The sequence below is a fragment of the Arachis hypogaea genome, chromosome 6, assembly GCF_003086295.3.
Source record: "Arachis hypogaea cultivar Tifrunner chromosome 6, arahy.Tifrunner.gnm2.J5K5, whole genome shotgun sequence".
Classification (NCBI taxonomy): domain Eukaryota; kingdom Viridiplantae; phylum Streptophyta; class Magnoliopsida; order Fabales; family Fabaceae; genus Arachis; species Arachis hypogaea.
This window is the reverse complement of record NC_092041.1, coordinates 70,640,481-70,712,569: the sequence shown is the minus strand read 5'-3', so window position 1 is coordinate 70,712,569 and position 72,089 is coordinate 70,640,481. Positions and strand designations below refer to the sequence as shown.

The 72,089-nt window shown below is 34.2% G+C and overlaps 2 protein-coding genes across 8 annotated transcripts; both read left to right on the top strand.

Annotated features, from left to right (window-relative positions):
* The first annotated feature begins 23,460 nt into the window (after positions 1 to 23,460).
* LOC112696679 (uncharacterized) lies at positions 23,461 to 28,198 on the top strand. Of its 6 annotated transcripts, none has more exons than XR_011862355.1 (10): positions 23,474 to 23,767; positions 24,481 to 24,603; positions 24,989 to 25,201; positions 25,308 to 25,362; positions 25,433 to 25,630; positions 26,239 to 26,308; positions 26,527 to 26,628; positions 26,748 to 26,953; positions 27,408 to 27,687; positions 27,893 to 28,198. XR_011862355.1 is itself a non-coding variant. In XM_072197059.1 (9 exons), the coding sequence occupies exons 4-7, from the start codon at positions 25,119 to 25,121 to the stop codon at positions 26,793 to 26,795; spliced, it is 303 nt and encodes a 100-aa protein (XP_072053160.1). In that variant the 5' UTR covers positions 23,511 to 23,767; positions 24,273 to 24,370; positions 24,481 to 24,603; positions 24,989 to 25,118; the 3' UTR covers positions 26,796 to 26,953; positions 27,408 to 27,687; positions 27,893 to 28,198. The 6 variants fall into 6 exon arrangements, 2 of the variants coding, with proteins under 2 accessions (XP_072053159.1, XP_072053160.1); XR_011862356.1 differs by lacking the exon at positions 25,308 to 25,362 and adding an exon at positions 24,273 to 24,370 and having other exon boundaries at positions 23,511 to 23,767; XR_011862354.1 differs by lacking the exon at positions 25,308 to 25,362 and having other exon boundaries at positions 23,461 to 23,767.
* A 7,155-nt stretch (positions 28,199 to 35,353) lies between these two features.
* LOC112696678 (uncharacterized) lies at positions 35,354 to 64,503 on the top strand. Of its 2 annotated transcripts, XM_029287538.2 has the most exons (11): positions 35,354 to 35,701; positions 35,808 to 35,902; positions 35,983 to 36,040; positions 38,961 to 39,152; positions 39,276 to 39,352; positions 60,362 to 60,444; positions 60,554 to 60,605; positions 62,842 to 62,910; positions 63,660 to 63,746; positions 64,018 to 64,082; positions 64,195 to 64,503. In XM_029287538.2, exons 1-11 carry the CDS (start codon positions 35,548 to 35,550, stop codon positions 64,307 to 64,309), a joined length of 1,047 nt encoding a protein of 348 aa, XP_029143371.1. In that variant the 5' UTR covers positions 35,354 to 35,547; the 3' UTR covers positions 64,310 to 64,503. The 2 variants fall into 2 exon arrangements, with proteins under 2 accessions (XP_029143371.1, XP_025605291.1); XM_025749506.3 differs by lacking the exon at positions 62,842 to 62,910.
* Positions 64,504 to 72,089: the final 7,586 nt, after the last annotated feature.

Sequence of the window (72,089 nt, the reverse complement as noted above, 5' to 3'; positions counted from 1 at the left end):
TCTTGGCTGCTCTTTTGTTTTTACTGTTCCATTGGCTTTTAATTTACTTTCAAGCAAATTAATCCTTCTGCACTTATTCTTCATTTTACATTTCTGTTCATGATCCCAATTTACTTTCCTGCAAGTTAAGCTTTTTGCAAGAGTTTCTGAGTTTTGATCTATTGCTCTCTTTAATTTCCAGCACCCAACTCCCCTTTACTTTTCATGCAATTTACTTTTCTTGCAATTTAAGTTTAAGCTATTTTACTTTCTTGCACTTTAAGTTTCTGCAATTTTATTTTCTGCACTTTAATTTTCCTTGCTATTTACTTTCTGTTGGCTACATTTCACATATTTCACTTCAATGTTAGCTTGACTAAACTAATCACCCACTAAAGTTGCTTGATCCATCAATCCCTATGGGATCGACCTCACTCTTGTGAGTTATTATTACTTGATGCAACCTGGTATACTTGCCGGTTGGATTTGTGTGTTTGGAAAATTCGTTTTTCCACAAAAACACCATCAGTTCTTAACTAAAAAACATGCAGACCATTACCACAAAATAATGGGTCTAAGGTCAGTGATCCCGGAAGTTAAATTCGATCTGAAAGAAGACGAATATCCGGAGATCCAAGAGCAAATTCAAAATAGAGGATGGGAAATTCTAACCAATCCTGAGACAAAGGTTGGAAGAAACATGGTTCAGGAATTCTACTAAAATATGTGGCTGACAGATAAGCAGAGAATGACTAGAACTGCTTTTCATACCTACAGAACCATGGTCAGAGGGAGAATTATTTACTTCCATCTGGACAAAATAAGAGAGGTCTTTAATTTGCCTCAACTACAAGATGATCCTGAATCCTTTAATAGGAGAATGGTGAGAGTAGATAAGAGGTTGGATCAAGTTCTAGAGGACATATGCCTCCCTGGAACTAAGTGGATGACCAATTCAAAAGGTTTCCCAAACCAACTCAAGAGGGGAAATCTCAAACCAGTTGCAAGAGGCTGGTTAGACTTCATTGGGCGTTCCATTTTGCCCACTAGTAACCGTTCTGAGGTCACTATCAAGAGAGCAGTGATGATTCATTGCATTATGTTGGGAAAAGAAGTGGAGGTTCATCATCTGATTGCTTGTGAGATTTACACAATTACAAACAAGAATTCCACTGAAGCCAAACTGGCTTACCTAAGCTTAATCTCTTTGCTATGTAAAGATGCTAGGGTGAGGATGGGAGTAGAAAAATTCATCCCAATTGAACATCCAATCTCCAAGAAGTCAATGGAAGGACAAATGCAAGATAACTCTATCAAAAGGAGGGCCCAGGAGTTCCTCCCTGAACTTTCTGAAATTAACTACTGGACCCGCCTAGAAGCATCTGTTGCCAAGCTGCAAGAAGCTATGGAACAACTTAAGGAAGAACAGCAGAATCAAAACTGCATGCTCTACAAACTGCTGAAGGAACAAGAGAAGCAAGGGCGTGAGCTACAGGAGCTGAAGCGCCAGAAGCTCTCCCTTGAAGGGTCAAGCACCCCACAAGTTGAGTGAGCATCCACTTCTCAAAATCAATGTTGTTGAGTCCTAACTCTGTGATAACCTCTATCATTAGGAATCAATTTTAGAGTCATTTAAATTTCTATTTTTAATTTTCTATTTTTCTAGTCTTCTCTTATAATTATCTTTGAGTCTTGTTCTTATTCTTTGATTAATAAAATTTAAAGTTCATGTTTTAAAGCTATAAATGTCCTATGAATCCATCACCTCTCTTAAATGAAAAATGCTTTAATCACAAAAGAACAAGAAGTACAGGATTTCGAATTCATCTTTGAAACTAGTTGAATTAGTTTGATGTGGTGACAATACTTTTTGTTTTCTGAATGAATGCTTGAACAGTGCATATGTCTTTTGAATTTGTTGTTTTAAGAATGTTAAAATTGTTGCCTCTTGAAAGAATGATGGAAAACGAGAAATGTTATTGAGGATCTGAAAAATCATCAAATTGATTCTTGAAGCAAGAAAAAGCAGTGAAAAAAAAAGCAAGCAGAAAAGCCGATAGCCCTTTTTAAACCAAAAGGCAAGGGTAAAAAAAAAAAGGATCCAAGGCTTTGAGCATCAGTGGATAGGAGGGCCTACAGCAATAACATCCTGGCCTAAGCGGCTAAACCAAGCTGTCCCTAACCATGTGCTTGTGGCGTGAAGGTGTCAAGTGAAAACTTGAGACTGAGCGGTTAAAGTCGTGATCCAAGGTAAAAAGAGTGTGCTTAAGAACCCTGGACACCTCTAATTGGGGACTCTAGCAAAGCTAAGTCACAATCTGAAAAGGTTCACCAATTTATGTGTCTGTGGCATATATGTATCCGGTGAAAATACTGGAAAACAGAGTACTTTGGGCCACGGCCAAGACTCATGAAGTAGTTGTGTTCAAGAATCAACATAATTAACTAGGAGAATCAATAACACTATCTGGATTCTGAGTTCCTATAGAAGCCAATCATTCTGAACTCCAAAGGATAAAGTGAGATGCCAAAACTGTTCAGAGGCAAAAAGCTACTAGTCCCGCTCATCTAATTGGAGCTAAGTTTCATTGATATTTTGGACTCTATAGTATATTCTCTTCTTTTTATCCTATTTGATTTTCAGTTGCTTGGAGACAAGCAACAATTTAAGTTTGGTGTTGTGATAAGCGGATAATTTATACGCTTTTTGGCATTGTTTTTAGTATGTTTTTAGTATGTTTTAATTAGTTTTTATTATATTTTTTTATTAGTTTTTATTTAAAATTCACTTTTCTGGACTTTACTATGAGTTTGTGTATTTTTCTGTGATTTCAGGTATTTTCTGGCTGAAATTGAGGGACCTGAGCAAAAATCTGATTCAGAGGCTGAAAAAGGACTACAGATGCTGTTGGATTCTGACTTCCCTGTACTCGAAGTGAATTTTCTGGAGATATAGAAGCCCAATTGACGCGCTCTTAATTGTGTTGAAAAGTAGACATCCTGGGCTTTCCAGCAATATATAATAGTTCATACTTTGCCCAAGAATTGATGGCCCAAACCGGCATTTCAAATCAGCTTCAGAATTCCCGGCGTTTAACACCAGAACTGGCACAAAAATTGGAGTTAAATGCCCAAACTGGCACAAAAGCTGGCGATTAACTCCAGGAAAAGTCTCTACACATGAAAGCTTCAATGCTCAGCCCAAGCACACACCAACTGGACCCCGGAAGTGGATTTTTATGTCATTTACTCATTCTTGTAAACCCTAGGTCACTAGTTCACCATAAATAGGACTTTTTGCTATTGTATCTGGACCTCATGACACTTTACATGTTTCATACTGTATCTTCTATGGCATGAGTCTCTAAACCCCATGGTTGGGGGTGAGGAGCTCTGCTGTGTCTTGATGGATTAATGCAATTACTATTGTTTTTCATTCAATCACGCTTGCTTCTATTCTAAGATATCACTTGCTCCTCAACTTGATGAATGTGATGAGCCGTGACACTCATCATCATTCTTACCTATGAACATGTGCCTGACAACCACCTCCGTTCTACCTTAGATTGAGTGGATATCTCTTGGGTTCCTTAATCAAAATCTTCGTGGTATAAGCTAGAATCATTTGGCGGCCATTCTTGAGAATCCGGAAGGTCTAAACTTTGTCTGTGGTATTCTGAGTAGGATTCAGGGATTGAATGACTGTGACGAGCTTCAAACTCACGATTGTTGGGCGTTAGTGACAGATGCAAAAGAATCACTGGATTCAATTCCGATATGATCGAGAACCGATAGATGAATAGTCGTGCTGTGACAGAGCGCATTGAACATTTTCACTGAGAGGATGGGAGGTAGCCATTGACAACGGTGAAACCCAACATACAGCTTGCCATGGAAGGAGCCTTGCGTGCATGAAGAAGAAGACAGTAGGAAAGCAGAGATTCAGAAGATAAAGCATCTCTAAAACCTCAACCTGTTCTTCATTACTGCAAAACAAGTATTTATTTCATGTTCTTTTACTTTCTACAATTAAATCTAAGAATTATTGATATCCTGACTAAGAGTTACAAGATAACCATAGCTTGCTCCAAGCCAACAATCTCTGTGGGATCGACCCTTACTCACGTAAGGTATTACTTGGACGACCCAGTTCACTTGCTGGTTAGTTGTACGGAATTACAAAAGTGTGATTGTGATTTCGTGCACCACTACCTCATCCCTCTATTCTTCTTTTCTTCTAACACCTCAAGAAATCTCTATACTGTGACATAGAGGATTCCACTACTCCCTTTTGTTCTCTTCTTTTTCATATGAGTAAAAACAGGGATAAAAACATTCTTGTTGAGGCTGATCTTGAACCTGAAAGAACTCTGAAGATGAAGCTAAGAGAAGCTAAAGCACAACACTCCAGAGAGGACCTTACAGAGAATTTCGAAAAAGAAGCAGACATGGTAGCCGAACCCAACAATAATGCTAGAGATGCAAGGAAGATGCTTGGTGACTATACTGCACCAACTTCCAACTTCTATGGAAGAAGCATCTTAATTTCTGCCATTGGAGCAAACAACTTTAAGCATAAGCCCCAATTAGTTTCTCTAATGCAGTAGAATTGCAAGTTTCATGGACTTCCATCGGAAGATCCTCATCAGTTCTTAGCTGAATTCTTACAAATCTGTGATACTGTTAAGACCAATGGGGTTGATCTCGAGGTCTACAGACTCATGCTTTTTCCCTTTGCTGTAAGAGACAAAGCTAGGATATGGTTGGACTCACAATTTAGAGAAAGCCTGAACTCTTGGGACAAGTTGGTCAATGCTTTCTTGACCAAATTCTTTACACCTCAAAAGATGAGCAAGCTTAGAGTGGAAGTCCAAACCTTCAAACAAAAGAAAGGTGAATCGCTCTATGAAGCTTGTGATAGATACAAGCAATTAACCAAAAGGTGTCCTTCTGACATGCTTCCAGAATGGAGCATCATATGCATATTCTATGATGGTCAAGTTGTCTAAGATGTCATTGGACCATTCTGCTGGTGGATCCCTTCATCTGAAAACCCCTGCAGAAGCTCAGGAACTCACTGAGATGGTTGCAAATAACCAGTTCATGTACACTTCTAAAAGAAGTCTTGTGAATAATGGGATGACTCAGAAGAAAGGAGTTCTTGAGATTGATACTCTGAATGCCATATTGGCTCAGAACAACATATTGACTTAGCAAGTCAATATAATTTTTCAAAATCTGACTGGATTGCAAGCTGCATACGGCAGTGCTAAGGAAGCCTCCTCTGAAGGAAAAGCTTATGACCCTGAGAATCCTGTAATGGAAGAGGTGAATTACATGGGAGGATCCTATGGAAACACCTATAATCCTTCATGGAGGAATCATCCAAATTTCTCATGGAAGAATCAACAGAAGCCTCAACAAGGCTTCAACAACAACAATGGTGGGAGAAATAGGTTTGGCAATAGCAAATCTTTTCCATCATCTTCTCAGTAACAGACAGAGAATTCTGAGCAGAGCCTCTCTGGCTTAGCAACCATAGCCTCTGATCTATCTAAGGCCACTCTCAATTTCATGAATGAAACAAGGTCCTCCATCAGAAATTTGGAGGCACAGGTGGGTCAGCTGAGTAAAAGAGTTACTGAAACTCCTCCTAGTACTCTCCCAAGCAATACAGAAGAGAATACCAAAAGAGAGTGCAAGGCCATAACTATAACCAAAATGGCCGAACCTGGAGAGAGTAAAAAGGCAGTGATTCCCAGTGAGGAAGACCTCAAGGGACGTCCACTGACCAACAAGGAGTTTCCTATTGAGGAACCAAAGGAATTTGAGGCTCATACAGAGACAATAGAGATTCCACTGAACTTACTTTTGCCATTCATGAGATCTGATGCATATTCTTCCTCTGAAGAGGACGACTGTTGAGGAGCAATCATGAAGCTGAATACCAAGTTATTTGGTAATGAGACTTGGGAGGATGAACCTCCATTGCTCATAAATGAACTAAATACCTGGATTCAGCAGACATTGCGTCAAAAGAAACTGGATCCCAGAAAGTTCTTAATACCTTGCACCATAGGCACCATGACCTTTGAAAAGGCTCTGTGTGACCTGGGGTCAGGTATCAACCTCATGCCACTCTCTGTAATGGAGAAACTAGGGATCTTTGAGGGACAAACTGCAAGAATCTCACTAGAGATGGCAGATAAATCAATGAAACAGGCTTATGGACTTGTAGAGGATGTCTTAGTAAAGGTTGAAGGCCTTTACGTCCCTGCTAACTTCATAATCCTAGACACTGGGAAGGATGAAGATGAATCCATCATCCTTGGAAGACCCTTCCTAGCCACAGCAAGGATTGTGATTGATGTGGACGGAGGAGAGTTAGTCCTTCAATTGAATGAGGACAACCTTGTGTTCAAGACTCAAGGATCTTCTTCTGTAAACATGGAGAAGAAGTATGAAAAGCTTCTCTCAATACAGAGTCAGACAGAGCCCCCACACTCAACTTCTAAGTTTGGTGTTGGGAGGCCACAACCATGCTCTGAGCATCTGTGAAGCTCTGTAGGAGCTTCTTGATGTGTGGAAAACGATCCAACACAAAACTCACCGGCAAGTGTACCGGGTCGCATCAAGTAATAATAACTCACATGAGTGAGGTCGATCCCACAAGGATTGAAGGATTGAGCAATTTTAGTTTAGTGGGTGATTTAGTCAAGCGAATCAAGTTTTGGTTGAGTGATTTGTGTTTAACAAGAAGTAAATGACAGTAAATGTAAAGGGGGAAGGGAAAAGTGCAGTAAATTGAAAAACAGAATTGTAAATTTGCAGAATCTTAAAGAGCAAGAAAGTAAATGACTAAAACTTAAAGTGCAAGAAACTTAAATTGCAGTAACTTAAATGGCAAGAAAGATAAATGGCTTGAATATAAAAGGGAATTGAGGAATGGGATTGCAAGATCTAAACAAAGAAGAAGTAAATTGCAGCAATTGATTGAGCAGAATTTAAATCAGAAGCAAATAACATTCAAAAAGAAAGAAAGTAAAATGCAGCAAAGGTTCACAGAAGAACCAAGAGTGAATTATGATCTCAGGATCCCAAGGGCTTAGGTAGCAGAGCCTAAAACCCAATTTCCTTCCCAGATCTGAATTAGCTAAGCAATTGACAGAAAATTAAAGAAGAAGCAATAGAAGAACAGAATTGGAATTGAATTATGCAGAAAACAAAGTGCAAAGAGCTTGAATGGGAATTGGGACAGAATTTCCCCAATTTCACACACCCAAAACTCAGAAAAAGAAGAGTAGAATTGCCCAAGGAAAATGAGGAAGGAGATCAATCAATTCTCCCTTGATCCTCTTAGTGCTCGGACAAGTCTCTCAAGAAAGTATTCAAAAGCTCTCAAAATAAAAGTAAAAATTCAAAGCTCAAAGTAAAGGTCCTAATTACATCAAACTAACTCCTATTTATACACTTTCTAATCTTGGATAATGGGATTTGGATGGGCTTTTGAATTGGTGAAGAAATGAATTCAAATGAATTTTTAATTTGAATTTTGGCCCAAAAAGTCACTCCCAGGAGGCTGCCCTGCCCTTGTGGAGGGCAGGGCAGAAAAATGAAGCTTGGTGCGTGGATTTGGTGCGGCCATGTGCGAGTTGGTGCGAGTCTGGTGCGGCCATGGTGCGTCAGAGGCTGCCCTGCCCATGCCAAGGGCAGGGCAGGAAAGTTGGTGCACCAGATTTGAGGCGTGCGTGCGTTGGTGCTGCCAGAGGAGGAAATTGGTGCGCCAGGAAGAAACTTGGTGCGACGAGATGCTGCCCTGCCCGCGCCAAGGGCAGGGCAGAAATTTGTGGTGCTGCCAGGGAACGTTGGTGCGTGCGGTTGGTGCTGCCATGGGACGTTGGTGCGCGCGGTTGGTGCTGCCAGGAACAAAACTTGGTGCGCCAAATTTGTTGCTTGGTGCGCCAAGTTCTTGTGCCATCCAAATGCGGCCCTGCCCGCGCCAAGGGCAGGGCAAGGTCCTTTCCTTCATGGCCCGTGTTCGAAACTGGGAGGAGGCAAACACGCTACATTTTTTTCTTGGCTTCTTGGCACGGTAGTGGACCTTAGTGCTTGGCTCCCTCATGGTTCCTTGTTCGATCCTTGTAGCATGCATAGTTGATATTTTCCCCTTGATTTTCTTCCTTATAGAGCCCGATTCTGCCCTCCACAAGGGCAGGGCAGAGTTTGCTTCTCTTGGCTCCAAGGCACCATTTTGTGCTCTGCCCTTGTAGTGGGCAGGGCAGAGTTGCCTTCCTTGGCTTGGTCACCTAATGTTGCTCTCCTAGAGGGCATTCTGCCCTTGTGGAGGGCAATGTTGCTTCCCCATTAGTTGCGGCACGCTTCTCTCCTCTTTGGCCACGCTTTCCTTTTCTTTTGTTACGCTTCTTAGGCCACGCTTTTCATTTTCTTTTCTTTTCTTCACCTACAATAAACTAAACAACCACTCAAAGTATCACTAAATTCAAGAGGCTTATAAATCAATTAAAATTTAATCAAAATTAGCTTAAACCTCATGATTTAACATTAATTTCATGGTGGTTGCTTGATTTAGAGAAGTTATGCATTTTCACTCCAAATCACTTACTTAGGATGCAAGAAAGTGCATAAATGCTAGCAAAACAAGTGAAATTAGCTTGAAAAATGGGTATATGATGACTTGTCATCACAACACCAAACTTAAACCTTGCTTGTCCCCAAGCAAGCATCAAAACTAAGAGAAAATGGAATGAATAATAAAAGAGTATATATCCTTATTATGCAGATAGCAGAACTTGATCAATGGGGCATTTATGCAGACAATGACAACTCAAGTTATTGTTCTTGTTACATCATATACATTTTGCATCAAAGGTTTGCTAAACTTGCTGTTATAAGACTCACTTTTTACTCACTCACTTGCTAACTTTCTTGGCTTATAATGCTTTAACAAGCTTATTATTTTTTTTGAGGTTGGGTGTCAAATGCTGCAGCATAGCCTTTGGCTTTATTTTCTTTTCTTTTTGCTCAGCATCTTTCCACCACAGACACTTAGCTCATTAATTCTTCCTAGGATCATTGATGCCCAGCATCTCTTTGGATAACTAAATGCTTTGTATCTAAGTTGCTCTTTATTGTGGATTTTCAATTGGCCATCCCAAATCAGTTGATCTAAGTGACCGGGTTTCAAAATACCCCTTAGAATTTACTCATCCAAGCAGATCTCAGTACAAGAACACCACAGGCATTTGTCCAAAGGTTCAAACCATTGGTGTCCAACCTTTATTCTTTGTTTTTCTTGCCACTTTGGCTTTTTCTTTCTTCCTTTTCTTTCTGTTTTTGTTACCAAGGGTTGTTTCATTCTTGATAAAAGTCTTTGTAACAGCAAGCTAACTCACAATTGAATGAGAATGATATTATGCAACACTTATTTCATGAGTCATGCATTTAATCAAACACATATGCCACCACCAACTTCCATTCATACTTATGCAACATTGGATATTTTACTTTTCAATTCAAACCAAACTCTTTTATTTAAGCATATGGGAAACAAAGCAATATTTAAAGCTAAGTGATGGATACAAGCATTATGCAGACTTATCATTTTTCTAGCTAATTATTAACTAACTAAAATGAAAAGCAAATAACAGAAAATGCATAAAGTAAAAGAAACAAATGATGGAGGCATATCATATTTCAGACATGCATCTCCTTATTAGAGACATGAAAGAGGAAGTACGAAAGAACTTTGCCACCTTCTAATGGTCATGGCTGCTGCTTGATTCTCCCTTCTTCTTCTTTCTCTTCCCTGTCTTGGAGTAATCTTGGATCTCTTCTCCAGGACATCTTCTAGCCCAAACAGAATCTATGAGTCCTTTGAGCCCAAAATTTTCCAATGTGTTAAAGGTTGACTCAGTGTATTGACGAGATTTTGCTTGTTGCTCGGCTAAGAATTCAGGGCATTGCTCAAATGGCTTGATCTCAGGATTGAGTGTTGGCAAATTGTGGGTCAAGTACTCCAACCTTGCTTGCATGTGTGGACACCAAACTTAGTGTTTGGTCGCATGCTTTATCAAGAGACTTATGCATATGCTCTAAAAGACAATCCTCTTTTTTGAGCAATGAACTTGAGTGTGCCTTAAGGCACACCAAACTTAGAAGTTTGCCATGTGCTTCAAAATGACATATGCATTTACCAGGCATGAAAATTCAAAACCATATTTAGAAGAACATAGCTTATTAGATAAAAGAGAAGACAGAAATCTTAAACCATGGGTTGCCTCCCATGAAGCGCTCTTTTATTATCATTAGCTTGACATTGACCTCCCTTTAAGGTGGTTGATGTTGGTGATGTCTCAATTTGTCACCTCTCACTGTTAGCTTTCTCTGTGTGCTTTGATGCTCAATTTCCATATGCTCAAGAGAAAGAATTTGGTTGACAGTGTAATAATCTTCTGCTCCCTGCTGTTGGTATATTAATTGCACCTTATCACCCTTAGAGAATCCTTCAGTTGGGATTTTCTTGTTCTTCCACCCTTTGTGAGCCTTTTTCTTGCTCCTCACCCTTTTCTTGCTTGTTGATCCTTTTTTCTTGACAGTTACTTGAGTTGTGATGCCTTCCTTCTTGCTGATCACCCCTGCTTCCTTGTGAATCCCCTTTTCTTCTTGTATCTGTTTGTTTATCTGTTCCACTTCCTTTTCAGTTGATTGCTTTGGAAGGAGATCATCACTCATTCTGCTTGTTTCTTCATCCATTTGTAATTCTGGGAAGACTTTCAGGATGATGCTCTCCTCATGCATCCTAAGGGTTAACTCTCCTTGCTCTATGTCCACAATGGCTCTAGCAGTGGCCAAAAATGGTCGACCAAGTATTATGGAGTCATTTCCATTTTCTGAAGAATCCAGGATCACAAAGTCTGCTGGATAGATGAACTTGCCAACCTTAACTAAAAGGTTCTCAATCAGCCCCTTAGGATAGACTATTGATTGATCCACCAATTCCAAAGTTATCTCTGTTGGTTTCACCTCCTCTATGCCAAGCTTTTTCACTAGAGAATATGGGATTAGATTTATGCTTGCTCCTAGATCGCACATTCCTTTGTTAATGAACAGGTTTCCAATAGTGCATGGTAAGAAGAAACCTCCAGGGTCTTCAAGCTTGGGAGGGAGTCCCTTTTTAATGAGAGCACTGCATTCTTCACTGAGCATCACAGTTTCCTTCTCATTCCAATCTCTTTTCTTGTTGATGAGTTCTTTTAAGAACTTGGCATACAGGGGCATTTGCTCCAAAGCCTCTGCCAAAGGTATGTTGATTTCCAACTTCTTGAAAATCTCAAGAAATTTGTGGAAGTGCTGGTCCTTTGTTTCCTTGTGAAATCTTTGTGGATAAGGTAGTGGTGGTGTTGAGCTCTTCTCCACTTGATGCTGTTTTGGAATTGGTTCTTCCATGATTTTCTTTCCTTTCTTCAAATTCTGTGGCTTGTTGTCTTCCTCTGTGAGCTTTTCTGAAGCACTCTTGGTTATTATGTCCTTGTTGATGGTTTCATCCTTCTTTGTTGGCTCAGTGTCATTCTCCATAAGCTTCTTTGTTGCTCCTTGGCTACTATCTGTTAACACTCTTCCACTTCTCAATTGCACAACTTTGCATTCTTCCTTTGGGTTGGGAATGGTGTCACTAGGTAGTGAACTTGATGGCTTCTCAACAGAGATCTTCTTAGAGATTTGTCCAATCTGCCTCTCTAGGTTCTTCATGGAGGCTTCTTGATTCTTGGTTGTTAATTCTTGGTTCTTCATTAGTTTCTCCATGAGTAGCTCTAGATTGGTGATTCTCTGTGAGTCTTGTGTGACGGGTTGATTTTGGGGTGTTGATGGGTGAAGATAAGTGTTTTGGTTAGTTGGGTGGTTATTGGGTGGGTATTGGTTAGAATTTGGGTAGTTATTTTGTGGTTTTCTGTATGAGTTTTGGTTAGTGTTTGGCTGGGGGTTGTGGTTTGTGTTTTTCCAATTGTTTTGGCCTGTGTTTCTTTGCCATGGTTGTTGGTTTTGAGTATGGTTGTCTCCCCATCTGAGGTTGGGATGGTTCTTCCAAGATGGATTGTAAGTATCACCATAGACTTCATTTGTTCCAGGATTTTGGTTGTGCATGTATTGGACTTGCTCTTGTTGTTGCTCTTCTTGAGTTTCTTCACTTTGCACCCAAGTGGTTGGAGGTTGGCTTGTTGTGCTCACTGCTGCCACTTGCAAGCCATCAATTCTCTTAGCCATTTGCTCAAACTGTTGTTGAATCTGCTGCTGCATCATCTTGTTCTGAGCTAGAATTGAATCAACTCCTTCCAACTCCATTACTCCTCTTCTCTGTGATGGTTGGCGTTGTCTTTGATGAGCAAAGAAATATTGGTTGTTGGCCACCATATCAATGAGGTTTTGAGCTTCCTCTGTGGTCTTCATGAGTTGTAAAGAGCCTCCGGCAGAGTGATCAAGAGCTTCTTGAGCTTTAAGAGTGAGTCCTTCATAGAAGTTCTGTAACTTGTCCCACTCAGTGAACATCTCTGGTGGACATTTCCTCAATAGAGCCTTATATCTCTCCCATGCTTCATATAAGCTCTCGGCCTCCATTTGAGTGAATGTTTGAACCTCTGTCTTCAACCTTAGGACTCTTTGAGGGGGGTAGAATTTGGCAAGAAACTTGCTCACCAAGTCATCCCAAGTGTTGATGCTTTCTTTTGGAAAGGTCTCTAGCCATTGAGTAGCTTTATCTCTGAGAGAGAATGGAAAGAGCAGCAACTTGTAGCTATCAGGGGGCACACCATTTGTTTTCACTGTGTCACAGATTCTCAAGAAAGTAGACAAATTTTGGTTTGGATCCTCCAAAGGCCCTCCTCCAAAAGAACAATTGTTTTGAACCAGAGTGATGAGTTGTGGCTTGAGTTCAAAATTGTTTGCATTGACATTGGGAGGAAGAATGCTACTCCCACAATGCCTTGCGTTTGCAAATGTGTATGAAGCCAAGACTCTTCTCTGTTGTTGATTATTGTTGGCTCCATCTCCTGGTTGATTGGTATCTCCTTCCATGTCTTGGAATTCCTCCTCAGATTCTTCTTCTCCAACAATGTTCTTCCCTCTTTCAGCTCTTCTTATTCTCCGAAGAGTCCTTTGATCAATTTCAGAATGGTTAGGGGAAGATCTTCCTATACCTGACATACAAACACACAGCAATAAACACACAAACCTAGAAAGCCAATGAAGCTTTAATCTATAGCTAGAATGAAGATTTAGTTAGTTTAAGCAAAAATTCAAACAGTTAGTGTGTTAGTGAGAGTTAGCGCAACAGAAAAGAAAAAGTGCTTAATCTAGACCTCCACTTCACTTAATCATTGTCAATCTATTTCAATCCCCGGCAACGGCGCCAAAAACTTGATGTGTGGAAAACGATCCAACACAAAACTCACCGGCAAGTGTACCGGGTCGCATCAAGTAATAATAACTCACATGAGTGAGGTCGATCCCACAGGGATTGAAGGATTGAGCAATTTTAGTTTAGTGGGTGATTTAGTCAAGCGAATCAAGTTTTGGTTGAGTGATTTGTGTTTAACAAGAAGTAAATGACAGTAAATGTAAAGGGGGAAGGGAAAAGTGCAGTAAATTGAAAAACAGAATTGTAAATTTGCAGAATCTTAAAGAGCAAGAAAGTAAATAACTGAAACTTAAAGTGCAAGAAACTTAAATTGCAGTAACTTAAATGGCAAGAAAGATAAATGGCTTGAATATAAAAGGGAATTGAGGAATGGGATTGCAAGATCTAAACAAAGAAGAAGTAAATTGCAGCAATTGATTGAGCAGAATTTAAATCAGAAGCAAATAACATTCAAAAAGAAAGAAAGTAAAATGCAGCAAAGGTTCACAGAAGAACCAAGAGTGAATTATGATCTCAGGATCCCAAGGGCTTAGGTAGCAGAGCCTAAAACCCAATTTCCTTCCCAGATCTGAATTAGCTAAGCAATTGACAGAAAATTAAAGAAGAAGCAATAGAAGAACAGAATTGGAATTGAATTATGCAGAAAACAAAGTGCAAAGAGCTTGAATGGGAATTGGGACAGAATTTCCCCAATTTCACACACCCAAAACTCAGAAAAAGAAGAGTAGAATTGCCCAAGGGAAATGAGGAAGGAGATCAATCAATTCTCCCTTGATCCTCTTAGTGCTCGGACAAGTCTCTCAAGAAAGTATTCAAAAGCTCTCAAAATAAAAGTAAAAATTCAAAGCTCAAAGTAAAGGTCCTAATTACATCAAACTAACTCCTATTTATACACTTTCTAATCTTGGATAATGGGATTTGGATGGGCTTTTGAATTGGTGAAGAAATGAATTCAAATGAATTTTTAATTTGAATTTTGGCCCAAAAAGTCACTCCCAGGAGGCTGCCCTACCCTTGTGGAGGGCAGGGCAGAAAAATGAAGCTTGGTGCGTGGATTTGGTGCGGCCATGTGCGAGTTGGTGCGAGTCTGGTGCGGCCATGGTGCGTCAGAGGCTGCCCTGCCCGTGCCAAGGGCAGGGCAGGAAAGTTGGTGCGCCAGATTTGAGGCGTGCGTGCGTTGGTGCTGCCAGAGGAGGAAATTGGTGCGCCAGGAAGAAACTTGGTGCGCCAAATTTGTTGCTTGGTGCGCCAAGTTCTTGTGCCATCCAAATGCGGCCCTGCCCGCGCCAAGGGCAGGGCAAGGTCCTTTCCTTCATGGCCCGTGTTCGAAACTGGGAGGAGGCAAACACGCTACATTTTTTTCTTGGCTTCTTGGCACGGTAGTGGACCTTAGTGCTTGGCTCCCTCATGGTTCCTTGTTCGATCCTTGTAGCATGCATAGTTGATATTTTCCCCTTGATTTTCTTCCTTATAGAGCCCGATTCTGCCCTCCACAAGGGCAGGGCAGAGTTTGCTTCTCTTGGCTCCAAGGCACCATTTTGTGCTCTGCCCTTGTAGTGGGCAGGGCAGAGTTGCCTTCCTTGGCTTGGTCACCTAATGTTGCTCTCCTAGAGGGCATTCTGCCCTTGTGGAGGGCAATGTTGCTTCCCCATTAGTTGCGGCACGCTTCTCTCCTCTTTGGCCACGCTTTCCTTTTCTTTTGTTACGCTTCTTAGGCCACGCTTTTCATTTTCTTTTCTTTTCTTCACCTACAATAAACTAAACAACCACTCAAAGTATCACTAAATTCAAGAGGCTTATAAATCAATTAAAATTTAATCAAAATTAGCTTAAACCTCATGATTTAACATTAATTTCATGGTGGTTGCTTGATTTAGAGAAGTTATACATTTTCACTCCAAATCACTTACTTAGGATGCAAGAAAGTGCATAAATGCTAGCAAAACAAGTGAAATTAGCTTGAAAAATGGGTATATGATGACTTGTCATCACTTCTTGTCAAGCTATACAAAAATAGCTGCAGAATTAAAGTAAAATAAAAAATAGCATCCAAAAATAGCACACCCTGGATGACGAGCTTACTGGCGTTTAGTAAGGATAGCAAATTGGGCGTTTAACGCCCAGCCTAGCACCATTCTGGCTGTTAAACGCCAGAAATGGCACATAGACTGGCGTTTAACACCAGAAAAGGGTGCCTGGTGTCTGGCTGGCGTTAAACATCAATAAGGGTAGCAGAATGGGCGTTTAACACCCAATCTGGCAGCATTCTGGGCGTTAAATGCCAGAACTGGCAGCCAGATTGGTGTTTAACGCCAGAAAGGGGGATCAGCCTAGCGTTTAACACCAGAAATGCCACACAGAGGGCATTTAAATGCCAGAAAGGTGCAGGAGTGAGAAATCCTTGACACCTCAGGATCTGTGAACCCCACAGGATCCCTACCTACCCCAACTCACTTTCTCTCCTTTTCACACCTTTCCATAACACTCTCCCCCAAAATAACCTCCACCAATCACCTCCAATTCTCCTCCAAAACCATCATACAACCTACTTACCCCCACCCATTCAAATTTAAACCATCTCCCTCCCAAACCTGACCCTTATTACAAGAATTCCCTCTCCACTCCATTCCTATATGATCCCCTCATCACTCCTATCTTTCTTCTTTTGCTCGACGACGAGCAAACCTTTTAAGTTTGGTGTGGAAAAAAGCTCTGCTTTTTTTTCCATACCTCTAGAAAGAGGAAAGGGAAGGCAGTTGCTTCCAACTCTGAGTCATGGAAGATGGAGATATTCATCTCACAAGCCCATTACTAAAAAGAGGATGGAGCAAACAAGAGAGCTCACTCATGGACCTCAACAAGAGCATGAGGAAGTTCCTCATCAAGAAATCCCTGAGATGCCTCAAGGGATGCATTTTCCTCCACACAACTATTGGGAGCAACTCAACACCTCTTTAGGAAATTTGAGTTCCAACATGGAGCAACTAAGGATGGAGCACCAAGAGCACTCCATTATCCTTTATGAAATTAGAGAGGACCAAAGAGCCATGAGGGAGGAGCAACAAAGGCAAGGAAGATATATTGAGGAGCTAAAGCACTCCATATGATCTTCAAGAGGAAGAATTAGCCGCCATCACTAAGGTAGACCCGTTCTTTAATTTCCTTGTTATTTATTTTTCTGTTTTTTCATTTCTTATGCTTTATGTTTTGTCTATGTTTGTGTCTTTATTACATGATCATTAGTGTCTAGTGTCTATGCCTTGAAGCTATGAATGTCCCATGAATCCTTCACCTTTCTTAAATGAAAAATGTTTCTAATTGCAAAAGAACAAAAAGTACATGAATTTTGAAATCTATCTTGAAATTAGTTTAATTATTTTGATGTGGTGGCAATACTTTTTCTTTTCTAAATGAATGCTTGAACAATGCATATTTTTTATAGTGAAGTTTATGAATTTTAAAATTTTTGGCCCTTGAAAGAATAATGAAAAAAGAGAAATATTATTGATAATCTAAAAAATCATAAAATTGATTCTTGAAGCAAGAAAAAGCAGTGAAAAAAGAAAAAGCTTGCCAAAAAAAGAAAGAAAAAGAAAAAGCAAGTAGAAAAAGCCAATAGCTCTTTAAACCAAAAGGCAAGAGCAAAAAGCCAGTAACCATTTAAACTAAAAGGCACGGGTAAAGAGGATCCAAGGCTTTGAGCATCAATGGATAGGAGGGCACAAAGGAATAAAATCCTGGCCTAAGCGGCTAAATCAAGCTGTCCCTAACCATGTGCTTATGTCATGAAGGTTCAAGTGAAAAGCTTGAGACTAAGTGGTTAAAGTCGTGATCCAAAGCAAAAGAGTGTGCTGAGTCACAATCTGAAAAGGTTCACCCAGTTATGTGTCTGTGGCATTTATGTATCCGGTGGTAATACTGGAAAACAAGATGCTTAGGGTCACGGCCAAGATTCATAAGTAGCTGTGTTCAAGAATCAACATACTAAACTAGGAGAATCAATAACACTATCTTAATTCTGAGTTCCTATAGATGCCAATCATTCTGAATTTCAAAGGATAAAGTGAGATGCCAAAACTATTCAGAAGCAAAAAGTTACAAGTCCCGCTCATCTAATTAGAACTAAGCTTCATTGATATTTTGGGATTTATTGTATATTCTCTTCTTTTTATCCTATTTTGTTTTCATTTGCTTGAGGACAAGCAACAATTTAAGTTTGGCGTTGTGATGAGCGGATAATTTATACGCCTTTTGGCATTATTTTTAGGTAGTTTTTAGTATGTTTTAGTTACTTTTTAATATATTTTTATTAGTTTTTATGCAAAATTTACATTTTTGGACATTACTATGAGTTTGTGTGTTTTTCTGTGATTTCAGGTATTTTCTGGCTGAAATTGAGGGACTTGAGCAAAAATCTGATTCAAAGGCTAAAAAAGGACTGCACATGCTGTTGGATTCTGACCTTCCTACACTCGAAGTGAATTTTCTTGAGTTATAGAAGCTCAATTGGTGCGTTCTCAATTGCGATGGAAAGTAGATATCTTGGGCTTTCCAGCAATGTATAATAGTCCATACTTTGCCTGAGATTTGATGGCCCAAACTGGCGTCCAAACACCCACCAGAGACCCTTTTCTGGCGTAAAACGCCGGAACTGGCACCAAAGCTGGAGTTAAACTCCAAGGATGGCCTATGCACGTGAAAGCTTCAAGGCTCAGCCCAAACACACACCAAGTGGACTCCGGAAGTGGATTTCTGCACCATCTACTTATTTTCTGTAAACCTAGTTTACTAATTTAGTATAAATAGCACTTTTTACTATTGTATTGGGAGTCTTTGACCTTTTGGGAGTTCTTCGAACCCTTTTCACTATTTATACTAGTTTAGTATAAATAGCACCATCTACTCATTTTGTTCTTATGTATTTTCAACGGGTGAGTTTCTACACCTCATAGATTAAGGTGAGGAGCTCTACTGTTCCTCATGAATTAATGCAAGTACTATGGTTTTTCATTCAATTCACGCCTACGTCTTCTCCAAGATATACTCTTGTACTTAATTCAGTTAAGTCAGACTGAAGGGGTGACCCATGACAATCACCCTCTATCTTCAGTACTCACTTAGCCAAGATCCGCGTGCCTGACAACCACAAAGCGGTCTACATGATGTTCAATGTAGTCATTGGACGACAGCCGAAGTATATTCTCTTGGATCTCTAATCAACGATTCACATCATCTCTCCTGACAACAGAGCATCTGAATCTGAGATTAGGATCTTCGTGGTATAGGCTAGAACAATAGACAACATTCCTAAGATCCGGAAAGTCTAAACCTTGTCTGTGGTATTCCGAGAAGGATCTGGGAAGGGATGACTATGAAGAGCTTCAATCTTGCGAATGTTGGGTGCAGTGATAGTGTGCAAAAGGATCAATAGATCTTATTCGGACGCTAGTGAGAACCGACAGATGATTAGTCATGCGGTAGTTGTACCCGGTGTTTTTCATCCGAGACGAGAAATCCGACAGTTGATTAGCCGTACAGAAATTGTAGAGGACCATTTTCACTAAGAGGATCCTATAGCTTGCCATGGAAGGGAGCACGCATGACTGGATGAAGACAATAGGAAAGCAGAGGTTCAGAAGCAACAAAGCATCTCCAAACACTTATCTGAAATTCCCACCACTGAATTACATAAGTATCTCAATGTTATTTTCTGTTTTATTTACCTTTTGATTATCAATACCTCATAACCATTTGAATCTGCCCGACTGAGATTCACATGATGACCATAGCTTGCTTCAAGCCGTCAATCTCCGTGGGATCGACCCTTACTCACGTAAGGTATTAATTGGATGACCCAGTGCACTTGCTGGTTAGTTGTGCAGAGTTGTGAAAAGTGTGATCACAATTTTGTGCACCAACAATAGAGCATTCAAATCTGTGAGATTAGAACCTTCGTGGTAGAGGCTAGAACCAATTGGCAGCATTCCTGAGATCCAAAAAGTCTAAACCTTGTCTGTGGTCCAAGTAGGGTCTGGGAAGGGATGACTATGACGAGCTTCAAACTCACGAATGTTGGGTGCAGTGACAGTGTGTTAAAGGATAAAGAGATCCTATTCCGACACTAGTGAGAATCGATAGATGATTAGCCGTACAGAAACTGTACCTGGACCATTTTCACTGAGAGGACGGATGGTAGCCATTGACAACGGTGATCTACCAACATACAGCCTGCCATAGAAGGAGCCTTGCGCATTTGAGAAAGGAAGACAGTAGGAAAACAGAGATTCAGAAGACAGAGCATCTCTGAAATCTCAACATGTTCGTCATTACTGAATCACAAGTATCATTCATTTCATGTTATTTACTTTTCATAAACAAAACCATTTTTATCATTAATCTCCTGACTAAGATTTACAAGATAACCATAGCTTGCTTCAAGCCGACAATCTCCATGGGATCGACCTTTACTCACGTAAGGTATTACTTGGACGACCTAGTGCACTTGCTGGTTAGTTGTGCGGAGTCGTGAAAAGTGTGATCACAATTTTGTGCACCAACAGTGCTGCCCAGCTTCTCAGTGCTTCTCTGCTCGACTACTTCTCAGTGCCCTCTACTTCACGCCGATAGTGCTGCCCTGCTTTAGCGATGACGACGACCCTCAGTGATGATTAGTTCTCGGCACTTCTATGCCCCTTTTTCCCCGACATTGCTACCCCTGTTCTTCTTCTTCTCTACTCAACTAAGCCTTTCCCTATTCTTCTTCTCAGGTAAACCAATATTTTCTTTTTGGTTTAAAATAAATAATTAATATTGATATTCTAAATTGGTGTTCTGCTTCTCAGTGAACAGGAAAATTTTTTTCTGGAAAAAATAATTAAGCTTGAGCTTATGATTCTGAAATCCCGATTATTGTTATGATTCTAAATTTCTAATTACTGTTATGATTACTTATTCTTGTAGTAAACTATTTATTGTTTTGATTTTTTCTCTGATTTGTTCTTATGTTAATTTATGCGGCTATTATTGATTTTTTATCCTTGTTATTGTAAGGTTTCTTATTGTTCTATTTATTATGTTGATTATTAGTCTGAACTTCTAATTTGTTACTAGTTATTGTTGACAGTATTTGATTTATCCTTGATTTCTATGTCTATGATTCTAATTCTTGATGTTCTGTTTGTAAGTTTATTGTTATGAGTTTGATTTTTTAATTTCTATTTTTATTATTCTATTTCCTTGTATGTGTTTGTGTTTGTGTTACTGCCTTGTATGTGTTTGTGTGTGTTTGTTCCATTTTCTTATGCCTTTGGTTTTGCAGGACTCCCATCAGAAGCCACTTTAGAGTAGAAGAACAATTGCTTCCTAATATTCACCATGTATGCACCTCTTTCCCCTAACTAAATCAATTTATGCATTAGTTCACTTGGAAATTGTACTTAGTGCCTCATAGCATTGCTGCTCAATTTCAATTTGTCCTTATAAATTATTTTTTTATCCATTTTACATTAATTATATTATTGGAATGGTACTCTATGTGAAAATAGAATGAAAAAAATTATAAACGAACATAGATTTTATGCTGCTTTTTAAAGTAATTTGTGTTTACAAAATATAATTTTAATGTATAAATATAATTTTTATGAATTTCTAATGGCTCCATTGAGTTTGACATGCCATTCTCAATTGCTTATTATTTCAATATAGAAACTGATTTTTTTGTTTCTATTTCTTTTGTCTCCTGATATGTAAATGTTTGATTAGGTGCATGTTATCACTTATGCTTAGATAGAAATTTTTAGTCAAGAATGCCAAATTGTTAACACAAAAGAAATAAAACATTGAAGTTAGTTATGTTGATGGAGTTTGGTTGGTTGAGTCTTGGGAGAGTGTAGTTCTATTGAAAAATTGGTGGCTATTCACTGGAATAGCGATTAACTCCTTCTTTTCTACAAACAAAAATAATATTTTGAACGAAGGAAGTATTGACAACATATCTACATATGCTTAGGTCAGATAACTGTTCTAACAGCATAGGTATAGCTGGACAAAATCGCAAAGAAAATTGTTCTCTAGACATTCGTAATTTGCTTAACTTATCAACAAATGTATAGAAATGCAACTCTTCCTATTTTAAGGATAAGCATTTTATATTTTTGTTCTTGAAATTGCAATTTTGTTGCTTCTTTTTCTGCTCATTGGAAGTAATTTTTGTGACCTTTTAAATTGTTACTTTTGGTAGCATATATTGATTGGTTAAGTAGTTTATAATATTCTTGTGCTTGAATTATTCGTGAGGTCTAGATGATTAGAAACTAATGAACGATTATAGACTTGTAGTTAACTCCCTTGGCATCAAAGTATTAATAGAACCTATCATTTGTTAATTTGTTAGGAAAAGAGAAGAAAATTTCGTTGAATACCTGACTATCTATTTCATAGTTGAATTCTCATTTTCTTTCCTTCCTATTTCTTGTTTTTTACTCATGGAAATAATTATATTACATTAAGCTTGTATGATACTGTTGTGTTAGTAAATTATTACACATTAGGTTCAAAAAATTCATTATGATATACTTCGTGTTGAACATGAAATATATTTACTAGCACTATTCCTTGAAAAATAATTCACCTAATGCTTAGGCTTATCGTCTTTTCATTTTCTCGTCTTTTCATTTTCTTTCTCATGCCTGCAAGTTTACTAAAATAGATGATTTTCTTTATATCTTGTGCATAATAATAAAAGGGAGGAATGATGAAGAAAACAATATTTTTACCTTGTTCAGTAGTATCTCAACAAATCAACCAACTGTATTTGCGAACATAGATACTAATGTAGATACCTACAGTTTTGAAAAAGCAAGTATGCGGTTTAATATATTTATCTCACTATATCAACTGCCAAGTCTTAGGTGTTGTTTGTTTGTATTTTTTTTAATTTTTAATGTGCAACGAGGAACTTAGATGTATAATGTATAATGAATTTTATAGAAGCATGATCACATTTGCAATAGTATTGCAACTAATTAACTACATATTATTTTCTAGCAAATTTGTAACTAATTTGTGATTTTGCTTTCTCATTTAGAATAGCTTTGATTTAGCGACAACATTTCTAGAAATTTGATTAAGAATTTTCAAAAATTAGCTATAAATTTGTTACAAAATGTGATAGATTTGCAATCATTATTAGCGGACAACTTGCGATGAGTTAGGTTCGGAAAAATTTCTCGATAATTAACGTCAACTAAGCATTCCATTTTGTCTACGAAGATAGTTTATATTTAGCAACAAGTCTACTGTAGTAAGGTTTGTCGCTAATTAGCATCTACTGTTTAATCTATTTCTTCTATATATGGAATTAGCTTTTACTTTAGTGCTAGATTTGCGACTATCTATTCGGTTGCTAAAAAATTTTTAAATAAATTAGTGACTGTTGTGTTTGCCTCACTGATCTGCGACTTGTAATTAGTGAATCAAGCATTAGTTGCTAGATAATAGCTAATTCATCATAAATTATATTTTGTGTCAGATTAACGATGATTTTACGACTATTTTTATAGTAGCTAATCAGCCTAATTCTTGTAGTGTAAAATTTAAACAAATAATTTTCTCATGGTTATACAATATAATTTTAAAGATTTTGCTTTAGTTGTAGGAAACAAAAACCGTAGGGACCCATCCTATTTATATTATTAGTTATACACTATTCCTATCACTATGTTAAGTTGACTATCAAATACTAGGAAACAATTAACATTTATGAAAAATATAGTTAATCAGTGAAAAAAATAACATGTAAAGAAAAAAAAAATAAGAACTCCTATTCACTATAAAAAAAAATGTATTTTAGCCGCAAACTTTTAGTGACAATAATATAATGACTACTATTTTTTTAATTTAAGTTATGTTTTTATGATAATTATATATTTATCATTATTACTATATATTATAGTAGTCATTATTATTATTGTCAAAAAATTATTATCTTTTATTACTTATAATTTTAATTTATTTAAATTATTATAGTGGTCATTATTATTATTGCCACTAAACTTTATTATTACTTTCTTTTTATTATCCCTAGATGAAATTAAAAACTGGAGAGAGAAAGAGAAACTGAAAAAGGAAGAGAAGTATCGACACTGGGTTAATTCGCATGCTTTCCTCCATCGCCGATCACCACCGCCGTAACCGTTACCATTGCCGACAGTCGCCGTCCATCATCCTACTCCTTGGATCTCATTTCCATCCGATCCACCTCAGATCCGCCCGTTACTGTTCTTGTTACAACATCACACCTCCGCCGCTTGTACCGCCGCCGTTCTTGCATGTAGACGCACAAGATCGCCGCTTTCGGTAGGTCTTCTCCATTTATTTTTTGATTTAGGTTTCAATATTTAGAAGCATGTGATTCTCTCTCTGTATTACTACTTTTACTCTGTTTGCTTGGTTGATCCTAATGAATCTGGCAGATTAACCTAAAATTGAAGTGTCTAAGTGTTTCAGATCCTAATATTTTGTTTGCTCTGTCTTCTCCTTTCTTGCTTGCTTGATCAGCCATTCTTGCTTTCTTGCTCCGTTTATATTTGGATTTCAGATCCTAATTTTAAGTGTTTGAAATGCTTTCTGTAGAGTTTCATTAAGATTTTGTTTGCATTATTGCTCAGAATATAAAAATGTTTCTAATTCTGTGGTTTTTCCAATTGTATGATTTTTAGAATATCATCCCTATACTTGGATGCAAGTTCAGAAAATGGATAACAATTATGAGCTGGTTAAAAATTAGATGGACTGGTTCTGAACTAATTTAGAGCTTATTGAAAACTAGAGAAGTAGTCCATAATCAATATTGAAACTGCAGGTTTTTCTTTCACTTAAAAGTGTCTTATACTCCATCAAGAAACAGAAAAAGAATTGAGTTATCCATAATCAATATCGAAAACATGAAATCCACTTCAGGTTTTTCTTTCACTTAAAAGTATCTTATGTCCAAAGAATTGGTATCACATATCAACTCAGTTCCTAATATCTTTACTTTTAATTTTTTTGTTTTTTTTTTTTTATTTCAGGTTCAAGCAGAGGCCTCCTCTACCTTGGAAAGCAATCAATTACTTAGTCAGCATATTTCTCATCATTTTGCTTATTGGTTATATATAGCCATAAAACGAGTTAGCCTGATTCTATCAATACCGGTAAGCGCATTAGTATAATGGGGGATATGTTTTTAAGGTTATTTGAAATTCTAAATTGTTTTATGTTTTTGTTATAATGGTATCTAAAATTTTTAATTACTTTTTGTTTTGTTATTCAATCTGTTTTGATTTGTAGTTTGGTTTAACAGTATTATCTTGTTTTAGGAGATGTTTTATGCAAAATTGAAATTTCAACTGTATGCTTCAAAATAAATTGCAATTAAAAAGGTTGTGTTGCTTTTGATTTTAAAAAGTGATTTTGAATAAAATTGGCTACAGATATATTAAGTGCCTTGATATTCTAGTTTTGAATTTCGTGAAGTTTGGTTTTCAATTGTATATAGGCTTTTGGTTTGATATATCAATTTGAATTTGAATGCTGCAGTTATAATCCTCTTAAAAGGAGAGAGGTTTGCAAGGAAGGAAGAGAATGTGGCAAGAAATCAGCCCAATTACAAGCCTCCACCAAGGCTTCTTCAGTATGAAATCTCACTCTAATCATCCTAATCGAAGAAATGAAGTGCCGTCTGCAAATGCTGCTGCAAGTCAAGCTGCAAAGAGGCCCTCTTCTTTTGGTGGCCCTGCTCATGATGAAAAGGTGTGTGTCTTTTTTTTTTCTTTTTCTTTTTCTTACAATCTAAATTTTATGAAAGCAATAGTAAAATGACATAATAAATTTGGATGATAATGATGAGAGATTACAGGAAGACCCCATTGTGTGGGAATAACAACAGCAGCATTACCAAACACTTCCTGCAGGTTCATTCTGTTGACAACATCATTGTACATTCTCATGACAACCTAATATTTTGTAATCTTCCATTCACAGATTTCACCCAACAACGTTGTTTTCCAAGCCTCTCATACCCACTTCTCATGCCTCTTGTGCCCAAATATTGAAATCCCATTTGCACCATTATTCACACTACTCTGCTTCTGATCTAAAGTTCATTCCTTGTGGTGCATTATATAATACATGGATGCCACCGTGCTTCAAAGAACTTAGTCAATTTTGATGCAGATAAAGGCAAGATTACCTCTTTATTTATTTCTTTTCAAATTCTAACACATGGCTACAAGTCACTTATGTTGCCAATACTAGTTGTTGTTTTTGCTAGCAATCCAAATTAGTAGGGTGGTTAAAAGGATTATTGATTGCATGTGCAATGATTGATGAACCTTTCTGAAACCATAAAGCTAATTGAAACCAATCATTAGCTTAACTAGGGCCTAAAATGTATATGGCTAGCTTGATCTAATTTTGTTATATGTATACATTTTTTCTGGTAGAAATTAAATTGCAACTAAATCAAGCTATCAACTGTTTGTGTAATTTGTCATTTTATAGAAGAAATTAAAGATAGTACCTATTATTGCTTGTTTAGTCTAACTCTTTAACTAATCTTTCATATCGTATTCTTTGACTGACTTATTAAGTCTTAACAACTAACCAGCCTTTTCTTTTCCAAATTAATATTAATATTAAGACTCTGGTGATTGAATAATAAAATTAGATCTATTATTTTATTAATATAACTACATTTTAGAAATTTTTCAACTAGTTTGGTGGAAAATTTTGGAATTGCTGTCTTGTTCCTCTATTGAAGAAACCTAAATTGAATTTAACTTTTGCAGGTGTCATTTAATTCTTGCAAGTTACATGGTATACGAGGTTGAATGCTCAGATCATTTGAAACAAAAGCTGGTAAAATGTCCTGTTTTATGATTAACAAATAACATGTCCTGCTTTGATGAAAAATTCTCCAAATCTTCATGTGGGTTCACTTCACATTATGGTTTAAGAAATAGTACTTCCTAATACTAGTATTGTATTATGTGGCTTTGAACCTTCCATTCATTCTGCATTTTCTCATTCCTAAGATTTGCCATTCAAATATAATCGTGCTCTTATGAAATGGGCAGGCTGAAAGCATGATTGCTCATAAGGAAGAGATCTTTTCCCACCCCAAAAGAATCTGGTTTGTAGCAGAGACAGAAAAGAAGGTTGCTGCAAAAGCAGCAAAGGTAAAATTTCTTGTTTCATTGTTGTGATATTCCTCAAATTACTAGCAATTAGTTTTTCCTTTTTTGTGAGGTCATTATAATGCATTTTGATAGGGTTGACTCTTTCTCTTCTATTAAAGGCATTTATTGCAAGGCGAAGTTGTGGAACATGCGGCAGGCCGGAATGATCCCTCAAAGTGCTAGTTCCTGGTTGGGTTCCTATGAAGATGGTGTTGAGTATTATGTGTGCCTCAACGGCCACATGCTTGGGACATGCACTTTGTTACCATTGTCTGATTCAGAAGATGTATCCGCATCAGAGGAGGAATAGTTAACTGATTCTTAGGTACTTTTTTTCTGCTTATTTATGTTTAAATATCTATATCCATAAGAGGTCTTTATGATAGAAGTATAAAAGGATAATGTGGAAGATTTAGTTGGGAAATGGCATCCTCATTTCAACATATAATCCCTAAATCCAATGCTAGAACTTGGCCTCACTTTAGGCTCAATTATCATGCTATTTGGTGCTTTAGAAGTGTGCCTGTTTGTTAAATTTTATTTTTATTTTGGATCATTATCATGTTTAGTGCTGGCTTTGATTATTGAATTTGAAGGATTTCCTTGCACTAATTTATACATTTGGTAAAATTAGGCCTTTTCGCTATACCGTATAAGATCTGATAGTATTGGTCAATATTAATAAACAATTTTTTATAGTTATACAGTCTTATCCATTGTTGAAGGTATATGTGATAACTGCTACATTGCTCATAGCATCTCTCGTTGTCTTTGAACAGATTGGCAGCAAGTCCTGACAAAAAGGTTGAACTTCTGTGTCAGATTTCTCTTCAAGTGCGCCATTACCATTTAGCTTTGAGCTTTAGGTTGTGGTGTATCAAATCATGCCAGCATTTCCGAGGAAGGATCATGATGCTGCTAACCAACATTTCTCATGAATTTTGGCATGAATGGTTGTTAGTCATTACTGCTAACTATGTGATATACCATGTATCAAGTGAGACTTGTACCATATCCAGTCACCAATAGAGGTGATTAAATGAGCAGCTCCTATCACCTGTGAGTTTTAATTGTTGTCTTTTGGTATTTTTGTGTTATCATGGTGACTGGTTAAATACTAGTTATTTAGATGTTCCTAGTTGAATACCTTACTAATTTTTTGCTTAGACAGAATTGAAGTAGAAACTAAGAGTAAAAAGAAAGTCAGTGATTTTTATTATCCTTTTTATAATCTTTCTATTAAAGCTGGTTTTCAATTGATTAGGCAAAGAGAGCTGGTTAAAAGCTGAAGAGCCGAATTATAGCAGAGCAATCCATACATAAATGGTCTCATATAATTGAGCGATTGAGAACTTTGCTTCATTCTCTTTGCTGTATTATTGTATTGCATCTGAGTTGGGCTCTATTTGTTTTCTTTTGATCATTATCTTTGTGCTAATCATTGATGTAACATAGATTTATAGTGTTTGTGTGGTTTGAATTTGTATTATGCTTTATTACATTTCAAGAGAATTTTGTGTATAAATATTTAAGTATATTGAATTTAATGAAATTCTTCATTTTGTAGTAATTAATTTTAGTATATTTATATTATGTAGTATAATAATAATAATTAATGATAAAATTTGAAATTTTAGAAAAATGATAGGTGGTTATTTCTAAAAGAGTGAGTGTAATTAAAAAAAATCCTAAAATTTTAGTGGTAATAGTAATGGCAACTAAAAGTGAATAATATTATAATTTTAAAATTATTTTTAGTGGTCATATAAATTGTCAGTAAAATGAGTTTTGGTGGCAATAGTAATGGCTACTAAAAGTGAATAATATTGAAATCTTAGAATTAATTTTGGTGGCCATATAAATTGCCAAAAAAATGGCCGCTAAAAATTATATAGTTTTTGCGGTCATTAAAAAGGTATTTACCGGTAAATGTTATAATTGCCACTAAAACTTTTTAGCAACAAAGTATAAGACGGTTAATGTCTAATTGCCGGTAAATGTATTAATGGTTATTTTTATTGTCGTTAAAAGTAAAATAAATGACCGTTAAAAGTGATGTTTCTTGTAGTGATTGAGCAGTTCAATTTGAGAAAGAGAATTGCAAAATTGGTGAATATTAGAACATTAAGATCCGTCTTACGATTGGTTGGAAAAGCTTTATTTAATAAAGTCGCTTGTTTAAAAATCTAAATCTAAATCTCTAATTTAAAATAAAATAGTCCCTCAAGACACTTAGAGTGGTTTATGGTGTCGAACTAAGTAATTCTCAAACACTTTAGTTTACGCATATTTTTATTTTGGCATTGTTTAATATTATTTGGTTTTGGCCAAGTAATGCACAACAGTATTTTGATAGAAGATAAAATAATTTACATATAAAATCATTTAATAATACCATATTTTTATTTGTTTGTGTTTAATATAGCAATAGTGCAACAAGTGACCGAAGAACATGGATTGTATGTAACTTAGGTTCCGTTTATTTTTAGAGATAGGATATTGAAATAAAAATATAAAGACATAAAATTATATTTAATAAATAAGATATAGATAGAAATATTGTGTATAAGAACTATTTTATGTTTATTTTGATAGAAATAATACAGAAATATTAATAAGGAATAGAATTTATTTTTTATTTTTTTATTATTTTTGTTAATTTTTTATTATTATATTTTTTTCAAATTTTTTGAATAAAAAAAATAAATTAAATTTTTATAATTTATTCTAATTTATCACCAAATAAAATAATAACACAAAATTTTGTATGTCTATTTATCAGTGTCTTATCTTGTCTTCCTATAAAAAATAAACGCAGCTTTAAAGTCGTTTTCATCTTTTAATGAACAAGAGACCGAAAGAGAGTGTGGGTCTCTGTTGTTTACATTATTATTACACAACCCCCCTTTTCCGTTCCGATATTCTAACGAACTAAAGAATGGTAGCTGAACACGCATACCCTCACTCAATCTTCAAAACTCCAACTTAATGAAAGAGCCTAGCAGCGGAAACGACACAAATGTCCAACACAAAAACAATATGGAAGCACTCACAACACAATATGGCAGCAACTATAACAAGCAAATATAGCAAGTAAAGCAATAATAAGAACACACCGAGATTTTAACGTGGAAAACCCCCTCAAGGTAAGAGGTAAAAACCACGAGTCGTCCAGACCAATGAAATAGCTCCACTATAATCAAATGAGGTACAAGAGAGTCTCAAACAAAGCACAAAAATGTGCATATAACCAGCCAAAACATCAAAGCACCAAAGCTCACAAATGAAAAGCAAGAAGATAAAATATACCCAAAAAACAGAGCTGCTGTCGAAGCCAATTTCTCCCTCTGTAGACCTCCAATTAAAATCTCCACCGTCCAGAATGAAGAACAAGATGTGAAGAATCTACAGTTCAAATTTCACGTCGATCCAACGGTGAAAGAATGAGAAACTGCCGTTCCAAAATTGCTGCTCTGTGTAAAAACGGGAAACCTAATTTCTCTCTTGCGAAGCCAATTTCTCTCACTGCAAATCTCCAATCAACATCTCCACCGACCAGAATGAAGAACAAGATGATAATAACATGCAGTTTAAATTTCAAGCCGATCCAACGGTGAACAACTGAGAAACTGATATTTGAAATTTACTGCTTTGGGCAAAAACGGGAATTTTGTTTTTCCCCTTCTCTCTCACTTGGTGGCTACTCTCACTCACTCTCAATGACCCCAAAAATCTGAACTAGGGTTGTGGCACAATGGGTGCAAGAGACACCCTCAAAATGTTGGGCTTGGGCCTCACAAAGGAGAGAAAAACCCAACAAATCTCCCCCTTCTCGACTAGGTGGAGGCTCTCGCCATTCCGGCGATCAAACAACATGTTTCAAACTTTTCTCTTGACAATGCTTTTGTCATCATATCAGCACCATTGTCATCAGTGTGAACTTTCTCAAGTTCCAACAACTTTGAATCTAACACATCCCGTATCCAGTGATACCTAACATCAATGTGTTTAGATCTTGGATGAAAAGTAGAATTCTTGGCAAGATGAATAGCACTTTGGCTATCACACAACAACACATAACGGTCTTGCTTGAAACCAAGTGCTGCAAGAAACTTCTTCATCCACAACAACTCTTTACATGCTTCAGTTGCTGCAATAAACTCTGCCTCTGTGGTAGAAAGTGCAACACACTTTTGTAGCCTTGACTGCCATGAAATAGCTCCCCCTGCAAACTTGACCAAATAACCTGAAGTAGACTTTCGAGAATCAATATCTCCTGCCATGTCTGCATCAGTAAAGCCAACTAGCAAAGGTTTCTCACCACCAAAACTCAAACTCAAGTTAGTTGTACCTTTGAGATATCTCATAATCCATTTAACAGCATTCCAATGTTCTTTACCTGGATTAGAGAGAAAACGACTCACAGTACCAACTGCATGAGCAATGTCTGGTCTAGTACACACCATAGCATACATCAAGCTTCCAACAGCTGAGGCATAAGGAATTTCATCCATTGCTTGTTTCTCCTCATCAGTGGTTGGACACTGCTTGGTACTTAACTTAAAATGAGGAGCAAAAGAACTAGCAACACATTTGGCATCATTCATGCCAAACCTTTGAAGCACCTTCTTTATGTACTTCTCCTGTGACAAATAAAGCTTCTTGGAATCTCTATAACGAGTAATAGTCATGCCCAAAATTTGTTTGGCAGGACCCAAGTCCTTCATAGCAAAGAACTTACTCAACTGTTTCTTCAACTCATTAATCCTCAAAGCATTCTTGCCCACAATCAAAATATCATCCACATAAAGCAAAAGAATGATAAAATCATCATCAGAAAATTTTTGCACAAATACACAATGATCTGAAGTTGTCTTACGGTAACCATGCTTCCCCATAACAGATTCAAACTTCTTGTACCACTGTCTTGGAGCTTGCTTCAACCCATAAAGACTCTTCTTAAGCTTGCACACAAAATCTTCCTTTCCTTTAACAACAAAGCCCTCCGGTTGCTCCATGTAGATCTCCTTGTCTAAATCACCATGAAGAAAAGCTGTCTTCACATCCATTTGCTCAATCTCCAAATCAAGAGACGCTGCTAATCCAAGCACAGCACGAATGGATGACATCCTCACAACAGGAGAAAAGATCTCCTCATAATCAACACCTTTTCTCTGGCTAAAGCCTCTAACAACCAATCTAGCCTTATACCGAGGCTTAGAATTGTGTTCTTCATTCTTGATTCTGAATACCCATTTGTTCTTCAAAACTCGCATACCCTTCGATAGCTTCACCAACTCATAGGTATCATTCTCAAGCAAGGACTTCATTTCTTCTTGCATAGCTTCAAGCCATTGAGCTTTGCTTTCATCTTCAACAGCCTCTCCAAAGCATTCAGGTTCTCCCCCATCAGTCAACAAAACAAACTCATGTGGAGAATACCTTGACGAAGGCTTTCTCTCTCTTGTAGACCTTCTAAGTGCATTTGCAGGAATTTCTAAAGCTGGTTCTTCATCTTGATCATCATCACCAACTTCATCAAGTATTGGATCAACTGTTCCATCTTCACCTGCACTTGTATCATGCTCATTATTTTGAGCTTCAACTCTACCATCTTCTACCATAGGCATAGAGGGAGTAATATCCAAGTCAGAAAAATCATCACTAGGCTGAACCATTGGCTTTTCCGCATTATCAACATCCTTCAATGTTTGGTCTTCAACAAAGACAACATCTCTACTCCGAATCACCTTCTTGTTAACAGGATCATAAAACCTGTAACCAAACTCATCCATGCCATAGCCAATAAAAATACATTGCCTAGTCTTTACATCAAGCTTAGATCTCTCATCTTTAGGAATATGAACAAAAGCTTTACATCCAAAGACTCTTAAATGATCATAAAAAACATCTTTACCTGACCATACCTTCTCTGGCACTTCAAATTGCAAGGGAACACATGGTGTTCGGTTCAAGACATGAACAACAGTGCTCAAAGCTTCACCCCAAAAGGATTTTGCCAATCCAGACTGTGACAATAAGCACCTAACTCTTTCAACCAATGTTCTGTTCATCCTTTCAGCCAAGCCATTCAACTGAGGAGTCTTCGGAGGAGTCTTCTGATGTCTTATACCATGCTCTTTACAATAAGCATCAAATGGACCTGAGTACTCACCACCATTGTCAGTACGAATGCATTTCAACTTCTTCCCAGTTTCTCTTTCAACAGAAGCTTGAAATTGCTTGAACACATTCAAAACTTGATCTTTGGTCTTCAAAGTGTAAACCCATAATTTCCTAGAATGATCATCAATAAAGGTTACAAAATAGATAGACCCTCCAAGTGTTCTTGTCTTCATCGGCCCACATACATCAGAATGCACCAAGTCAAGTATCTCTGACTTCCTTGAAGGTGGGTGGCTCTTGAAAGAAACCCTGTTCTGTTTCCCAGCAAAGCAATGGTTGCACTTTTGCAAAGCAACCTTACAACCAGATAAAAGATTCCTCTTGGATAACATATTCATGCCCTTCTCACTCATATGACATAATCTCTTATGCCATAAATCAGTTTCATCAACAAACTCAGCAGCATTAACAACATCTTTCACAATCTTTGCTTGAGTTAAATAAAGAGTAGAGTGTCGAGTACCTCTAGCAACAACCATGGAACCCTTGGTGAGCTTCCAACTATCACGAGAGAATGAGCTATCCAAGTCTTCATCACACAACTTACCAACAGAAAGTAAGTTCAACCGAATATCTGGAACATGCTTCACACGCTTCAAAGTCAACTTGGTACCGTTGGAGGTTTCCAAGCAAACCTGTCCAACACCGACACATTTTGCAACACCTTGATGAGCCATTTTTACATCACCAAAATCACCAGGAGTATAGGACGTAAACAAATCCCTCCTAGATGTAACATGAATAGAAGCACCGCTATCAATCACCCAACTAGTGCTATTATCAACAAGGTTAACAGATTCAAACTCTTCAACAACAAGAAAATCATCATGAGTTACATTAACCTTGTCTTCCTTGCTACCATCATCTTTATTTGTGCTCTTATCTTTACTTGCCTTGGCTTTCTCCTTCTTTAGCTGCCAACAAAATTTCTTCACATGTCCCTTTTGACCACAATGATGACACTCAATATTCTTATACTTTCCTCGAGACTTGCTTCTACTTTGATCTCTACCTTTAGGACCTCGACTTTTGCTTCTCCCCCTAGACTCAGAAACAAGAACATCTGAATGTGTAGTCGATGTACCTTGTGACTTTCTTCTCATCTCTTCATTCAAAACACTGCTCTTGGCAAGATCCATAGAGATTACACCATCAGGAGCAGAATTGGACAATGACATTCTGAGAATTTCCCACGAGTCTGGTAAGGAGCCAAGAAGTAACAATCCTTGAACCTCTTCATCAAACTTGATACCCATGGAAGATAACTGATTCATAATTCCTTGGAAATTATTCAAGTGATCTGTCATTGATGTCCCATCTGTATACTTCAAAGCCAACAACTGCTTAATCAAAAACATCTTGTTATTCCCAGTTTTTCGAGCATACAACTGTTCAAGCTTAATCCAAAGAGTCCGAGCATGTGTCTCTCCAATAATATGGTTCAACACATTATCGTCAACCCACTGCCTAATATATCCACAGACTTGTCTATGCAACAAAGTCCAATCATCATCAGATTTATCATTAGGCTTCTCTGTACCAAAAACTGGTTGATAAAAATTCTTGACATAAAGCAAATCTTCCATTTTTGACTTCCACAAATCATAATTAGGACCATTAAGAGTGATCATCCTACTAGTATTAGTATTAGCTTCCATTGTTCACAAACTCACAAGCCCAGAAAAATACCAACAAGCTCTGATGCCAGTATGAAAGAGCCTAGCAGCGGAAACGACACAAATGTCCAACACAAAAACAATATGGAAGCACTCACAACACAATATGGCAGCAACTATAACAAGCAAATATAGCAAGTAAAGCAATAATAAGAACACACCGAGATTTTAACGTGGAAAACCCCCTCAAGGTAAGAGGTAAAAACCACGAGTCGTCCAGACCAATGAAATAGCTCCACTATAATCAAATGAGGTACAAGAGAGTCTCAAACAAAGCACAAAAATGTGCATATAACCAGCCAAAACATCAAAGCACCAAAGCTCACAAATGAAAAGCAAGAAGATAAAATATACCCAAAAAACAGAGCTGCTGTCGAAGCCAATTTCTCCCTCTGTAGACCTCCAATTAAAATCTCCACCGTCCAGAATGAAGAACAAGATGTGAAGAATCTACAGTTCAAATTTCACGTCGATCCAACGGTGAAAGAATGAGAAACTGCCGTTCCAAAATTGCTGCTCTGTGTAAAAACGGGAAACCTAATTTCTCTCTTGCGAAGCCAATTTCTCTCACTGCAAATCTCCAATCAACATCTCCACCGACCAGAATGAAGAACAAGATGATAATAACATGCAGTTTAAATTTCAAGCCGATCCAACGGTGAACAACTGAGAAACTGATATTTGAAATTTACTGCTTTGGGCAAAAACGGGAATTTTGTTTTTCCCCTTCTCTCTCACTTGGTGGCTACTCTCACTCACTCTCAATGACCCCAAAAATCTGAACTAGGGTTGTGGCACAATGGGTGCAAGAGACACCCTCAAAATGTTGGGCTTGGGCCTCACAAAGGAGAGAAAAACCCAACACTTAACACCACTTCACACGCCTTTAATTTTCCGCTACCTTTCTTAAATAATGAGAAGAAAAACAGCAACAAAAGCACAGCATGGTTGGTTATGCATATACCTTTAATTCTTAATATATATAGGACAAGAATAAGGCACCATGATTGAAGAGCGTTAAAGTTTCATTTCGACTACTAGCAGTAAACTAATATTAATGGATTGGTCTAGCTCTGGCATCACTACATGGTTTAGAAGGCATCATCACCACACAAAATTGAGAGTGGTTGGCATTCTTATTTTGAGTCAACTTGTTTCTCTAACTCTTGCTCTCCTAAGCCTCACTTCCTCTGTCATCTCCCAAAAATTCGGTATCGTTATTATTTCCCCAACTCTTTCTTCTTATTCTATTTATTTGTTTGTTTTTGTTAAAGAAAATTTCTGCAGTTTAACATACATGTTGGACATATTATACAGGCGTTTATGCGCCTCTCACTCAGAGTCTCTTTGTCTACGCATCTTTGGCTTTGGTTTATGGAACTATCTTGCTCTTTAGGAATCAAAAACCTCTGGTTTGTATCTATATATATGAAGTGAATTTGAATTTGAATTTAATTTAGGTTTCATGAGTTGCTTATATTGATCTGTGCAGGGTTTTTGGTATTGGTATTTATTGTTAGGTATTGTTGATGTTCAGGGCAATTATTTGGGTAAGTCTCTGCCTCTCTTTCTATTGTTCTTATCTATTTTTAGAAAAGCTGACGCTAATCTTTTTCTGTTAAATTTAGAAGATACACTAGAACTAGAACTAGAATAAGAAAACTTTGGCAGGTGAGATTCAGATATTAGCTAAAATCATTTGAGCTGGTGAGAAAGCAATTGTAGAATATTTTTATGGGTTCCCCTTTGTGTTTTGGTCAAGCAAGCATTTATTTATTGCCAGACCACCCAAAATGGAGAAATTATTGTATGCTGGTGGATATATTTTATTCATTGAGAATTATTGTTATCGGGTGAATATTTTTTATTAATATTAACCAATATTTTAAGTTAATATTTTTACTTTTAAATTATTAAAATTTATTGTTTAAAATTTAATGTAAAAAGACTTTTTTTTAATATTTATTACTATAAGGTTTCACAATTTTTTAATTGTCATTTTATGAATCGATAAAATACAACTCACCTAAATACTTTGTCAACATGTAATAATTTCTCCCAAAATCGGTATATAGGTTGGGTAATTGGGTTATAAACTATGGTCTATGCATATATTTTGAATTTCTTTGTTTCTCCTGTTATGGATGGAAAAAATGAGTTTTATATATATACTAAAATATATTAATACGATTGCCATTAGAATATTTTTTTTCTTGGAAATTCTTGTGTGGTCTTGTAACACATTTAAGGTTTGCACTAGTTTTCACGGGTAAATTTCGTAAATAACATAGTTGGATATTATATATGAATATCCTAGATATAATTTAGTTATAATTTTTTCCTGATTTCTTTTATATAAATTATCGGAGAATAACACGATTTTACAATTTTAATGTAAATTACTGCATGTTGCAACGATTAGTTAGTAGTGTGTTATTCAGAATCAGTACATCTCCCAATTTACTAAGAGATATACGTGGAGTAATTTACCCATCTACTAAATATTGTAACTAGTGATTTTTAGTTGGACAGGTATAAATTGTGCCAACTTGTTACCATTTAGCTTCGCACAGAGGAATATAAAATAATTGCAATAAATTTTTAAACTGAGAATGCTTGCAATAGTTAAAAAAACAAGAGTTATAAAAATTTACTCAGCGTAAATCGTTCCATCTTGCAACAGAGTACAACTAATTTTTTATATAGTTATTGTAAATATTTTTATAGCTTAAAATTTTTTATTGTAGCACTTTTTATAATAATGGTAAGCATTTTTATAAAGTTTAAAAAAATTTATTACAAGCATTTTTTATAATTATTATAAATTTTTTATAAAATTAAAACTTTTTTATTATGCTCATTATTTTATACTCTTATAGCAAGCTAAATCGTAATAAGTAAGATTTTTTATACTTATTTTTTATAATACGATTTATACTCAGTTTAACTAAATTATTTTAGGCGGACACCAAGTAGGATGGTGAGTTAGCCTCTCTCTCTCTCTCTCTCTCTCTCTCTCTCTCTCTCAGTCGCCGTCGCCGTCGCCTCAGTCTAGGTCGCGGTGGCCCTCCTATGCTCCTGTCTCCTTTAACTTTTAATCTTACCGTCCTTTTCGTTTCTTCTCTCTCTCCGTCTTTCTCCTCCTCTCCCCTTCCCCTTTCCTTCTTTTCCTCTGTTTTCCATTTTTTCTTTCACACCACTCCGCCGCCACTTTATCTCATTCTCTTTTTATCTCCTTTTTTCTTGCTTTCGGTTTCGTGGTTTTTTTTTTGCTTTTTTTTAGAGATTTAAATTTGTAATTTAGATCTAGATCTAAGATAACTTTTTTTCGGACCTGAATTTAGCTCTGTCTTCTTGATTTTATAATTCATCTGTGATTTTTTTTTTGGTAGTATTTTGGTTCTTTTTTTTTGTTGCTGGTGGTGTTCTAATGTTGCTGATCTTATCAGATTTAAAAGAAAAACTTTTCAAATAAATAGTTTTAATTATAAAAAAATGTTTAGAATTAGAAAATATTCAGATTTATACGAAAAAGAAGAAGATGCATCTTATTAGCTTGCATCACATGCATGTGGATACAAAAATAAAAGAGATTTTGTTCAGTTTTTGTTTTTACTTTTTAAAATTTTTAATAATCAAATATTAGTTTTAGTATCATATTATAGTTCAAGACATGAAATATTTATCTTCTTATTATTTATGTAGAATTGATATTTCTTTAATATTCGTGTTATTTGGTTTTTTTATAATTAAAAATTTGTTTTTTCCTGTCAAAAAAAGTTAGGATGGTGAGTTATATCCCTAATAAATCATGAGATGTTGCAGTGATTTACGTGAATGACACACTACTAACTAATTTGTTGTAGGTGCATCGGTTTACGTTAAAATTATAAATCGTATTACCTATAATGATTAAATCATGTAATCCTGTAATAATTTACATAAAAAACACATAAATATAACCAAATTGTATTAAGATATTCATGTAATTTATCCCATTTTTGCAATGCTCTTTTTTTCATAATTTTTTAGAATAATATTAAAAATTAAGTAAAAAATGAATGATTGTAAATTCTCCTTAAACATACATTAAATATATTTTATATTAATTTATAAAAAATAATACTAAAAAATAATAATATAAAATTATCTTATTTAACTTAATTAATATCTAATAATTTTTTATATATAATATCTATAATTACATATTTATTTATATCTAAAATTATTTGTTTATTTTAATAATAATTAAGGAATACAAAATAAAAAGTAGATACATTTAAAAAAAAAAGCAAATTATGGCTTCCAAGTCCCAAACTTTTATTCTGTGTGAATTTTAGATACTGAAGCAATTTCCACAGCGCCACCATTTTACTTATTTGGCCTTGTATGCAGTTAATAGTTAATTTAGAATTCAGGATTTAAGCAATTTTTCCTGTTATTTTTTTGCTTCTATTACCTTGTATGCAGTTAACAAAGCATATCAGTATTCGTCAATTACTAGTGTGACCCTACTCGATTGTTGGACAATACCTTGGGCCATTCTATTCACATGGATTTTCCTTGGCACAAGATATTCTTTATGGCAGTTAAGTGGTGCAGCTATATGTGTACTTGGCCTCTGTTTAGTCATGTTTTCTGATAGTGAAGTTGGTGGTGGAGGTAATATTTCTTGATTAATTCTATTGGAACTAAGTCTTCTGAATGTTTTGTAATAATGATAAGATTGTCTTATAGAAAATAATAATCCAACGCTAAATTTTTTATTTTTTATTTTTTCTAAAGGCGGTTCAAAGCCTCTCTTAGGTGACGTACTTGTGATTGGAGGAACACTTTTCTACGCAATTAGCAATGTTGGTGAGGTATGTGAATCAAAGACTATTTATCTTAAACTTTATGATTATAGACGAAGAGAAGCAGATAACATCTAGAATAAATAACTGAAGAAAGCAAAAGTGGATTTTACTAATAAAGAGAAAGGTTAATTACAAGTTTTATGTCTCACAATAATATTCGATATCTAAAAAATTTATAAATATGAGATACTATTTATTTTAGAATAATTTTTAAAATTGAGTTAGGCGCGCACTTAATTTTAAAAAAATTACACGATACTAAAGCTCATTTTCTTCTTCACGTACTGAACTAAGATGGATCACCTTCAATTACAACACGTATCTACGAAAACCACCAACTTCAGGTGAGCACATGTTGCTCAATACATCAACTATAATTACATTTTTTAAGAGATAAATTATATTATTTTCATCCTTAAATTTTTATTAAAATTTTGATATTATTTTTTAAAACAAATGTGTGTAATATTAAATGATATATTTTTTGAATAGAAAAAAAATGATTGTGAGTTGAAAAAATGCAAACAAGAAAGAGAATAGATTTTGAGTAAAAAAATTTCCTTAAATCTTAACACAATAAGATATCTGTGTTATAGTCTTTGACACACTCCAACATTATTCTGTCGGTACTTGAACTTACTTAACCTCTTGAGTTAAAACTAAGTTAGCCTAACCTTTAGTATTTAGCAAAAAAGTTAAGAACACAAGAGAAAGAAAGTTTTGGTAGAAAGAACACTATATTATTCAAGTATTTATTACAAATGACTCATCCATCCAAACTCTAACTTTCACTCCCTATTTATAGCCATCCACCTCCTAAATGGATGATTAGGATTAATCTAATCAACGGTCCAAATTGATCATCTAGAACTTTCACTACAAATATATATCCTACCATATTTCTCTAAATACTTCTAGATTATTCCATACTACTCTTCATACATATATATACACCTACACTCTTCTAGAATACTCTATGACCTTCCAGAATCTTCTAGGCTATTTCAAGACCTTCTAGGACATTCTAAAACGTTCTGAAACCATCTATAGCATTCTCAAACACTCCTGAAAATCATACAAACACTGTTAAATTTAACCATCTAAAATTTACTGTGACATCCTTCCCAACCTATTGCGCAGACGTTCTCATCGCGTTTTGTTCATGACAGCACTCTAGGTGTTCTTGGAATTGCCACAAATTTTCACTAGCTTCCCAACTAGCTTCAGTTATCGAGACTCCTTTCCACTTAATCAAGTATTGGATACTTGGTGGTACTCCTTTCATAATGTGATTAGATAAGATCTCTTTGATTTTCTTATCAAAGGATCTAATCATCACAAGAGGAGCACGATTCGAGTCACCTCTACTCAGTTTCTCTTGGTCTCCATGATATGATTTAGGCATACTTACATAGAAGATGGGATGGATCTTCATAGAGGAAGGGAGTTGTACTTTTAAGCAACCTCTCCAACATGTCCAATGATCACAAATGGCCCTTCATATTTGTGAATCAATCTCTTATGAACCTTGCGAAAGGCTTTGAATTGTTGTGGAAGAAGTTTAATCATTACCTTGACTCCCACTTGATAGGTTGTATGCCTCCTCTTCTTATCTGTCTATTTCTTCATCATTTTTGTGGCTTTGTCGAGGTAAGAATGAGTGACATCTTTTTGTTCTTCCTAATACTTAATCATATGATAAGTTTCAGGGCTCTTTCCTAAGTAAGAGGAAGAAAGAGAGTGTAGTATAAGCGGTTGTTATCCTGTCACAATCTCGAACGGACTATTCCTTGTGGACTCACTCCTTTGTAGATTGTACGAGAACTAGACAATGTCTAGGAGTTTTGTCTAGTCCTTCTGATTAGCGCTTACGAAATGCCTCAAGTAATACTTGAGTAAGGCATTTACTCTCTCCGTCTGCCTATCAGTTTGAGGATGGAATAGTGTCGAGAATTGAAGTTTCGATCCAAGAAGTTTGAACAACTTTATCCATAGTCGTCCTGTGAAGCGTGGATCTTGATCACTGACGATGCTCTTAGGTAATCTCCAATACTTCACCATATTCTTGAAGAATAATTGTGCTACTTCCTCTGTAGTGCAATTAGTATAGGAGTAGGTATAAAAGTATCATATTTCGAAAATCAATCCACTATCACGAGGTTAGATCCAAACTCCTTATAAGGCAGAGATGAAATCTAGAGAGACACTTTTTCACAGTCGCTCTGATGGAGGCAAAGGTTCCAACAACCCACTTGGTGCTTTATTTTCAATCTTATCTTGTTGGCACACAAGATAAGTCTTCACATAGCTATCCACTTCATCTCTCATTTGAGGCCAATAATAGGAAGATTCAATGAGTGCCAAGGTCCTTTGCTGACCTTGGTAATCAGCCCACTTGGTGTCGTGCCATTCTCTCACCAAATTTCTTCTTAGATTTTTCTACTTAGGGACGTATAGTCTTCTCCCTTTGGTGTAGAGAAGGTCGGCTTCTAGCAAAAATCTTTTGGTCTTACCTTCTCTAGCCAACTCTACCAACTTCTTGGCTAATGGATAATAATGTAAACCTTCTTTGATGATGCGTATAATGTCTTCTTTGACCAAGGAAATGGCTATCATCTTATATGGTGCTAAGACAGGCGGCTTTGCTTCTAACTTCAATTCAATCTTATGATCTACCTTCCTCTTAGATGGTAGTTGCTTTGGCAACTCGAAAGGCATCACATCCTTATTCTTTTCAAAGACTTCCTTGATTTTAAGGGGAACAACTTCTCCTTCAAACGTTGACTTCTCTTATAGTAAAGTCAAATATATCATCTCCCCCTTCTTGAACCCTTTCTTGAGTTGCATAGCAGAGAAAATCGGTGGTCGTCCTCCAACTTTAGAGACTGTAGGGACTATGCATGGAAATCCTTTCTCTATGACGCATAATATGTCATAGTAAGGTATGGGTATTAAATTTGCCTTTGTAAGTCTATCCCGATAACTATCTTGAAATAATCCATGGGTGCTACTAAGAAATCTATAAGACCCTTCCAAGAACCAAGAATAATCTCAACCCCTTTTGTTACTCTCTTAAGAGTTTCACCCTTGGTATTTACGGGTTTGAACCAGCCATTATTTTTGCTGATCTTCAACCCAAGCCTCTTTGCTTCATTAAGCGTGATGAAGTTGTGTGTAGTACCAGTGTCGATCATAGCCATAATGGGTTTTTCATTGATAAAGGATTTGACATGCATCAAGCCTTTCTTTTCTACAAGGCTTGACTCTTTGCCCTTCACAGCCTCTCATTCTTCAGCGATAGATGCCAAAGTCCCTACTTGGGATAGTCCTTCATTTGGTGTGGTCCCTTGCACACAAAGCATCCTCCTTTGGGCACAAAAACTTTCTTCTTTTCTTCGTACTCTTTTTTTGAAGAGTACTAACCTTCCTTCTTGGTTGAGAAACTCTTCTCCTTGTCTCCCCCACCTTTAGCAGAACTAGGCTTGGAGGAAGACTTGGTTTAGAGTCTCTCCGATAATACTCAGTGAGTGATTCAGTCACCACGATGGCCTCATCGACATCCTTAACATTTCTTCTTTGTAATTCTTGTTTCACCCAAGGTTAGAGTCCAACAATGAAGAAGAACAACGTATCCTCTGATGCTAAGTTAGGGATTTGAAGCATGAGAGTAGTGAATTCCTTTATGTAGTTGCTAATCGTACTATTGTGCTATAACTCCTTCAACTTCTTCCTTGCTTCATAGACCACATTCTCAGGGAAGAATTTTCATTTCAACTCCCTTTTGAAATCTTTCCATGTGGCTATGTTGAAAGTACCATTCTCCATATCTACATATTTTTCACTCTACCACAAAGTAGCATTATAAAAAAGGTAGAGAGCTACAGTGCGTACTTTTATTGCTTCTTCGACGATCCCTTGGCCTTCGAAATATCACTCCATTTGCCATAGGACGTTGTCTACCTCTTGAGCATTGACAATTGGATTTTTGACGGTTTAGAATTTCACAAATGAATTCTCGTTGCAAGTATAGTTTCTAAACCAATCACTAATCCTTTCATACAAAAAGTTATTTGTCACTAAAACAAACCCCTAAATTTATAAACCGAAGTATTCAAACCTCGGGTCGTTCTCCCTAGGAATTGTAATGAAGTGTCTTGTTATTGGTTTGAGTTGTTTTGGGGTTTTGGATAAGAGACATGAAAGTAAATGGCAATGAAAATAAACTAACAACTATAAAAGGCTCTTGGAAAGGTATGAGAACTAGAAGTTCTATCCTAGTTATCCTTCTCAATTGTGATGAGAATTGTTCATTGCTACCATTTAGTTAACCTTTACTAGATAAAGGAAAGTCAAGTGGATGAATTGACTTGAGCCACAAGTCCTAGCCAACTCCCAAGGAAAGACTAGCTTTAGTGCACTCCAAACCAATTAGCAATCTCTCCAATTATCAATCAACAAAGGAATTAGATAACTCAAGTGTTACTAATTACTCTACCTAGGCCAAGAGGAACAAAATCTACACTAAAACTAAAAGAGACATTTCAACAAACACATAAAGTGCAATAGAAGTGAACATTATTAAATGCAAGAATTAAAGGAATCTACAACTACAAAAATAAGAGATCAACAATAGAAAAGTAAAGAAGACACATTTAGTATGAATTACCTCTTATTGAATTGGAAGAATGTAGAAGGAACAATACTAGATCTACAACAAAATGTAAGAACAACATAAAGGAAATTACAATAAAAGAATAGAGGAAGATGAATGTAACAACAAAGAATTGAAATGTAGAAGTAGAAGAAAGCAAAGATTAAAACCTAGATCTAAGAACTAATCCTAATCCTAATCCTAATTCTAGAGAGAAGTGAGAGCTTCTCTCTCTAGAAACTAATTTTAACTACTAAACTAAACTAATGGTAACTAACATGTGTTTCCCTCTTCACTCCTTGGGTTAAATAGCATCAGAAATGAGTTGGATTGGGCCCACAAGGCTTCTAAAATCGCTGGCCACGTTTTGCTTCAAGTGGACTAGGTGGCAGCAACGGCGCGTGCGCGTACTATGCGCGTGCGCGCCACCATACTTGTAGCAACTATGGCAAATCTTATATCGTTTCGAAGCCCCGGATGTTAGCTTTCCAACCCAACTGGAACCGCATCATTTGGACCTCTGTAGCTCAAGTTATGGTCGTTTAAGTGCGAAGAGGTCGGCTTGACAGCTTTCCGGTTCTTTCATTTCTTCATGAGTTCTCCAACTTTTCATGCTTCTTTCTTCATTCCCTTGATCCAATCTTTGCCTCCTAAACCTTAAATCACTTAACAAACATATCAAGGCATCTAATGGAATCAAGGAGAATTAGATTTACCAATTTTAAGTCCTAAAAAGCATGTTTTCACTCTTAAGCGCAATTAAGGGAGAAGTTATAAAACCATGCTATTTCATTGAATAAATGTGGGTAAAAGGTGATAAAATCCCCTAAAATCAATACAAGATAAACCATCAAAATGGGGTTTGTCAACCTCCCCACACTTAAACCAAGCATGTCCTCATGCTTAAACCAAGAGAAAGCAAAGGGATCAACATTTATTCAATGAAAACTAACTAAATGCAATCTACCTATATGAAACTATCTACATGAATGCAATTGCTTGGTCAAAATAAATTAATTCCCAAGAAGCATATATAAGCACAAGGGCAAAAGGTATTAACAACCATGCCAAACCACAATTGAATTGAGCTATTAAATATTTTTACAAACTTGCATGAAAGGAGGTGATCATTGGTGGAAACATGTAATTGAGCATCAAACCCTCACCGGATGTATTTGCACTCTATTCACTCAAGTGTTTAAGGTTGATTCACTCAATTCTCCCCTAATCATGCTTTCTAAGATTTGTTCTTCTTCTAACAATCAACATATATTTCATGCATGCATACAAGTATCATGAGGTCTTTTCTTTGGTTGTAATGGGGCTAGGGTCAAGGTAGGATGCATATTTGGTTAAGTGAGTTTGAAATTTGAATCTTTGATAAGCTTAAACTTCCCACCTAACCTATGACATCCTATACAATTAAATTCCAACCTAACTACCCATTTTTCACTCTTTCACATACTCATGTATTCCTTTTTAAATTCACAACACCTATGCATTGATTTTATTGGACTATACTTTGATTTGGGACATTTTGTCCCCTTTTTTTTATTTCTTTCTTTTTCTATTTTTTTCTTTTTTTTTCTTTTCCATATTATTTTTCTTTTCTTTTTTTCTTTTGTTTTTCTCATTTTTTTTTCTTTCTATGTACAAGAGCCTCAATGCATAAGGTTTTACATTTGATCAATACATGAGTATGTACCCAATTCCCAATATTTCCAATAATAATACAAAACTACCCTTTTATTCATCCAATGTCCCAATATTTCCCACACTTGAATGATACTCACACACACTAGCCTAAGCTAATCAAAGATCCAAATAAGGACATTTATTGTTTTCCGCTTTAGGCTTGTAATGTGCTAAAATTAAGAACAAGTGGGTTAAGCGTAGGCTCAAATTTGGCTAACAAAGGAATATAAAAGGTAAGGCTTTTTGGGTAAGTAAGCTAAATGAAATGATGGCCTCAATCATATAAATGCATGAATACACAAAATAATGGACATAAAGAATCAAGCAAATCAAAGATTACAATCATAGAGAGAGAATAATGCACACAAGAAGGAAAATAAGTGGTTATAAGATGTAACCACACCATTAGGCTCAAAACTCACTTGCTTGTGTTCTTAGCTCAAAAACATGATCCACAAGATATATAATTCAAGCAAGTTCTATGAAAAGTTTTCACTCAAATCAATTGGTGCCCTATAGATAGAAATCTTGAAAATTTTCATTATTTTGACTAAGCTTATTGTGTATACATATGCAAAAATTAAGAGAATGCAAGTAAAAATCCTAAAATCCTAGAATGAAATGCAAAAGTGTTGGAATTAGAAACTTGTCACCCAAAATCGCCGAACGGTCGGACGACCTCCCCACACTTAAAAGTTTGCACCGTCCTCGGTGCACTCAAGGGAGAGCAAGGGGGTACGGGTTACTACAATTGATGATCTCCGTCAAAAGATTGTGCGGATGACTTGTTTGTTGTCCCATTTAAAAGCTTTTCCTTTCTCCCTCCTTGGTGGCCAACCCAAAAGGATAGAAAAGGAAAGGAATAGTAAGCCTATGACAAAGATATCAAAGCAAATAGAACATAGGCGGGGGTTAATGCCAAGTAAGAGTATGGTTCTCTACTACATGGTAGCTACAACATGTAGAGGAGGAAACAATAAGAGAAAACGGCATATCAATGAAACTTGATGCAAGAGTAAGGTCAAAGCATGAAGAGCATGATGAGCATCAAGTTCGAACAAGAGAGAGTGGGCCGTGAAAGACAATATAAGGTCAAATCAATGCACAAAGAACATAAGAGTCATACAAAATGAAGCATTGATTTAAAAGTTTCATCACCCAATAATATTAACCAAGTCAAGAGGCACCAAAATAATGCAAGAATTTCTCAACAATTGAGTGTAAGAATCCAACACCATTATTGAAATGACTAAAAAAAACGAAAACATACTACAAAAACTAAATGAAAATGGAAAGAGTAGAAGTATGCGAATGTGATAAGCAAAAGAAAATGGAAGGGGAGAAAAAAAACTCTTTTTTTTTTTACCGACGCGTGCGCGTCAAGCACGTTTACGCGTCGATGGGTATATTGGTCGAAGGACGCGTACGCGCCAGGTGCGCGCACGCGTGCATCGAGTTAGGCCGGAGGCATAGGATCGGCCCAAGTCTGGCACAACTCTCGGGTAAAAGTACCGGGGGTGCAGATTGTGCAATCGACGCACGCGCGCACAGTGTGCGTGCGCGTGCATTGCGAATTTAAGATCATGTGCGCGTACGCGCCAGGTGCGCGCGCGCGTGCATAGGCTTGTGCCTTAGGCCCAATGTTCGCACAGTCCAGGCCTAACTCTCGGGTTTTTGGCTGGGGTTGAATTTTTTTGCATCCACGCGTACGCATACAGTGCGCGTCCACGTGGATGGTCGAAAATGCTCAGGTGCGCGTCCGCGTCATGTGCGCGAACGCGTGGATGGTGTTCTGTTTTTCAAAAATTTTTTTTTTCAAGTTCTTGCACCAATCCAAGCATTCCAAACCTCCAAACAGCTACCAAAACACCCTAAAACCTTATTTATCATGTTATACTTCGAACTAAACTTAACAAACCAATAAAAACATGAAATCAAACTAATTCTTACCAATATTTACAAAAGAGAAAATGAAAAGATTTTTACCATGGTGGGGTGCCTCCCACCTAGCACTTTTGTTTATTGTCCTTAAGTTGGACTTATGGGGAGCTCCTCTCAAGGTGGCTTGTGCTTGTATTCATCTTGGAACTCCCACAAATGCTTGGTTCTCCATTGTGCCCCAAGATTCTTTATGGATTGAGCCAAGTGTTGATGGAGTTCTTCACAAGCTTGGGGCTCCCAAAGTTGATCCTCTTCTTGTGATCCGGGATCCCACACTTTATTTTCACACCCGTCTTGAGGTTGATCATCATTATTAGTCCATCCGGGTGGTGAACAAGAAGAATCCTCTATGAAGTGTCCAACAATCCTCCTAGACCCATCTATTTGAGCACTATCCCCACCTTTGTATTCAACTCTTGAAGTATCAACCAAAATGAGCCTTGATTTGCAACGCCAACCACGAAACATCTTTCGCTTACGCTTCATCTCACAAAGCATCCTAAGTTGACCATCCGTTTCAAGCAAGCCATACTCAAGTGGGACAATAAAGCTAATAGAAATGAATTTTACCCACTCAAGTGAAGGAGTAGATGACAACCTAGGCAAAGATGCTCCCAAAGATCTTGACAAAGCGTATTCCACTCCCATCTTTCTATTTTTAAGGACTTCCACCTCTTCACTAAATTTCTCTAATTCAATCCTTTGTTCATCAATACTATCTAAGCCTTTTTCCTTAATCAAACTATAATTGGGAGGTTGAAAGAAGTTTACCTCCACAACATTTTCAAATGCACCGGGAAAAGGTTCTTCAAGTTTAAAGGATTCTCCACCACTAGGACTTGATGCTTGCTCTTTATTGCCATGGGCACTCAATTCTTTCTCTATCCCATCCAAGTCTTCATATGGAATATGCCTTGGGAGGTGTGCACTTTCCTCCCTAGCATCAATTTCAATCATCTTGGAGGGGTTTTCTTCAACTCTATGTTCCCATGGAGGCTCCGCATCTCCTAAGTCTTCTACCACTTCTTCCTTGTCTTCAACAATTAAAGCTTCCTCCAATTGTTCCAATACAAAGCAACTTCCCTCATTTCCCACCGGAGTTTTCAATCTCTCCTTCATGCTATGTTCTTCTTGAGCCATGGGAGTTCCTTGAGTGTTCAAGCATTGGGAGGCTAATTGATTTGTTACCGCATCCAAGGCGGCCATGAAATTTTGCACATCCCTTTTTATCTCTTCTTGTCCTTGAGCAAGAACACTAAGGGTTTCATCCATTAGAGGTTGGGGTGGGTGGAAGGGTTCATCATTTTGGGGGGAGGGTTCATAGTAGGAAGATGGTTCTTCTTGGTAGAGTTGTGGTGGTTCAATGTTCCCCACTCTTTCCACTTGTTGCACAACACACTCCATGGTTGCTTGAAATTGATCCAATGCTTCCTTGAGACGATCCCTTAACTCTTGTTCCTCTTGGATAATATGATTAGGATCATGTGGCTCTTGGATCAATGGATATGAGTATTCTTCCATGGGCGGTTGTGGTGGAAAGTAGTATTCATCTTGTGGTTGAAAATTTTCATATATTAGAGGTGGTTCATCTTGGTAATAATATGGAGGAGGTGACTCTTGAAAGGGTTGATATTGTGGTGGTTCCATATATGGCTCATATGGCTCAAAAGTTGGTTGGTGTGATGGATATGGATTAGGGTCATATGAAGGTGGTTGGTAAGAAGAGGCTTGTGAGTATGGTTGAGAATTATGTTGAGGGTATGGATCATAGGCATATGGTGGTGGTTCTTGAAAGTCACAAGTAGATTCACCATAGCCATTGGATTGGTATGCATCATAGAATGGCTCTTCTTCATAGTGCATTGGTGGAGGTTGTTGCCATGAGGATTGATCATAAGCATATGGCTCCTCCCACCTTTGAGTGTCCCATCCTTGATACACATCTTCATTATAGTCCTTATTTCCTACAACATAATTGTAATCACACTCATAGCCAAAGTGAGAATTCATGATAGCAAGAGAGGGCAAAACAAAAAAAAATAGTAACAAATAAAGAGAACAAACTAAAAACTAACAAAGAAGCAAAAAGCAAACATATTCACAATATTCACATATATACAATAACCAATAACATAACACCATTGCAACTCCCCGGCAACGGCGCCATTTTGACGATTGGATTTTTGACGGTTTAGAATTTCACAAATGAATTCTCGTTGAAAGTATAGTTTCTAAACCAATCACTAATCCTTTCATACAAAAAGTTGTTTGTCACTAAAACAAACCCCTAAATTTATAAACCGAAGTATTCAAACCTCGGGTCGTTCTCCCTAGGAATTGTAATGAAGTGTCTTGTTATTGGTTTGAGTTGTTTTGGGGTTTTGGATAAGAGACATGAAAGTAAATGGCAATGAAAATAAACTAACAACTATAAAAGGCTCTTGGAAAGGTATGAGAACTAGAAGTTCTATCCTAGTTATCCTTCTCAATTGTGATGAGAATTGTTCATTGCTACCATTTAGTTAACCCTTACTAGATAAAGGAAAGTCAAGTGGATGAATTGACTTGAGCCACAAGTCCTAGCCAACTCCCAAGGAAAGACTAGCTTTAGTGCACTCCAAACCAATTAGCAATCTCTCCAATTATCAATCAACAAAGGAATTAGATAACTCAAGTGTTACTAATTACTCTACCTAGGCCAAGAGGAACAAAATCTACACTAAAACTAAAAGAGACATTTCAACAAACACATAAAGTGCAATAGAAGTGAACATTATTAAATGCAAGAATTAAAGGAATCTACAACTACAAAAACAAGAGATCAACAATAGAAAAGTAAAGAAGACACATTTAGTATGAATTACCTCTTATTGAATTGGAAGAATGTAGAAGGAACAATACTAGATCTACAACAAAATATAAGAACAACATAAAGGAAATTACAATAAAAGAATAGAGGAAGATGAATGTAACAACAAAGAATTGAAATGTAGAAGTAGAAGAAAGCAAAGATTAAAACCTAGATCTAAGAACTAATCCTAATCCTAATCCTAATTCTAGAGAGAAGTGAGAGCTTCTCTCTCTAGAAACTAATTCTAACTACTAAACTAAACTAATGGTAACTAACATGTGTTTCCCTCTTCACTCCTTGGGTTAAATAGCATCAGAAATGAGTTGGATTGGGCCCACAAGGCTTCTAAAATCGCTGGCCACGTTTTGCTTCAAGTGGACTAGGTGGCAGCAACGGCGCGTGCGCGTACTATGCGCGTGCGCGCCACCATACTTGTAGCAACTATGGCAAATCTTATATCGTTTCGAAGCCCCGGATGTTAGCTTTCCAACCCAACTGGAACCGCATCATTTGGACCTCTGTAGCTCAAGTTATGGTCGTTTAAGTGCGAAGAGGTCGGCTTGACAGCTTTCCGGTTCTTTCATTTCTTCATGAGTTCTCCAACTTTTCATGCTTCTTTCTTCATTCCCTTGATCCAATCTTTGCCTCCTAAACCTTAAATCACTTAACAAACATATCAAGGCATCTAATGGAATCAAGGAGAATTAGATTTACCAATTTTAAGTCCTAAAAAGCATGTTTTCACTCTTAAGCGCAATTAAGGGAGAAGTTATAAAACCATGCTATTTCATTGAATAAATGTGGGTAAAAGGTGATAAAATCCCCTAAAATCAATACAAGATAAACCATCAAAATGGGGTTTGTCAAGCATCCCTCACGCCCTTGAATTCCTTTAGCTTTGAGAGTTCAATCTTTGTCGTCTCCCTTATAATGGTTGGTCGAGATTTTGCCTCCTCGAACCAAACTCGAACTTTCGCAAATAGTTTCAAGAAATTCTCAAGCTACTCTTCGATTTGGAGCATGCTTTCTTTGAAAGCATCTAGTTCTTCCAATACGTGAGTCTTGAGGGTCTCCTTGTCGTGTTCTATCCTTTGGAAGCGCTCATCCATAGAGGATAAAACATTCTCCAATATCGAAACTCTCTCTTCTAAGAAGTTAGAGTTCTTACCTCTAAGCTCACTTGAAGAGCACACCTTTTTGCTTCTCCATTGAGAATGAATAGTATCCCTTCCCCTTTGAGACTTAACATGCTCCATGGTTACACTAGAAGTCATACTCACAAACCACTTGTGCTCTTCTCGAATCTTACTTTGATGCCAAATAGCCATGACCTTGGACATACTCCAATGCTACCGTGCTGGCACTCGGACTTACTCAACCTCTGGAGTTAAGACCAAGTTAGCCTAACCCTCAGTATTTAGCAAGAAAGCTAAAAACACAAGAGAAAGGAAGTTTTGGTGGAAAGAACACTTTATTACTCAAGTGTTTGTTACAAATGACTCATCCACCCAAACCCTAACTCTTACCCCCTATTTATAGCCATTTACCTTCTCAATTGATGGTTAGGATTAAATCTAATGGGTTAAGTATGATTTTGATCCTTAAGGTATAGGTCGAAAAATTTTTTTGTTCATAACCTTTTTTTGCACACAAAATTGTCCCTAAAGTTTAACTTAGTTTTACAATCGTCATTTGAACCAAAATACCCTTCTCCTTCTTCACTAAAATACCTAGTTTCTATTATTCTTTTTGTTCTTCTCTATCACAGCAGCATCTCTTCTTCTTTTTGCTTCTTCTTCATCACAGCATCAACAGCAATAATAATAAAATCAGAAGCAAACTCAATGTAATAAATAGAAAAAATAGAATCAGAAATAGAAGCATAAACAGAATCAGAATTAGAAGCAGAAGAACAATCATAAGCAGAACAAATCAGAATCAGAAGAACAATGAAATCAGAAGTGCAACAGCAATAAAATCAAAGAAACAGAATTAGAATCAGAAGCACAAAAATAATGAAATCCGAATCAGAAGCAGAAGAAACAAAAGCAAAAGAACAATCAGAAGCAAAAGCAGAACAAATTAGAAGCAAAATAAATAAAAAAATTGAATCGAAACCCTAGGGAGGACCAGCGGCGAAGACGCGAAGCGGCGGCAAGGTCAGTAGCACTGGCGGCAGTGGCGGCAGTGCCAGCAATGGCAGAGCGCGACGGCGACGAGGCACCCATCTTTCTCTCCTTGGCCATGCATTTTCTCTCTCTCTCTCTTTGCGAGCTCTTCGATGGCGGCTGCAAGGCATGGCGGCAAAGCACGCGTCTCCTTTCTCCCTCGCAAGCTCTCTCTCCCTCCGATTCTGATTTTTGTCGAAGACGGCAGCTCCAAGCCTTGCCGACGCTGCCCTCCCTTTCCCCTCTTCTTCCCTTCCCCATTCTTCTTCTTCCTTCCCCCTCTCGCATGATTCCCTTCTCCCCCTCATCCGTTTTGTTTCTCTTTTTTTCTCATTTTTTTATTTTATAATTTATTTGGTTAGGAGTAATTTGGTAATAAAATTTAAAATTTAAGTAAAAAGGACAATTTTTAAATTAAGTTAAACTTTAAGGACGATTTTGTGTGTAAAAAATGGTTAGAGACAAAAAAAATTTTCAGCCTATACCTTAGGGAACAAAATCATACTTAACCCAAATCTAATCAACGGTCCAGATTGATCATCTAGAACTTTCACTATAAATATCTATCCTACCACATTTCTTTAAATACTTCTAGATTATTTCATACTACTTTTCATACTTCTATATACACCCACACTCTTCTAGAATACTCTATGACCTTCTAGAGTCTCCTAGAATCTTCTAGAGTATTCCGAGACCTTCTAAGGCATTTTAAAATGATCCAGAACCATCTAGATCATTCTCAAACACTTCAGAAAACTATACAAATATTATTAAATTTAGTTTTTTAAAATTTACGGTGACATTTCAGAGTCTTTTAAAAATTTCTAGAGTATTTTGAGACCTTTTAAGGCATTTTAGAACATTATTGAACTATTTAGAGAATTTTTAATTATTTCAAAAAATTATACAAATATAGTTAAATTTAACCTTCTAAAATTTACTAGTGATAGATGTGACTAAAATATAAGGATTATAAAATAAGGTGTCTTTTATTGTTAATTTTTAAACTATTTGATACAAAAATAAAAAGTGATATTCATCATTGTCTCTCTCACGGCATAGACAAATTAAACACCAATGTCTTAAGTAATATAGAGCTTCCCATAAAGTAAAGTAAAAGTAAAAGTAAAAGTAAAAATAAATAACTTAAACATTAAATTCACAAGATCTATTTGTTATCACCTCCTTTTTAACGTAAGAATATAAAAGAGAAGAAATATTTGATAAAAAAAATTTAATTAAAATTAATCAAAATTTATTTTTAGATAAATTTTAACTTTTTTTTTTTCTTTTTAATATTATCGAAAGAAATCCAATAGACAAAATCTACAATAAATAATTATTAAAAAAAATACAATTACAAAATACACTCAAAAGAGGGATTCTTTTAATGCTATTACTACCTACAACAACGCACTCACAATTACAACCATCTTTGGTTGGCCTTCTCCAACAATAGACCGACTTCAACCCGGGTAGGCAATTGACGTCTCACAATTAATCAGAATTTAAAAATTAATCAAATTTTAAATATAGTTATTAGTAATAGCTATATTTAATTTAATAATAATCCAAAGACATAACAATATTTTAAAATGAAAAATATTTTTAATTTTTTTATCTATAAAATTTTATCCTTAATACTATAATTAGTATTTATAATTAGTGTCAATCATATCTATTAAAATTCTGGTAAAAGACTATATATATATATATATATATATATATATATATATATATATATATATATATATATATATATATATATATGATTCCTTTAAGATTGTTGGTGTACTAAATCCTGCAAAAGTTGGTACCTTATGCGGACACGTGTTGCAGTTAAAAGTGAGCCACTATAGTTATAGTGAGGCAGAAAATATCAAAATAAAATTTAACGTGATAGAACTTCATTTAATTATAAGATGGTGTCAGAGCTGACTCAATTCAATAATATTGTTAAGCCACCCAATATATTCCAGATGATCATTTTTTAGAGAGACGAAGTGTATTACAATTCTCATATATTTTAGAGATACGACCTTTAAATTGTGAGTAGGATTGGAAATAGACTAAGTGGCCTTCCAACAGCCTACAAAGTACAAACCTATCTTATAAGCCTAAATATATTAATATATCAAGTTAAGCACAAATTACTTTTATAGGTCTATCAAATCTTAGGACTAATGTTAAAATATAAATAAATATATAAATATATAAATATCTTTTTATATTTAAAAATTATTAAAAATTTTAAATTTTTATATTTTATCATAAATATTTTTGTATATTTTAAATACTTTAAAAATCAAATATTCTTATAACCATTAAATTTGTTATATTATATATAAGTAATTTTTTGGCTAAAAATTCGTTTTTTAAATAATTTTTTTATTTTTGTAAAAAAATTATTAGACCAATCTTTTGACAGACTTTAAACTAGGCTAATCTCAATAATAGATCATTCTTAGTATTTAAAAATAATAAGTGTAATTATCCGTGTCATATACGTGATAATATTGAAATTATAATTTTAAATTATTTTTTAAAATTAATTTAAATTATGATAATTTGATTAATTAAAAAATAATTTGTTATGCATTGTTTGTTTTTTTTTAAATTTAGTGTTAATTGGATTAACTCTAAAATAATTATTAATGATTTTAATAATCTACTTTCTTCAATAAATCAGACATATATACTGAATGTGATCATAAATAATATAGTAATAGTTAAATCTACCAACAAATATATTGGCTATTATCACACTCTAAAACAAATTAAATATAAAGGCTATTAGCACTCACTTATAAATCTATAAAATCGCATTGTCTTTAATTCGTGCAAGGGTTTATTTATCAAATAAACTTAAAATATAAACAAAAAATATTTATAAAATGGACCTAGCATCACTTGAAGAATCATGAAAAATAATCAACTTACCTTATCATCCATAAGAACCATTTCTATGTAAGTCGTGTTGTTCTTGTCAAATTTGGATGAGACTTTTTATAACCTTATAATTATTGTCTTTATTTTTCAAACTTTTTCATTACATAATCTATCATAGGTAATATTGTTGATAGAATCGTATAGTTAGTATCTCTTAAGTATGAAAAATAATAAACAGAAGAAGTTCTATGTCTGAGGTACGAATTTTTTAGATGATAAATAATTGTAACAATTCACTATTAATCCTTATATATATACACACACTGATTATACACGGTAATAGTTAACAAATATTTTCAATGGAGATACTTACTAAATATATATGTTATCGACATTAATTATATGCCAATATTTTTAGGAAAAAGCTAAAAGAGGATATATATAAATATATATAATATTATTGCTATATAGGAAGCATACATAAATTGCTACATTTTTTTTATTATATTATACAACTTAAAATTATACTATCATGTTATTATTAATCCTAGATACTTGCTATAATTATATCAAATTTAATTATGAATCTAAATAAATAAAATAGATAACATTTAATATTATTTTTTCTCTTTTATATTCAATATTACTGTAAATATAAAAAGTAAAATAATTAATGAAAAAATATGAGTAGAAAATAAAATATATTAATTAAAATTCAATTTATTATCTAATTAATCTTATGTCCATACGATATAACTTTATAAAAATGTTATGAATCACAACTTTTTTTATTCTACAAAAAAGAAAAACACTATATGTAGCCTTTAGTAGTACAAAAAATAATTATAAAAATTAATTATTGATATTGATATTAATCATAATTGATTATTAATACTCTAACTTTTTAAAATATATTTTACCTTTTTAAAATATAATGCATGTACCGTGTAGACTTTATTATTATTATTATTATTATTATTATTATTATTATTATTATTATTATTATTATTATTATTATCCACTAATTGATATCAAATTAAATGGGTCACTATTAATGTGTGCATTAATTATCTCCTAATAAAATTATTGTACTTGAATGAGAATTAGAACTATATCAATTGATATAATTAGAATGATTAAAAATATCGATGATTTATAAGTAGTTTAATAACGCATTACATAATAATTTGATATAATTATAATGAAGATATTTTCTTAAATTAATATAATCATGCATTATTCATGAGTTAATTGTAATATAATTAGAATAAGTTTATTTGAGAAAAAAAATTCATGTATAATTTTTAGAAATTATAATAATTTTTTTATTTATATACGTATATATTAATTTGTTAAATAATTATATATATATATAATTATATACATATACATAAATAAAAAAATATATGAATTATATTTTGTTAAACTCCATGTTATCGACTATTAAAAATATTTAAATTACATGTATTACTTTTTTTGTTATAATTATTTCGTTTTATATATATGATTATTTTTTATTCTACAATCGTGCAATAATATTTTCTATAATATTATTGCTATATATGAAGCAGCTTTATATTACTATAATTATATCAAATTTAATTATGACTGTAAATAAATAAAATAGGAAACAATCAAAACTAATTTTTTTTATAGTCAAAATTTACTGTAAATTTAAAAAATAAAATCACTAATAATTAAAAATTTGAATAGAAAATAAAAGTTTATAAGCTAAATTCAATTTGTTAACTAATTAATTTTATATCCATATATTATTATTATTATTATTATTATTATTATTATTATTATATATTGATTAAAACTGTGAATACATACTAATAAAATTATTACATACGAATGAGAATTAGAACTATATCAATTATTATTATTATTATTATTATTATTATTATTATTATTGAGTAATGATGGTAATTCATGTGATAATGAATATTACCTATAAAATATCTAAAATTAAATAATATTCAAATATAATTATGTGACAATTATAATTCAAAAATTACTGTATATGAAGTCACATGAATTATTATTATAATTAATATAATAATTGCTATAATTGCTACATATTCTTAATCTTATCGGTTGTATCAATTTAACTATATCAATTATATTCAAATTAGTAGTCAATTATTTTTATGAAAATTCTTGCTATAATTAGGTTATACTTATGTGATTATCTTGTATTAATCGTTATAATTAATTTATTAAGTATATATGTTATCTATATTAATTATATGTCAATATTTGTAAGAATGAGTTTAAAAAAGTGATATATAAATATATATAATATTATTGTTATATAAAAATAGATTTAAATAATATATTAAATATTAATTTGATATAATTATAATAAAAATATTTTCCTAAAATAATATAATCATACATTATTCATGAGCTAATTATAATACAATTAAATGTATAATATTATTCTATATTATTTATTTACCGTCATGATTTGATTTGATTATTTTATAGTTTTTTACTTACATAAATGATTAAAATATATAACATAACTATCGTAATTATTATAATTTTATGATATAATTATAATTAACATATTTTATCATAATTAAATATTGATTTGATATAATTATAATAAAAAAATTTTTCTAAAATAATATAATCATACATTATTTATGAGCTAATTATAATACAATTAAAGATATTATTATATCATAATGTCTACTTACTATATTAATATAATATCAAAAGATAAATGTTTCATTATTTTTTATAGATAAAATCGATTTTTATTGGGAACTAAATTGTGTTTAGGTCAATGAAAACTATATGATTAGGTAGAGATTTTTTGTCAAATATAATGAAAATATAAATAAAGAAATAAAGGATAAAAATAAACTTAAATAATATATTTGACACCACTGCATTTTATTAATTATTAAATTATTTAAAAATAGTACATCCATAAAAAATACTCATAATATATAAATTGAGGTAATAATTTAAAATTTTTTAATTATAATTTAATCAAATACTAATATTAAAACCAAATTACTTAAACAATATTGAATCTATTATAGTTCTTAGTCACGTATAGTATATAGTCACTCTCGTGCAAATTCAAACCATCATCTTATTAAATCCGCTATCCATGCAATGCGGCAAGGTATAAAATTACCACACCGAGAAACCAAACTAACCCTTATTCCCCTCAATTGCATTGCATGCATGCAAAAGAAAGCCGGTAATTTCTAAAAAAAAATCACAATATGTTATAAAATTATTCTAATAATGAACAACTTAAAATAAGAAAATTTAAATATATTACCAATCGTTGAAATTGCATATCCAAGTTTGTCACGAATTTAGCAAAATTGAACTTAAACCAAGGGAATTCAATCTCATTATGTGCTCCACTTCGAAGATTTTTGAGTAGACGTAAAAAGCATGGAGGGGATGGAACTTGAACTTGCCCTATAAAATTCCATGGATGTAATTCCTCAATCAAAAATCGAGTTCCTCCCAAGAAAGCTAATTTTAACCACATTCCATTTGGCTGGTCATAATAGGTGAGTAGATCCAATCATCTTTCGGTAAAGTAGAGATCAGATTATTGCCCCTTCTTTGAACGCTTACATCCATGTAGTTGGAACCTGAATAAGTGAAGACAACTCGATGAGGTATTTCATGGATGCGATGCATTGTAAACGATTGTGGTAAAAGACAATCGAACTGGAACATTAGACGATAAAAATAACTTAGAGTAACAACAATTAATAAATTATTAAAAGAATAATATAATAGAATGAGTATATGAAAAATATTATAAAAAATTATAAATTGTACCTTAAAAGGATCAACTTCAATAAAAAACGAAGAATACATTCTTATTCTATGAAGTAGTAAAAAAATACTAAATATAAAATTATGAGCTGACTCTCAAATTTAGATTCATGTATCACAAAAAAATACTATTTATAGACCTTAGTAAAACAAAATAAATATGCAAATTACTTATTATTAAGGTAATTTTTTATTATGTACAGTAATTACGCATTATAATTGATAAGTAGTTTAATAGTGTATTAAATATTGATTTGATATAATTATAATAAAGATATGTTCCTAAATTAGTATAATTATATATTATTCATTAAATATTAATTATAATATAATAATATAATTATAATAAAGGTATTTTTTATAAAATAATTTAAAATAGATGAAAAATTTCATTCGTTTTGAAAGGAAAACAAACTCACGAGAGATTGACACATCACCCTTATTAACTTGGGAAAAACCCAATTTTAATATATTAAATAGATTCTAACAAATTATAGGTATAAACTTGGCCTATTTTTATTCTCTAATTATGAAGTATCCTTATTATGAAATTAAATTAGACTAATTCAATTCTAAGAGATTTATTAGTCATATAACTCGTTGCAAATCTTATATAGATATGAGAATATGTATAACCAAATAATATCTAACATTTATCAACCCTAACTATATATATAAACAGAAAAAGTCTAGGGCCAGTAATTTTATTAAATTCTGATCAGCATGTAATCAGCAAAGAAAAGTAAGTCATTAGATGAAATCTCACACCAATTTCACACCATTAAAATCATCATTGATGACTATTTGATAGCTACAAATCACAAAAATTACTAACCCTATCACTCCTCATATAAATACAAGATGACAATTGTTTGCTTAAATTATTATTTGGAGTCTAATATCACAAAAATTGAATTCGACTCAAACTTTATTTCAAATAATATATTTTAATTTTCTAACCTGATAGGACTCGGTTGCCTTTCTATGTGTCGCAGGAATTCTGTGTTAAACATAAAGATCGTGTTGAAGTAGTTTTCATGCTTGGTCTTTTTGGATTCTTAATCAGTATTCTTGAAGTGTATCCTTTTTTATATTCTAGTTTAAAATTTTAGATGAAATATAATGCAAGGTAACTTGTGTTTCTAAATTTAAAATCCTCAACATTTCTTTTATTTCTAATCATACAGGTTTGTTATAGAATTGAAGATGCTGGAATCAGTAAAATGGTCTCCAGATATAGTAAGTTATATAATCTTCTAATTTTTAACTATTATTTTACATTTAAGTATTTTTCCTCTTTTAGAGTACTACAACATTTTTAGTGTATGGTTATATTTTAAGACCACGATCATAATTAATAAAAACCATAATCATAAATTTTTTGTCAATTTTTTTTATCTTAGGTCACAGTTTTCAGATCGTGATCTATTCTGATATAATTATAATTCTATAATCATTGTTTTTGTCACAGTTTTCTACTTGTGACTTATTCTAATGTATAATCATAATTTTTTTTAATATAAGGTTACAGTTTTTTTTTTTTTTTTTTTTTGTCACAGTTATCACTTTTTCTATCAATTACTCTTTCTAAATGCTTAAACAATGCATCTTCCACCAGCATTATTTATTATATCTACACTTTTGCTTTTTTCAACTTTTTTTAATGATCGTCTGTCTCAGAAACACCTTCTAGTGAGGGGCTCAATTGAACTTTTCAATTAAGATTCTGCTAAGATGTTGTGTATTTACTTATTATTTTTTAGAGTTACTTTGTTGCTCTCAGCCTCTCAATGTTCTTTCTACTGTGTTGGTCTACCTCATAATAAAAACACCTAATAGTTTCAAAATGGCTCTTTTAATAATAATACTAATAATAATAATGATAATAAATCATTTTTACCTTTCAAAACATGCTATTATTAGTCTTTTAATTTGTGATTGCTTTTAATTAATAAATTAATTTGTTTGATTTTGTTGTTGTTTAGAAATATTAAATATGAAAATAAAAATTAACCTTTAAATATTTATTTATAATTTTTGTTTATTTTGTTAATTTAACACGTTATATATATTGTTAAACTTTTATATTTATTTATTTTTACCACTTTATATTTATTAACTAACTACTAGCATTTTTTAGATTTTTTTTTATTTTTTCATATTATCATTAGCTCACTTTTGTTTCTCTTTAAATTTTTTCTATTTTTTATTAGTATTTTTTTTTTAATTTTTATAGGTAGATAAAAATTTAAATAGATAAGATTTCTCTAATAAAGTTTTACATTTAATAGTTTAATTTTATTTAAATCGGTTAGACTATTAAATCTCTAAACTAATCACTCAACTAATTCATTAACAGATCTGGTTCTCAGAATTTTGTTTACAAATTATAATAGTTAATTATTTAAGTCATAGTTTAAAACTATGATAATAGATCCTTTTAGGTTACGACTTTATAAAACTATAAGTATAGAGTCTTTTAGGGCATGTTTTGAAACCTTGAGTAAAGACACTTTTAAGTAACAGTTTTATAAAACTGTGACATAGACATTTTAGGTCACGCTTTAAAATTATAACCATAAATACTTTTTGGTCATGGTTAAAAATGTGACTATAAAACCACAACTATAGAATGCTTTAAAGTCACGGTTATATAAAGTGGTGATCATATATTCTTTTAGGTTACTCATTAAAATTATCATGATCATAGAATCTTTCGGTTACGCTTCAAAACCATAAACACGGACTATTTTAAATGATGTTTCAAAACTTTGACTATAAATTATTTTAAGTCATAGTTTAAAACAGTGACTATAAATCTTTTTAAATTACGATTTTTAAAAATTTATGACTATAAATACTTTCAAGTCACGGTTTTTAAATATGACAATAAAATGCATGACCTAAAACCTTAAATAATTTTATTAACAAAGAGTCACCCTTCAAAAATGTAATCATAAACATTTATGGTCATGATTATAAAATAAACCATGAACAATAAGTTTTTTAGGTTAGGATCAAAAACAGTGATCATATATAGAGACTTTTAAGTCATAGCTTTTAAATTTGATTAAAAAAACTAAGAAAACTATGGCATAAAACCTAAAATGTTGTAGTGAGTTCTAGTAAAAATGTTAGTTTATTCTTGTGTGAGTAAGTCCAACTTGAAAATATATTATAAAAATTCACTGGATAAATTATGGAAGAACTTGATTTCTTCATGTGTGTCTCTATCTATGTGTTGAATCAAGAAATTGTACGTTTATGGAGCACTTAGTTATATTGTGTTCCATCAATAATACGACAAATATCAAGAATTTTAATTTTATAATAATAAAATTCGGTACTTTTATTTAAAGTGTCATTCCATCATCACAAATAACCTTACTCTAGTTTCTTCTTTTTCAGCAATACCGTATATCTGTGTGTCTAAACTTTATAGTAAACGTTTAATTTGTATTCTATCCTATATTAGGTACTTGCTTTTGCGGGCTTTGCTGCATGTGGCCTCATCTTTTACACACTTGCTCCTTTTGTTTTAAAGGTCTGTTTCGTTGAATGGGCTAATCTTACCATACTACTCCTTTCTCCAAATGAACAAGACATATTTGCATTTTGAGCTAGGGATTATTCAATACTTATTGCAAAACTGTGTATCATCTTATTGATTTTGGACTAGCATTTATGTTTTGCTTCATTATATTATAGAATATAGTTTTGCTTCTAACATTGTCCCACCATTATTGAAAAGAGTGAGACGGACCTTAACTCTCCTGCCTGAAAGTCACGCTTAACATTACAGTTAAGCAAAATAGGTAACAATGAAAGAAAAATGGAAATTGGGAAATAAAAATCATCCCCTCCAATCTCTTTCTCATTTCCATCACCATTTTAGAAGCATTATGGGTTCTCAATCTTTTCAATCTACCCATTTTTATAGAATTTAAATCTTTTAAAGTAAAATAATCTGCGAAATGATAAAGTAAAAACATTAATTATTATTAAATTTGTAATTCTTATCAATGTAAATTTTACTATTTTAATTTAAGAATAATTAATTTTTTATTTTATGATTTTACCAATTTTTTTACTTTAAAAAATTTAATCATGTTAATTGTTTATCTTAAATTTAGTGATGGAACAATATTGATATTATTTAAAATTCTTTTGAATTAAAATGAGATATTTGAAATATTAGAGAATGAATTAAAACTTAACTTGGGAACAGAATATTACTTTATCCTTATATTATTCAGATGAACATCTTTTTGAGTGGAATTTTTCTCCGTGCAGTTGAGTGGGGCAACAATGTTCAATCTTTCTGTTCTAACTTCTGATATGTGGGCAGTGGTTTTCAGAGTTTTCTTATATCACCAAGAGGTACTACGTTAGGATGTTTTTTTTATACATAATATTTATCCTGTCATTATTATTATAGAATAAAGTGTAATTTCTTGAAGTATGACTTCCACGTTCTCTAATTCGATGAGTAGTACTAAAAAGTATGAGCCAATTAGGCCATCAATCCATTTGTTGGTTGCAAGTGACATGCTAAATCAGTTGAAGGTTTTATATCTTTGATGCAACGGTTTGTTTATTTCTCAAACATAAAAATACAATGTGACATAATAATGTTGACGTTTAATTGCAGGTGGATTGGCTGTACTTTGTTTCTTTTGCGATTACAGTTGTGGGTCTCATCATTTACTCTCTAACGTATGCAGTGAAATCAATCTTCTTCCAACTTTTTTTCTTTTTGAGTTTTTGTCAATCAAAATAATAGAGTGTTGCTGATTATTATATTGTTACTGTTTTTATTTTTAATCAGAGAGAAGGATCCTGTTCCAGCATCACCGGGTATTGAGGATGGGAATCTGAACACCGAATACCAAATGCTCTGTGATCAAAGCACAGCATCTGTAAATAATTCTATTGCTTCGTGAAGAGATCTAGCTTTGTAAACTTGTTAACAGTAGTAGTTGTTATTTCGTTAGAAGCTCAAAATTGTACTTTATTTATAAGTTTGGTTTAGTTTTAATAAAATAAGCTAATTAATTTTTACACGACGGATGAAGTTGTGTAATACACCAATAAGCCCAATTTGGTATATTCAAGTTCAACTGCGTTTGCTTCTAAAGTCTGAGAATATATTAAAATAAGATATCGAGAATAAGATAAAAAAAAAATAGAAACATAAAATTTTGTATTTTTTATTCTATTTAGTGATAAATTAGAATAAATTATAAAAATTTAATTTATTTTTATTTTTTTATTTAAATAATTTGAATAAAAAATATAATAATAAAAAATATAATTATAAAAATTAACAAGAATAATACAAGAAAAATAAAAAATAAAAAATAAATTATATTTTTCGTTAATATCTCTATATCAGGACAGACATAAAATATAATAATTCAATATTTTTAGACATGATATTTCTATTCATATCTCATCTAACAAATACAATTTTATATCTTTATATCTTTATCTTAATGTCCCGTCTCTATAAATAAACGCCGCCTAAATGTGATAGCAGTAAATCTGGTGCAAGAAAATCGTGAGTACCAATTTAATAAAAATAAAAAGACTAGTTCAAACTCTCTTTTCACTCCTATACTAAAACTTTGTCCAATTCTTCAACTTTCATTTTTCTTATTTCACTTTCTTTTATATACTTTTACACTAATTTTAATATTTAAAAATTAAAAACTTTAAAATTTTGAAATCGTTTGATAAGGAATTTAAAAGAATAGATAAATGAATTTTTTCTATTAGACCTCTAAAATACCCGTTCTTAGCAACCTAGGTCACCGGAAAGGATTCCCTACTAGACTTTCAAAGAACTTGTCCTTGACAACCTAGATCAGAGGTTCGAAAACTGAAAGAAACCACCACGCAGGTCACCTTAGTGTTGGATCCTCCAATCTTCCTCATGCAACAAGTGCAGCAAATCACTCACCTCACTTCTCACACAATAAAAAGTGCTTAAAAGCAACTGAAATTTATTCATCAAAATTTATTCCAAATTGTCTCACCAAAGGTTTTTAAATAGACCCGTAACAAACTAGCTAAAAGATAAGATAAGACAACTAATTTAAATAAGATTTGATCTTATTAGATTAGATCAGATTTGATTTAAATTTTAAAATCTTAAAGATATGATAACTAATTTAAATCAGATTTGATCGTATTAGATTAGATCAGATTTGATTTAAATTTAAAATCCCTAACAATACTACTAAGTAATTCAGAAGTAATTCAAATCTTTCAACAAACTCTGACAACAAAACAAATTAAAAATAAATTACTAAAAATTCGAAAATTAATAAAAATTATGTCTCCCATTGAATTTTGAAAAGCTTTATTGGGCTTCTTGTTGTCTTGCCGTAGCCCAATGGGCCTTATGAATTGTTGCCCTTTCAGCACCACTGTTTTTGAGACGGACTCTTGGTCTTCTTGATGCCCAAGAATGGCATGACACAATTCTTCTAGAATTCAGATCCTTGAATATGACAAGATTATCATTCCATCCGTTAGCTCTAAGATGACGAAAATGTCCTCCTGAACACGTATCATTCTCTTCCTCTTCAAAAAGATTCATCCTCGAATATTGAATGAGAAGCGCTTCTTCCCTCCAAGGAATCCAAATCCAATCTATGGGTTCAAATACCATGGTTTGTTGACTCTTCTCTATCCACTGAATTGTGGTTATGTCCCTCATGTGTGCAAGTTCAATCTTTTCAACCATACTTTTACCATCTTGTCCAAGGTGTGAAATTTGTCTTTCTTCCTTTTCATCCCTATTAATGCCTCCATAATGGACCAGCGAATCTACAAAGCCTGGAAAACTTGATATAAAAATACTAGGAATTTCATGATTAGATGTATGAGAAACTAAGGACTCTGTGGATTTTAATGAGACTAATGCACTCTTGTCTAAGCTAGAACTTTCTAGATCTCTCTCACAAGTGTGTTTATTGAACTCAGTTTCTTTTTCGCTCATTGACTCCTCTCGCTCACTATTCTCATCTTTTCTCTCAAATCCCTCGCTTTCAATCAAATATGGATTCTTTTCACTCAAACACTCAATCTCTTTCTCAATTTTTTTTCTCTCATATTCTTCAAATTGTTCACATCCCAAGGACCCAGTTGAGAAATTCTGCACTGTTGAATCTTCCAATGACACATCACCCTCTACAGCATACTCAACAAATTCTTCTATCTCTGTCTTTGAAGAAGAATGAAAGATAGGCGTAGAAGAATTCCTCTTGTTATGGTGAGCTATCATTTGTTGCATCTGCTCCCAGTCAATGGCCAATTTGACCAAATTGTCCATGGTTGTGTAACGGTAACGTTGGACTTCATCTGCAAGTTCTTCACATAATCCAAACAAAAATCGATCCTTAAGAACCTCATGACTCCTTTTAATATTAGCCATGTCCATCAAATATAGAAACTCCTTGTGGTACTCCATCACTGATTGTAAGCCTTGTTGTAACGTAAAAAATTTTCCAAAAAATGTATTGTGGTATGATGATGGCACAAACTGCCTCCTCATGATTTTCTTCATCTTCTCCCAGTTGTTAATTGGGCGCTTTCCGTACCGTCTTCTAGATCTTCCTAATTCAGTCCACCATATACGGGCAGCATTGGAAAAATTGGCTTGTACCAGTTGAACCTTCTTTTCTTCTGAAAGGATGCAATTTGAAAAAATCGATTCTACCTTCCTTTTCCATCTGAAATACACTTCAGGATCATTCCTCCCTTTGAATGCAGGGATTTGAAACTGAGAACTCTTTTTCGCATATGAGTTTCCTTCATCATCACTATCGTAATACTCAATCATTTATTATTATTATTTTTTTTCCAGACACTGACTTAAAGATAGAATAATTGCAAAAACAAAATTTAAAAAAAGAATTTTTTTTCATTTTTTTGTTTGACTCTAACGTGAATTTACAGAAATTAAAGAGACAAATAAAAAGAGACTAAACAAGACCCATGGAACGTGTAGATAAATAAGAATTTACCTACGATCTGTAACTGATACCAGATGATAAAGAATTTAAAAGAATAGATAAATAGATTTTTCCTACTAGACCTCTAAGATACCTGTTCTTAGCAACCTAGGTCACCGAAAAGGATTCCCTACTAGACCTTCAAAGAACTTGTCCTTGACAACCTAGATCAGAGGGGCGAAAACTGAAAGAAACCACCACGCAGGTCACCTTAGTGTTGGATCCTCCAATCTTCCTCATGCAACAAGTGAAGCAAATCACTCACCTCACTTCTCACACAATAAAAAGTGCTTAAAAGAAACTGAAATTTATTCATCAAAATTTATTCCAAATTGTCTCACTAAAGGTGTTTAAATAGACCCCTAACAAACTAGCTAAAAGATAAGATAAGATAACTAATTTAAATTAGATTTGATCTTATTGGATTAGATTAGATTTGATTTAAATTTTAAAATCTTAAAGATATGATAACTAATTTAAATAAGATTTGATCTTATTAGATTAGATCAGATTTGATTTAAATTTAAAATCCCTAACAATACTACTAAGTAAATCAGAAGTAATTCAAATCTTTCAACAAACTCTGACAACAAAACAAATTAAAAATAAATTACTAAAAATTCGAAAATTAATAAAAATTATGTCTCTCATTGAATTTTGAAAAGCTTTATTGGGCTTCTTGTTGTCTTGCCGTAGCCCAATGGGCCTTATGAATTGTTGCCCTTTCAGCACCACTGTTTTTGAGACGGACTCTTGGTCTTCTTGATGCCCAAGAATGGCATGACACAATTCTTCTAGAATTCAGATCCTTGAATATGACAAGATTATCATTCCATCCGTTAGCTCTAAGATGACGAAAATGTCCTCTTGACTACGTATCATCGTTCCAAGGGATTTTTCTTTTTAAAAAATTATAAAATTTAAAGCTAATTTAAGAAATAACTCCTTGTGTTTTGAATGGGAAAAATCTAAAGTTAAAAAAAGTAAAATTGCACAAGTGATCTCTTTATTTGTGATATTAAAAACAAAATTTTGCAAAACGTTTTCAGAATCTTTTTCATTTTAGAAAATGACTTCCATTATTAGGAAAATTCACAAACACTAGTCCTGTACACTTTTTTCAATAATCAACATGTACCTCACTCATTTCTGAATTCCACACTCATCATAACCAACATCAATTCTTAATTTCATAAATTTATCAACATTTTCAGGTTCTCATAGTCATTACCCACATAACACTCCACCCATATACTCACAACTTCAGAAACCTAAATCTCCGTCTTTTAAATTTATACAAAAATGTACCAATTTATTTCACTAACCCATCTCTATTAGTATTAGAGTCTAATTACTATATATTAATCTCAAACAGCAGTTTAAAGAAGTTTAGAAAGCTATAGAACCCTTGAAAAATGAAGAAAAGTAATTTTTCAGCAAAACAAAGGATGTGTGTACGCACACCCTTGCCGTGCATACGTACACATTGAAAAAGTGCGTGCGTGTCTGCATACGCGGTACTTGCTTGCGTACGCGAGTATCCCAATCCGAATGGAATACTTGCGTCGCGTGTACTGGATTGCGTACGCATGTTGTAATAAATGTAGAAAAATCTTAAAGCTACAAAAATTAGATTTTTATACCAAACTTTAAATGTTCATAACATCCTCTACAAAACTTCATTTTCCTCAAACTTTATATCATTTCAAATCTCTTGAAATCATCTTTAATTTAAAATAAAAATTATTCAATTTCAATGTTTGAATCTCAAGTTATGATCCATCAAAGTTCACCAAAAATTAAATTTTACACAAAAACATCAAAGTTCTCTAGTTTCCAAATTTCAAAACCAAACCAAACCAAACCAAAATATACCTAATTTCATCACAAACACTACCACATACTACACTTTACCATTTCATTTACACTTCAGTCAACTCAACCTTTATTTCACTTAATCTTTCCACCATAATTCAATAAAAATCAATAATTCGTTACCAAAAATACTACCACACTTTTATCGTTACTCCTCAATCATATCACAAGCATTTTCACACCTAATCACTCAATTCATTCTCAAACCCCATCTAAAATTTCTCAATATGTTACCAAACCTCATAGTCATCATCATTCAAAAAAACACCATTAACCGCTACTAATCCTCATCAACATTACCAATCATGATCACCCATCATACTCATCAACATTCATCATCACACATCTTAATCATCAATATCCATCATCAATCATTATAATCATAAACAATACCAAGACTCATCATAGTATCATCATAGTTCATATATCACACATTCCAATACTCCATATCATCCTCTACATTATCAAACATAAATTCACATATAATTAATCATACACCAACATCATTCAATCCTATCTTAGGCTCCACTAGCCTAAGTGTCTAAAAACATTATATATTACATAGAGGAAACCAAAACCATATCCTGATCGATTCTCCAAAAGCACAAACACCCAAAGCTTGATTCCAACTAGGTCAACAAGGCTCAAGCACCAACATCACTTCCAAAACTCACCAACTATCAACTTATACACATATAACATACCAAAAATCAACACTATGGCTAACCAAAATATCAAACCACAAGAGTTTGAAGAGACTTACCTTATCCAATGAGATTAGAAGTAAAACCCAATAATATTCCATTGCTAGATCACCCCTAAATAAACAAAATCACAAAATCTACTCAAGAACTAGAACCAAAAATACAAAACTGTTAGGGATGGAAACTGAAGCATGGATTTCGAAAATATCACCACTTTGTTTAGATAGAAATAAAGAGCTCGACAAGAGCTTCTCGTGGCCACAAACGGCTTGTCAATCGGAGCAACGAGGCTCAAGATATGGCCAAATAAAGGAGAAGATGAATACTAACTTCTCTTTTCTTCTCTCTTCACTTCCAGCGCCCCTTTTCTTTGTTTCTAGGGTAAAATGAGCTGAATGCTCATTAGTTGATACCTATATATGTTGGGTTTAGGTCCAACTTGGGCCTGGTCCAACCGGGCAAGTGCATTGGTGCACGAAAAGAGATTTCGTATAGCTTAACCGGCAAGTGTACCGGGTCATCCAAGTAATACCTCAAGTGAGTGAGGGTCGATCCCACGAGGATTGTCAGACTGAGCAAAAAATGGTTGTCAAGTTAGACTTAGTTAGGCGAATCAAAAGGGGTTTGGTGTGTCAATTCGCATAAAATAGTAAATAAACAAGTAAAGAAATCAATAAATGGGTATGGTGTAAAAACAGTATAAGAAAATAGTTAAGGCTTCGGAGATGTTTATCTTTCCGGATTAAAATTTCTTATCAACTATTTTAACAATGCATGATTCATTCTATGGCAAACTATAAATGTCTAAACCCTAATCTCTTAGTGGTTTAGCCTCCTCTAACCTTCATTAACTGCCACTCTCGTGGTCACTTAATTCCTATTAGAGGGTTAAGTTTAAAAACTAGTTTATGACCACAAAAACCCTAATTACCCAAAGCTAACAGGATTATATGTCACATATCCTAATTAGTTCATGTAATTAGCAATTTAGGAGGAATTTATTTTTAAGCTGTAGTTCAAGCGAGATAACTCTCTCGAGAATCACAAGAACTCATGTAGAACAAGGGTCATACTCTCGTTCCACCCAAATTCATAAGATTAAGAACGAAAACAATCCTTAGAATCAAATTAAAACATCAATTAAAATAGAAGAACAATAGTTCTAATCCATAGAAATAAAACAGAGCTCCTAACCTTAACCAAGAAGTTTAGTTGCTCATGACGTACAGAAAAAATAGGATTCTGAAAACGTGCGGAAGGAAGAAGATCCCAGCTACAAGTGATCTTTTTCCTTTTATAATGACCTAGTTTGATACAGAAAGTAAATTAAAATAATAAATTCTAAAACTAAAAGATATAGTTTGTAATTAAAAATTACAAAAAAAAAATAAAACTAATAAATGTTAAATCTACTTGAGAAGCTCCAAGAGAAGGGAATTCAGATAGCTGCTAGCATTGGGCGTTTAACGCCCTAGGGGGAGCAGCCTTATGCACGCTGAGGTCCCTTGTTGGCACTAAATGCCAGTTGGGTGTTTAGCGCCTTGGGGGGTGCTGCTTGCTTTTTCTATTTTTACTCCAAACTCTGCCAAATTGCTCCGAATTTCACCTGAAATCATAAAAACACTAAAATAACTCAAAGTAGCTTTCAAAGGAGATTTTTTCACTAAAATTGAGTAAAACTAAATAAAATCTAACTAAAAATAACTAGAAAATGCTAAGAAAAAGGGTACAAGATGCTCACGCATCACAACACCAAACTTAAACAGTTGCTTGTCCTTAAGCAACCAAAAACAATATAGGACCAAGAAAAGAAAATGCCTGAGACTTGAGTTGACAATTAAACTCAGGTCTAGTTACTGAATGGGGCTTATGATACTCTAATTCTAAATAGCTTCGACATCTCACTATCCTTTGAAGCTTAGAAATATTAGTGTCCTTCAGACCTAGAACTCGGATGATATTATAAATTCTCTTCCTTAGGTTGTAATTGATTCCTGAACATAGCTTTTGCTTTCGTTGGTGCTTTGCACCATGAGCCTAGTCATGACTCTAAGTGTTTTGTCTTCTGACTTAACTTGAAACAAGAACACCACAAGCATTTAACTGGAGAATTCCTTGAGGTC

Coding starts and splice junctions, on each gene's coding strand:
- LOC112696679 (XM_072197058.1), top strand. CDS start 25,119: ATGAAGTGCCGTCTGCAAATGCTGCTGCAAGTCAAGCTGCAAAGAGGC. Junction 25,202..26,238: donor GCCCTGCTCATGATGAAAAG/GTGTGTGTCTTT, acceptor TAACTTTTGCAG/GTGTCATTTAATTCTTGCAA. Junction 26,629..26,747: donor TTGCTGCAAAAGCAGCAAAG/GTAAAATTTCTT, acceptor CTTCTATTAAAG/GCATTTATTGCAAGGCGAAG.
- LOC112696678 (XM_029287538.2), top strand. CDS start 35,548: ATGGATTGGTCTAGCTCTGGCATCACTACATGGTTTAGAAGGCATCAT. Junction 35,903..35,982: donor TTAGGAATCAAAAACCTCTG/GTTTGTATCTAT, acceptor TGATCTGTGCAG/GGTTTTTGGTATTGGTATTT. Junction 62,911..63,659: donor TTGCTCCTTTTGTTTTAAAG/GTCTGTTTCGTT, acceptor TTCTCCGTGCAG/TTGAGTGGGGCAACAATGTT.